This window comes from Helobdella robusta (genome assembly GCF_000326865.2).
Source record: "Helobdella robusta unplaced genomic scaffold HELROscaffold_12, whole genome shotgun sequence".
Classification (NCBI taxonomy): Eukaryota; Metazoa; Annelida; class Clitellata; order Rhynchobdellida; family Glossiphoniidae; genus Helobdella; species Helobdella robusta.
In genome coordinates this window covers 126191-198279 of record NW_008703664.1, presented here as the reverse complement: position 1 = coordinate 198279, position 72089 = coordinate 126191, and the positions used below count along the sequence as shown (strand labels likewise).

The 72089-nt window shown below is 33.4% G+C and overlaps 8 protein-coding genes across 8 annotated transcripts in view; 3 read left to right on the top strand and 5 right to left on the bottom strand.

Annotated features, from left to right (window-relative positions):
• HELRODRAFT_190300 (hypothetical protein) overlaps positions 1-15831 on the bottom strand; it is a gene marked incomplete at its 5' end in the record, with an annotated part of 15988 nt that extends 157 nt beyond the window's left edge. The window contains 31 exons of the mRNA XM_009013409.1: positions 1-799; positions 870-1347; positions 1657-1746; positions 1846-2108; positions 2262-2552; positions 2870-2964; positions 3210-3370; positions 3550-3763; positions 3939-4082; positions 4156-4458; positions 4937-5140; positions 5450-5542; positions 5809-5922; positions 6388-6601; positions 6869-8126; positions 8210-8978; positions 9186-9373; positions 9560-9682; positions 10109-10203; positions 10292-10424; positions 10632-10881; positions 11091-11213; positions 11476-11622; positions 11830-11932; positions 12226-12371; positions 12521-12676; positions 12841-13036; positions 13134-14131; positions 14248-15269; positions 15514-15628; positions 15712-15831. The exon at positions 1-799 is cut by the window's left edge and continues 157 nt beyond it. Coding sequence (XP_009011657.1) covers positions 875-1347; positions 1657-1746; positions 1846-2108; positions 2262-2552; positions 2870-2964; positions 3210-3370; positions 3550-3763; positions 3939-4082; positions 4156-4458; positions 4937-5140; positions 5450-5542; positions 5809-5922; positions 6388-6601; positions 6869-8126; positions 8210-8978; positions 9186-9373; positions 9560-9682; positions 10109-10203; positions 10292-10424; positions 10632-10881; positions 11091-11213; positions 11476-11622; positions 11830-11932; positions 12226-12371; positions 12521-12676; positions 12841-13036; positions 13134-14131; positions 14248-15269; positions 15514-15628; positions 15712-15831 — 8601 coding nt within the window. The 3' untranslated portion in view covers positions 1-799; positions 870-874. The remainder of the gene's footprint in view (positions 800-869; positions 1348-1656; positions 1747-1845; positions 2109-2261; positions 2553-2869; positions 2965-3209; positions 3371-3549; positions 3764-3938; positions 4083-4155; positions 4459-4936; positions 5141-5449; positions 5543-5808; positions 5923-6387; positions 6602-6868; positions 8127-8209; positions 8979-9185; positions 9374-9559; positions 9683-10108; positions 10204-10291; positions 10425-10631; positions 10882-11090; positions 11214-11475; positions 11623-11829; positions 11933-12225; positions 12372-12520; positions 12677-12840; positions 13037-13133; positions 14132-14247; positions 15270-15513; positions 15629-15711) is intronic.
• A 550-nt stretch (positions 15832-16381) lies between these two features.
• Positions 16382-19002, bottom strand: HELRODRAFT_167653 (hypothetical protein; the record flags this gene model as incomplete). Its single annotated transcript, XM_009013408.1, has 6 exons — positions 16382-16434; positions 16505-16670; positions 17357-17445; positions 17800-18064; positions 18331-18428; positions 18981-19002. 6 exons carry the CDS (start codon positions 19000-19002, stop codon positions 16382-16384), a joined length of 693 nt encoding a protein of 230 aa, XP_009011656.1.
• A 9768-nt stretch (positions 19003-28770) lies between these two features.
• HELRODRAFT_167652 (hypothetical protein) lies at positions 28771-31558 on the top strand (the record flags this gene model as incomplete). The annotated part of the gene is made up of 2 exons (XM_009013407.1): positions 28771-28837; positions 31320-31558. The coding sequence occupies 2 exons, from the start codon at positions 28771-28773 to the stop codon at positions 31556-31558; spliced, it is 306 nt and encodes a 101-aa protein (XP_009011655.1).
• Positions 31559-39594: 8036 nt separating this feature from the next.
• HELRODRAFT_167651 (hypothetical protein) lies at positions 39595-40758 on the bottom strand (the record flags this gene model as incomplete). The annotated part of the gene is made up of 1 exon (XM_009013406.1): positions 39595-40758. One exon carries the CDS (start codon positions 40756-40758, stop codon positions 39595-39597), a length of 1164 nt encoding a protein of 387 aa, XP_009011654.1.
• Positions 40759-46376: 5618 nt separating this feature from the next.
• Positions 46377-50478, bottom strand: HELRODRAFT_167650 (hypothetical protein; the record flags this gene model as incomplete). Its single annotated transcript, XM_009013405.1, has 3 exons — positions 46377-47669; positions 48116-48360; positions 50421-50478. 3 exons carry the CDS (start codon positions 50476-50478, stop codon positions 46377-46379), a joined length of 1596 nt encoding a protein of 531 aa, XP_009011653.1.
• Positions 50479-56271: 5793 nt separating this feature from the next.
• HELRODRAFT_167649 (hypothetical protein) lies at positions 56272-61046 on the top strand (the record flags this gene model as incomplete). Its single annotated transcript, XM_009013404.1, has 5 exons — positions 56272-56350; positions 57322-57394; positions 57569-57668; positions 58107-58356; positions 60973-61046. 5 exons carry the CDS (start codon positions 56272-56274, stop codon positions 61044-61046), a joined length of 576 nt encoding a protein of 191 aa, XP_009011652.1.
• A 969-nt stretch (positions 61047-62015) lies between these two features.
• Positions 62016-66946, bottom strand: HELRODRAFT_167648 (hypothetical protein; the record flags this gene model as incomplete). Its single annotated transcript, XM_009013403.1, has 3 exons — positions 62016-62111; positions 62289-62293; positions 63583-66946. The coding sequence occupies 3 exons, from the start codon at positions 66944-66946 to the stop codon at positions 62016-62018; spliced, it is 3465 nt and encodes a 1154-aa protein (XP_009011651.1).
• A 769-nt stretch (positions 66947-67715) lies between these two features.
• On the top strand, positions 67716-68114 carry HELRODRAFT_167647 (hypothetical protein; the record flags this gene model as incomplete). Its single annotated transcript, XM_009013402.1, has 1 exon — positions 67716-68114. One exon carries the CDS (start codon positions 67716-67718, stop codon positions 68112-68114), a length of 399 nt encoding a protein of 132 aa, XP_009011650.1.
• Positions 68115-72089: the final 3975 nt, after the last annotated feature.

Below are 72089 nucleotides of genomic sequence, written 5' to 3'. Positions count from 1 at the left end.
TGGTACATATGAAATACAATACAAAGTACGTAACATGTTCAAATTAAATGCACAAGTTTTAATAAGATTAAATTGAAATTACGAATAAATAATCATTTATATATTATACGGAAACAGTTACGCGTTAGTTTAGAATATTTGCAGGACGAGAAAAAGTACTGCATAGCTAACTTTAAGATGACTAGTTAGACAAGGTAGGATGAAGTGCTTGTTAATCGTACAGAGGTTAATAAGTTAAAAAACATTTGTTGGGTATCGTTAAAGTAGCAAAACTGAAAAGTAATTAGAAGAAGAGAAATTCAAATGAAAGAAATGTCTATCAAAGTTTTTCTGCAAAGTTTAATCTCATGGTGATAAATGAACAAAACAAGAAATATTGAATCATTTGCTTATAATTTGAAAAATTTATTTTACTGAGATGTTTCATAAATAATACGCTATTTATTACAAACATTGATAATAAAACTTTTAAATCAGTTAATTACGCCGAGAAATAACGCGATACTGTTGATGCTTTAGAAACAAAATTTGAACTTTAATAATATTCGCATATGCAGGATAAATTTAGTAATTCTAAGAATTAATTGAATGAACAATACAATACAGACAAACAAAAATCGGTTCGAAATACGGTAAAAACAAAAATGAATAAATAGAAACGATGAACTTGACATGATACGTGCAAGAAATAAGAACCTATTTAACGTTAGTCGATCGTGGGGTTGGCAAACGACACAATCATTGATGTACTTAGTCGTCAATACAAATGCCTCGCTCCTCAGTTCATTTGTCTTCTTCTCTGTTGAACATAAATTATTATAAAACACCGTATAAGATTCAACCAGGGGTATAGAATAAAACCTATTTACCTTAATTAAAAATGTTTTTGGTATAAACCGGGCATCATTGGTTCGTTCAGAATTTCGTCATTCCACGTCAAAATAGAACAATAGTCGGTGTTGTTGGCTGATGACAAATTGGCAACTACGTCGATCTGTGCCTTGTAACCAACGCCAATGGTCACGAAAAGGTTGGCGCTGCTTCTCTTCACGAATCCATCATCACCATCGTCGGTATCTGTGCTCAGTTGGTCATCGACCCGTCCCGGGTGGCACAAATCAACTGGACATTCGTCCACATATAGAGTTGCCGATTGATGGATAGGATCAGCGGAATGTCGAAGGGGTACAATGAACAATCCACGCGGACTCGTTGCGTAAGGGGTGCATGCAAACACTGCCTTCATGTCCACTCCACTGAAGCACATCAGGGAACCTGTGGACGTGCCCACGTACAACCTGCCACCCATCACCATCATGCTGGTAATGCTGAAACATCCATTCTTCACTGTTTGCAATGTTTGTTTCAACAAATAATTTGAATGAATTTTTACATGTCGCCTGAATTAATTTAATTTTTTTCACCAACTGAAAACGATTTGCTACCAGGTATGAAGGGTTCGATCAATTCGATCATAAAGAGGGCCATAGTTTAACTCATTTTCTACATAGAAAATGAAATCAACGAGCTACCAGTGCAACATTGCCTGATACGTTTTACAATGCAAGATAAATTGCGCACAGGATAGAGAAACAATAGAGGGACAGGTTTGTGAAATAGGAGAGTTCATAATAAAATTAGGAAATATGAACAAACCCGGATGGATGGATGGGAAGCAGTTATGAGCAACGTCAACTTGGCTGATCACTTGTTTGCTTTGTAGTGACCATTTGAACACCGTTGTACCTGTTCGTGAATTTCAATGAAAAGGTTGACATTATTGCTGGCACATAAAGGGCTTTTAGGTAAATATCTTGTTAATAATTTCAAATTTATGAGAGTTACCTGGGTAAACGTATGAGAAAAGATGGGAAGTTGAGCTGAGGATATCACTATCAACAAGATCTTCATCTTCATTAACATCTTGAACAATTTGAACTGTATCGCATAAGACTTGAGGCTTTTCATATGCAGTGAAATGATTAAAGGTTCCAACGTATTCTAGAACGTAATCGTTGTTCTCGACCCACTGCATGTCCACGCTGCACTTCCACACCAAGACACTTGCCTGTGTCTGACCACACCACAGTTCGACGTCGTTGTTACTACTAAGGAAAATGTTGTTGACAACAAACGCGCTTTTTTAAGAATATAATTTCAAAAAAAATTAATAATAAAGCAATGATGGAACTGAACAAAAAAAAAAGATGAAATAATTTATCGATGACGAACAATCATTGTCACGTATTCATGAGACGAACCTTCTGTTTCTGAAAGCTGCAACACAATGAGTTAGTTTGCTGTTACTTGTGTGTCTGCACAATATTATCGAGCTCAAATCAGCGGAGTTGTTGATTTCAAAAGAGTGCCCTAAATTGTCGGAATCATCACTTTCATTAAGTTTGTTCAAACAATCGAAGCTGGTGGAGCAGAAAACGAAAGTTCCATCATTGAGAAGAAGACAAAGCATGGAGCCCAGGTTGATAATGTGGCCTACCCCTGTTGGCGCCTCACAAACTCGCACCTTCCCTAACTCCGAGTAGTCAGATATCCTGTGAGGTCCAACATATATGTCCGTGTGATAAAATTAAAAAAAAATACTGCTACAAATAATAATATTAGTTCTAATAGCAAATATAATATTAATAATATTACTGTTGCACAAATACTACTATCATCGCAGTGAAAGTTCAAGTTGAAGCAGGTGTGGCTGGAAGTAGCAAGGCGCAAAAGTAGTCAGTCTATTTCTATTACAATATACATGTTACAACGACTGTTACCACTTAATTAATTATTCAGTTATTCAGGAGAGTCACGTGCCATTTCTCTGACGGACTCATTAACCGAAATCAGGTGAAGAAGCATGAACCTGTAAATGATGACATTCGAGACCTCTGTTCCACACCAAACATAACCGCCCACACAACACATACAGGTGACCCGACTTGGCTGAACGAACAACTTCTGTTTATTTAAAAAGAATGAAATAAAAACTAATTAAAAAATTAAGTAAATGACTTTTTCATGACGCTACATTGATTTACATTTATTTATCTGATTGTGCCTAATATGCACGAACATAAAGCTTTTCATATATAAAAACTATCACCAAACAATAATTGCATAATTCTGTGTGCATTTAATACAAAATGGTTCCAAAAAAAATCAAATACGAAAGAAAAAAGAAATTTTAAAAAACTTCTGAGAACCTTGATGTGGACTCCACCATTTTTGAAGCGGCTGTAAACATAGAGGGTGTCACGTTTGGTGGTTGGCGCTTTTTGTGCTGATGCCGATGAGGCTGATGATGGTGAAGACAGCGATGATGATGATGCATTGGTCCTTCCATACATCATCACCTCGCAACATTCTGCAGTGCAACAAGAAAGGCAAGTACATATAATTAGAACATCATTATTTTTTATAAAAAAAATTATAAAAAAGGTGATGAGTGATGAGAGGAGCAATCAACGAGGCACTTAAACAACTCTTTACAAGTTTTGTGGCCGAAAATAACAAAACTTAAATTTCAATGAACGAAAGAGGCACCTTCTTCGTCACAGCCGCCAACAAGAGATGTCGTCACGACTGGACAGGCAGCCTCAATCAGAACTTCCTCATTGAATGTCACAGCATTCAGCAGTGTACAGAACTCTGGCTGTCTGGCTATGAATTCAATTTGATGAGCGGTCAGCCGATCGTGTGGATCGCTAGCCCAGCAGGTGGTCATCAGGTCGAGAAGGTTGGAAGGGTACTTGGTGTCCTGCGTGCAATCAATGACAAGTGTACACGCGCGTGGAAGACATGCTTATGATAGCGAATGATGTTGAATGTGAGTATTTAAAATACATCGAGATTTTATTTGTTATCGACATTAGCAGATGTGAGAGACCTATCTCAATCTCACAACCACATCCGTCCATCTAGCATCTACTGACCCACGTGGCAAGGAGAGGTCTGCCTCCTGCGAGAATGTGACTCTTGAGGTTGAGTCTGCAGGCGCCCAGGAATGCATCGTTCTCGTACGGGTACTTGAGCGTTATCAGTTCGTACATCAACAATGCGAAAGAATAGCAATCAACCTGGTGACGACGGAGATGACACAAGTTCAAATATAAAAACCCCATTGATCGTCCACTGAATATTTTTAAAAACCTTCACCTTCTCAGTATATGCTTCTTCTCCATTGTGCAGTATGATCTCCGGAGCCATGAACGGCAATGTACCTGCAAGTCCCTTGGTTCCTGTCGGCAGAACAACTCTGCTCACTCCATAATCAGCCAACTTGACGTCAACAGGAGTTTGTGTGATTGTGTAGTAGTTGTCGCTGAACATGGCGTTGTTGTTGTTTCTATCGTTGATGGTGCAGCTGGGAAAGGACCAGACCAGAATGTTGTCCGATTTCAAATCTCGGTAGATGATCTGGTTGAAGTGAAGATAATCCAAAGCTGATGCAACCTGCATAGGAATATAACACGGTGACAATAAGTTCACGTTATATGTTGTAACATGATGACATTAAGTTGATGTTAAATGTAGTCAGGAGATGACAATAAGTTGATTTCAGCAATTGCATGAAGATGGCATTAAAAAATTAATAAAATGAATGAATAAAATGAATAATAAAATAAAAATAAATCCCGTGACCATCAGTTGAAGTGCTCAGGTAAATTAGAAGTAAATATTCAGACAAAAGAGAACACTTGCTTGAAATAAAACAACCCCAACAATAATATAGAAAAATAACAAACATGAGAAATTTTGAAACTGTAGTCTGAAAATTATAAAGAAACAAAAGTGAAAAAATATCACATAACATGACAGAAGAGAAAATAAATTAAACATTTATAATATAATAAAACGAAATATGGATAATTTGATGGTCAACCTGAATGATAACATCCCTAATTGCGTGCATCGGCAGCTGCAAGCCTACCTTGGAAAAATTTTTGAGATGGCAATTAAGAGAGCCCATGGGAGCGAGCGAGAGAATGAGTGAGATTGGAGAGACGCAAACGCCGACGAGCGAGACGACAGATTCGTGCTGCAAGTACAAGAGGATACTCAACTCCTTCCTTGCGATGTTGTATGCCTCGCAGCACTTCAACGCTGGTTCCCTGGTCCACATTGACACGTCTTTCTGTTGTACAGTTTTTATTCATGTTTGTTCACTTCAATGGCATTTTTTTTAAACCCATAAGAGTCATTGATTGAAACGTTAATAAACATCGACACGATGTTGTATGATGCAAATTATCTGAATTGAAATAACTATCTGTGGAGCATGTGCAGAATAAATTAATCAAAATAACAGTGATAGATATCAATGAACAAGCAGAATTGTTATTTTCACGAAGAAGAATGTTTTTGAAATTAGCAAAGACATGAAGTTACATTACGCAAGAAACAAGCCAAATTGAGGATGTTGAATGACGGAAAGTTGAAGAACCTTGATGAGTCTGAGGACTTCATCTTCCAGATCTTCATTTGGGATGACAGGCTGCAGCAACTTTATGGCAACAGGGCATCTCTCGTTTGTCATCTGAATGGAGATAGAAGAACAAATAATGAATAGCAGTTATTAAACTGGTCATAAAATTTTTTTTCAGTACGTCTGTAAGGTAATTAGTTTGTCATCATTAAATTTTAATTTTTTAATTCGTATTTATATGCAGTATTTAATTTTAGATCTAATAATTTTTTTATCAGGAACCCAAAAGTTTTCAATCTAATGATCATCAACCAATCAAATTTTTAGATTAACATTTGTGCACATAGAATAAACACAAAACAGTTAAAATTGAAGACCTTGTCATCAACGTATCCAGAGAAAACTGAACCAAAAGCACCTTTCCCAAGAAAGGACTGCCTGTGCAAGTTGTCCGTGTTGATGAGCAGATCAGCTTTCAAATCATAAAAAACCTGTGTAACAGTTTGAAAAAATCTCCCATACAAAAGTTTGCATGTGATAATTTGTGAATAAAAAATTAAGCTATAATCAAATAATGGCAAAATATTCATTCTATTGACAACGAGTTTGTATTAATAGCTAATTTTATTTTAATTTCATAAGTACATCATTTAGGTTTAATATAGCATTCAAGAAAAAATAGAACGTGTAAGGTGTTTCTATCACTTTCATGTTTAAAAAATAATTAAACAGTGCATGGATTCAAATTTTCATTGAAAAATAAAATGAGCAAATGCCTGTGTATGAAACAACGCATCTCACGTGCGTATAATGGGCAGACGTTTAATTTGCATTCAACTGGATGACTGCCATGCAGGACCTAGCACTCTATACACCAAGCCATACTGCTGACTAATGAAAGTTATTTACAAACCCAATTGAACGACAAACTGATCAGTGAACCAAATGGAACGAACCGTATCAGGAGCAACATGGCCGAAGTGCAGCAGGCCATCCTGTCCAGCCAGGTAGAAAGGACCGAGATTGCCGTGTCTCGGACAGCTGACGATTTTGTTCTGCTGTGCAACTTGTATGCACTGTTCAAACGTGAAGCAGTACACAACTTGCAGAGGGGCATCGACGTCACTCGAGAAACTCAAACGTTTGTTCTGCTTCCTAACTGCTCTATCTCTGTGTACACGTACAGTGGCACAAATTTGTACAACTAAGTAAATTTTGTTCGATAAAAGCGTTCAGGAGAGAAACAGAATGCGTGCATTATATCTTTCGATTATTTAAAAGTTAAAAGATTAATTATCACCAGGAAACATTTGGACATAAACGTGCAGCAGTAATGTGTAGAAAAACAAAATTCAGCCAAGTACACAAAATAAAACTTTCAAAAAATTAGAATAATCATCGTATAAGAGCAAGAACCGTGAAAAAAGTAGGGCTAACTTGAACTGGACTGGAGGACTGGGTTCGAGGTGTGCAGATTTCTTGTGGCAGGTTTTATTTATAGAGGCAGGTGATGCGTCATTCCTTCCACTACTCTTCATCGTTCCTGTGCTCTTCCTTCTCTGCACCAGTAACTTTCCACTTGCTGCTGCATTCTTCTCATCAGTTCTCATCATCAACAGACACTCATCTTCGTCCTCATCATTCTCAGAGCTTTCAAATTCTCTCGAATTGGCACTGAGACCATCATCCAACAGCTGATCATTTGACACTTGTAATTTTTGTTGGATCAAGCAGTGATTGCATGGAACCAACCTGTTAATAAGAAGCATGCCTCTGAAATCCTTCGTGAACCTCGTTCCAATGTTGGGGTACCAGTCTTCGAGAAGAACATCAATTTGCTCAACAACTGTTGACAACAATCTCACAGCTATTTCTTGTGACGGGTAGAAGGTCACTTTTGATATTTTTTTTCCACGGATATCATTTGACTCTGAAAGCTTAATGCCGTTGCTGAACTTACAGATGCCACATTCATTATTAATGGTGGCGCTGCTGTCGTTGTTGAAGCTACTGTTGATACTGTCGTTGATGCTGTTGATGTGGATATTTTTTGATTGAGGTGAACCACCATTCATTGATATTTGTATTGAATTTTCTCCCGGATAACTTCCAACAGTACTACTACTGCAGCTGTTTGTTTCATTTTCAACAGAGCATCTGGTGTCATTCCTCCATCTCCTCCTTTTTCTCACATTCATTCTATCTTCTAATTCTTTATCGCTATCTTCATTGTTAAAGGTTACAAAATCAAATGTTTCATTAAAGATGACAATCTCCAAAATGGATTCGTCCAATATGAAAACAGAATTCCACGTATAATCTGATTCCTCGTGAACAACGCATTGAAATTTCGTGTAGTCGAAAACGCCAGTTGTGGTTGATGCGGAGAGCTCCTTGACGCGCATCACTGGAAAGCCGAGGTAACAAAGTTCGAGGCCCGTCTGCCAACATCGCCAATTCGGCTTCAACAAATTGTCCAAATCATTTAGGCTCGACAAAGTGTGGCTGGAGGAGGATGAGAAAGAAGAGATGGGCATTGATGACGTAAGTGATGATGTCACAATTGCTTGAATCTTGCGAACATCGTAGAGCGATCTGAGCAGATTGGAATAAGTTGCATCTCCCAGGAGGCGTGTGATCAAACGAGGCCAGAACCCTTGCAGCAAAACATCATAGTGAACATTTGTATAATAACCTTCGATACGTCACAACGAACATAAAACTTGAATGTTTGGTGAATTACACGATGTCAAATAAAATAAACAACTGAATGCTCACCTGAAGGAATGTACGACATAGTATAGAGTCGAAAGAACGAAAGAGCTGGGTTGACATTTCTTAATATCTTTGAATATAGCAAATAAGATGCAGGCGAGGTTGTTGATACATCGGCTAGAAGCTCCTGTGACTTCGTTGCTGCAGCGTTTGCAGGTGAATTTGATGTCGCCGCCACTTCAGTTGATGAAATTTTTGAAGGCGGTGTTGATGTGATCGATGAAATAAATGTTGATATTTTCGAGAATGTCGTAGTCGACGATATTTGTGCGGTAGGTGACGTAACTGTTGATGCTGCAGTCGTTGTTGATGTCGTTGCTCCTGCTTGCATGAATGCTGATGACATTGAGGACGGCATCTTTGAAGTTTTAGTTGCAACAACATTGGAAGAAGATAGTTCGAAAGATGACGATGGTGATGATGACGACGACTGGTCTTTTTGTTTCAGTAATTTAGAATTGAAAAGTGATGATAATGACTGCGATATTTTTGATGATAACGACAATGTGGTAGATGTAGTTGAAGTCGATGACGCTGATTGTTGCGCTGCAACTGGCGACGAAAAAAGTGAAAATTTTCTAGGACTCGTCATAGCGGATGTTGTGGTGGGTGCTGTTAATACTGTTGAATATGTTGTTGATACCATTGCTGTTGATGATGATGAGGATGTTGAAGATGATGAGGGCAAAGCCATGTCCTCGGAGCTTTCAGTTGATGTTTCCACGAGATGCTGATGTTGGAGGGACTTGTCAACTCTGCTAGTCAATGGGATCTGAAGTTACAAAATAAGTACAAATATCAACTAATGACTCCCCCAATAGCTAAACTATTTTTTTGAACTAAACCTTATCAAAAAAATTGATACAATTTTATGCTTAAATGAAAATTTTTCCAGAACATAAAGGAGTGGTGAAAAGTACACAACCACCATTTGAAGACTATCATTTGAAGAGCACCAGAGAAGAGCAGGCAAACACACCTCAGCAAATAGTTTCCTAGAGCCAGGCTTATCAGGAGGCAGCAAGGAGGGCAGAAGAAGGTGGTGCATGTCCCACTGGAGAGCCACCTCAAACTTGTGCAACAGATTGATCATATACTTCTTTATGTCTTCAGACTTGAACGATATGCCCTTGAACAACATCGGTAGGTCGTCAATCTTCATGACACCTATCAAAACATGTACAACATACAGGTGTGTACGACACACATACATACATGCGTGTACAACATACAAGTGTGTACTACATACATTTCAAAATTCTTTTTAACCAACATCACAGCTGATAAAAACATTTATTATTTACTACATCCGAACCCAAACTAAGAAAAAAGATGAAAATTTAATCAGCGTACCATTACAAGATAGCCTGTTTATTTCCCTGACGGTGACAATGCAGGCCAGCATGTCGCACAGCCACTGGGCGTCCAAGAAGTAAATGCCACGGAGGTTGGTGTCGTCGTAATGCAGCAGCATGCCTGGACGACAGTGGTAAGGATTGAATAGATTGGATGAATGTGGTAGCAATGGATGGATGTGGATGCAATGGATGAAATGTGACAACAAAACAACAAAAAAAGTAATACAATCAAGTTCCTAGCAAAACTATTAAACTATCTTAATGAAAATTCATGGAAACAATGTTCTGCCAGACCATCAGCAGCAAAAATTTAATAACTGATATAAGAGGAAACATAAAAACCGAGTGAATTGATTTAAAATTAACATGAATTTAGAATTTATTGAATAATTTTATATTGATGAATGATAAAACTGATGATGCAATTAAAAACTTGAATGAAAAATTATAAAATTAAAAGCACATCAAGAGCGTTGAAAAGTTACAAGTATGATAAGACAAAAAGAAATGGAAATAAAAATAATAACAACTAAAAAAATTATACCATTTTCGTGGAGGAACTGAGTTGCCTGGTTCAGTTCCGACGCATTCTGAAAGGAACTGCCATAAGTGGATTCCATCAGTTCAATAACTTCATGCCTGTAAAAAAACAATTGTAGTTGAGGTAACTAAGAAAGAAATAGTTGAACACAGCAAGCGTTGCCCGCTAAACATGCAGCAAACCAACTTATATTGATCAGCATGGAGGACAGGATCTTTGTTGATAGCTCTCCTCTTCTGAGCAATTATTTTGACAACATTTTGCAGCCTCACGTAACTGACAGGCACCTTCTGATCCAACAATTTCACTCCTTGCTTGTCTGCTTAGTTGCAAGTCATCAATCAATGAGTGAAGGAGTGAATCATATTTTGTGCTGAAATGACTGGCGCCAAAAATCTAGTATATTTACTTAATTAATTATTAGAAAATGTTACATAAACCAATGATCGGTCAGGTTTGATTTGAATAGCTTATACATGGTTTTATAAAAAAAATTCTAATCAGGGAAAAATTATAAAATATTAACCAAGTGACAAATCAACAGCTTTCCATATCATTTCCTGTAATGCCAGGATACTGGGACGATGGTTCATCTTGCACGTGACTTCCAGGTGACCTACAACTTTAGGAAATCCCCATCTTTCAGGAGCTTCGACGTTGATGTACTTTCTTTCTATTTGGCTCTTCAGACCCTCCAGGGCATCAGATGACAAGCTCTTCCTGGCAACATCCAGATGGGTACCAACAATGATCACTGCAGAGTTTGGAGCACGTGCCTGGTGGTGCATGTTCCATGTAGTGCTCGTATATTGACAAAATCCCACAACCAACAACAACAGCCACAACAACAACAGCCACAACAACAACAGCCACAACAACAACAGCCACAACAACAACAGCCACAACAACAGCCACAACCACAACAACAACAGCCACAACAGCCACAACCACAACAGCACAAAAAGTGTTAGGTGCGTGCACTGACTTGTATGTTGATGAGCCACTTGAAGATGTTGTTGACTCCTCTCAACCCATCAGTCAGCCTCCACACCACCAGGTATATGGATCGTTTTGAAAGGAAGTATTGGTGGGTAGCATAATATTCTCTCTGCATGCACAGAAAAAAACTATTGAGATTAGACGGGAAAAAGCGAGACAATTAAACGTCATGTGAATAAATTGACAAATTTGTTAAAAATAAAAATGTAACCTAATAAAAAAAGTATGAAACATATACAGCTCAATATAATTTACACAGCATATGTAGCAGGTGAACCAGTAGTAAAATTGCTCTTCCATCTCAGAAACTGGTAATGTTTCATCCATGAAAATGTATGAAAAATATATAAAAAGGTTTGAGCTGCACTAACTTGACCGCCAAAGTCCCAGGTGCTAAAATGTATTTCTTCCTTCTGACGAGTGAGTACCAACTCAGCAATGTCAACGCCAACGGTGGATATAGAGGAGCCTTTGGAACTGAGCGTCTTCATCGTCCCATCCATGCGCGTCCCCCAGTGCTAAAGAGGATAAAGATGCAAGCGAGTCAAATGAAAGTAACCAGCACATCAAAATTTCATCAATTATCAGAAAGATGTCAGGTGCAAAACGTATTTTTAAATAAATTAAATTCATTAATCATGTTATTAATGAAAATATAAAAGCCATTAAATATGGAAAATCTAAAAGAAAGAACGTTCTGAATGATGTTTTAAAAGATTGCTCACAGATTTACTCTCCCTCTCCCCGGTCAGCATGTTGAGCAGTGATGTCTTGCCAATGCCCTGCTTGCCAACCAGCATCAGCTTCATGTGGCTGTATGGAACAGCTCTGTTCAAATCAAAAGAAATTAACTTCATCAATCAAAGCAAAATGAAATTTTCAATTTCAACAATTAAATTTGAGATGTCATGAGTTGAAACATATTTGCTCTTCAACAATACCACTTTCAAACAATAATTAAAAAAGATGTCTAAACAGTGTCCCAAATATAAGAAAGTCAAACACTTCAATAATATTTTAAGCCAAGAAACTGAGAATTTAAAAACAATTAACCAACTAATGTTTGACAATGCAACGAAACGCATTATGCAAGGTAAATGAACTCATAAAGAAAAACCAACTCGTCTCGAATAGCTCTCAGATATGATACCACAGAACTGACTGTCCTCATCTTGTCACCCAACAAGCACTTCAACGTGTCCTCAACCGGATTGCCTGATAAGTTCAGTGACCACAACTTTCTTAACGATCCAATCTCACATGGCAGCTGATTGGACAAGCAAAATTATTTCCCGAATGTATAACTTGCCATCAACCATAAAGTAAATTTAAATTCAACAAATTTTACATAAATAAGTTTGTTCATCTCATTTAAAAAACATTTAAAATAAAACCGCCAAAATGTGAACAGATCACCTCTTTAATTTTATTGTTTGCCAAATTGAGTGAAGTTAGTTCCTCCTGATAGGAAATATCTTTAGGCACCGATGTCATGATGTTGTGACTCATGTCGAGTGATAGCAAGCTTGGGAAATAGAGTTTTGGAGCTTGCAATGAGAGTTTGGCGGGAGTCTGAAAATTATCAATGTATCCAATAACATGTCAAATTCTGAAAATAATCAATACTATAATTCTATATGAATAAACATGAAAATCAGCATAATTTGAAATTCGTCATTACAGCAGAAAGAGCTTTTGCATTAAATTCCTAACGAGCCAAATACTTATTAAAAGACCTTATCTTCACCCTTGTGGCGGAAATCAAAAGAGACCAAGCAGTTATTACTGAGTGACAGAGTCTTCAATTTGAGCAGCTGGGAGTGGGAAGCATGATCGCAAACGAACATGTTGGGCATGGAGAGAGAAAGATTGGATGCTGATGACCGAGAGGTCAGTCGACCAGACGGAGGAGTGCCCGATACACTCGTCGACCTGGTTCCAAATTTTTAAAAAATAATTACTATAATGACAAATAATACCCACCCAAATTTAAAAAAAAAACAATAATAAAATGGCAAATAATACGCACATAAAACCGCAGAAAGGACTTTTGCACATTTTCGTGGCACTTCCTGCCTTTGGTGTTTCAAGCTGAGAGCGAGATGGGATGGATATTGGTGGCATTCGATCCTCGTAGGAGATGTGATTGCGTGTGAGGTCGAGAACTTGAAGAGACGCAGGGTAGCAATGTATGGGCCCCAGTTTGCTAAGCTGGTTACTTGCCAGGATCAACTTCTCCAGTCTGTAGGCCAGACACGACAGTCCATCAGGAATCTCTTCAAATAAATTAAACGACAAATCTAAAAACTTCAATCGAGACTGGTTCATTCGATTGCTAGCATTCAAGTTTGAATGAATTTTGTTGGGTTTTTTCTTGTAGATGTTTTCATTGTCATCATCTTCTTCATAAAAAGATGGCTGAAATTTTATTTTATCATGCCATCTGTTTACATATTTGTAGACTAGTTCATCTTCTGCAGTATCCTCTTGATTCAGAAAAAAATTTCCTTCAGACTTATTGCCTGCTTTGACTAACGGCGTTGTTTCAGATTTACTATCATTAAACGGTGATAATGCATTTGTAAATGGACTGCTGGTGCTTCTACAGAGGAACCTTTGAGTTATCATAGTGGAATCCGCAGGACAGGAGAGATCAGTCAGGAAGTTGTGAGCCAACCTCAGTTCTATCAATGTACTGCAAGTCCAAACCTCAATAGGAACTCTGGATAACGAATTATATGAAGCATTCAATCGTTTCAAATTTGGCAGCTTGAACAATTCGACTGGCAGCTTTTCTAACATGTTGCTCTGTAAGTTGATTTCCTCCAGAACGGAGTTTTTGAAATTTTGAAGAATACGTGCGGGACTGCTAGATGGTTCGTCCATGCCTCTGCCTCTGTATGTCATTTCAATTGACGATGAAATCACTGAGTCACCATCGTCATTCACTTCCGACTCATCAAGCAATGAACATGAAGTCTCTCTATTACTTTTCCTTCTTTGCTTGCAAAACTTTATTTCTTTTATCTGTTTAAATAATTTTAGCATTTCTATTCCCGAAAAATAAATAATGAAAATAAATAAATAAATAGTTTGAAAATAAATAACAAACCGAAATCAATCATCATTCAATGAGAACCAACTTTGTTGTTGGAAGCATCCAGCTTCTTCAAATTGGATAGTTGAAATATAAAATAAGGCAGCTCTGTGATGGAGTTGTGGGAAATATCGAGACGAGTGATCAGTTGAGTGTAGCACGTCAAGTTACATCTCTGAAAATCTTTGGGGACATTTTTGTTGAAATACTTTCTTCCTACCTCTATGAACCAGTCCTGACATAACCCATTCAAACCAACGCCGTGCCAGTCAAGTTTCAATCCCAAGAGAGTCGATGCAAACTTTTCCCACTTGCCTTTTAAAACTTTCTTATCGGCCACATCCTCAACCTCATCTTCGACATCCAATAATAATTTTTTATTCATGAAAGGGCGGCTCTCTTGATCGAAGAATGAGACGTAAGAAAGAAAAAGTCCCACAACGTGATCGTTGTTCAGACTGATGGCCATTCTGATCGCTTCCTTGTTGTCGTCGCGAGCTCCGTGCATCAGCAGCAAGTCTATCAACTCAACATCTTGTAACTTTGTTGCCTCAAACAGAGGGTTGGTGGTTGATTTTGTTGTCAGCGATGTTGCAACTGATGCTGTCCTGTCAGGCACTTGAAAGTTCTGCGTCGTGTTCAGGCTAGATGGTTTAACTGTTATCTCTAGGTTAGGATTGGCTCTGTTTTGCAAGAGAATTTTAACAATTTCCAGACAATCAGATTTTTCTGAACCCTTGCACTTTTCAACGGCCATATGCAATGCAGTTTTTCCATCATTGTCAACGTCATCAACGTGTACGACGCTGGGTGAAACCGACGCCATCCTCCTGAAACTTCCTCCTCCAGATTCCCTCTTATGGAAATTTATTTCGCTAGCGGCATCGGATTCTTGATTCCTCTCTTCATGAACAGTTTGTTGCAATGTTTCATCAGAAAAAGTTGGTTCTGTCAATGTGAATAAGTAGCGAATTATTTCAACAGAAAAACTCTGGACAGCCAGATGGAGAGGAGTGAGTCCATCTGAATCCTTCATGTTCACTATGCTCTCCAACGGTTCCGTAGAATCTGAAAATTGAATAAATTAGGTGTGTCAGATTAGTTGATTTTAACACTATAAATAAAATAAAGAAATTAAAACATTTTGGCGAGTATTCTAGTAATTTATAGTTTATTACAAATTTATATTTTAAAATTAAACAGTACAAAAATCATGTTTAAAACTGTGTAGACTTATCACATATCAGGAGAATATTATCCTCTTTATCATAAATCAGGATCTGTCGAACAGAAAAAAAAGTTCAAAACTAACATGACTTGAGTGAATGAATGAGGACTTGAACAACTTGTAAGACTTTCTGTCTGCATACAAGGTGGATTGGGTAACTGCCTTGTAATGTTGGCTGGTTGGCATGCTGTGGAAAGGTCTGTATGACGAATGGGAATGTTCAAAAATAAAATACTCCAAATAACGAATAGAATAAAATATATGATAGAAGCTGTATAGAACCTCAAGAAGTAATTGCAGACATTGACTGTGGCCAGTGAGACATGAAATGTGAACTGACGACATGCAACTTGTCTTTTCCACCCTTACCTCTGCTCCGTGCCTCAAGAGGAACTCGCACATTTCTTTGTTGCCTGACCTGCAAGCACTGCATCAATGAAATGTTCTTTTTGAAAAGCTGAACATGCAAACGTGACAAACATAATATGTTAAAATGCAAATTCCAATAGTTAGGAGAATGTACAAGACGTCAGATTATTCGGACCATAATAATATTATAGCAATGTTTCTCAAAGACAGATATTTCATATGCATACTGTTGATGATTGAACAACTTTATAAAAAAAAGAGAGGTGAGCAACCTGTAGAGAAAGTCATGTTCTTGCTCGTCATCAGGGTTGTGGTTGATGATCGCTTTGACGAGCGAGTCATTCAAGTGATATGCATGCAATATTTCTTTTGCAAGCTGTACATTACCCCTTCTGCAAGCCTTTGCAAACACTTTAAAATTATATTTAATTAAAACTGTCAAAAACTTCTGAAAAAATTTAAATTATTAAAACAAAACCAGATTTGTGTTCCTTTAAATAGGTGATTCACAATTTTTATATTCAAATGTATTTTGTTAAAATAACTCTCTAACTCTTACAAAAAAAATAAATGAATTTAATTTTCATGATTTTAATCTACCTCCTTCCGACTCAGTTTTTTTCATCAGGTTAATATCTGAAAAAGTAAGTTGAATCTGAATAGCAAAAATCTGAACAAAAATCTGAATAGCAAAAAAAAATCCAACCAAGTTGCATCTGCAACGATTCAACGCAATCTGTGCTGTTGTGCTCAATAGCAACATCAATGGCCATCCTTCCAGAATCGTCTCTGATGTTCGTCTCAGCGCTGTACTCAAGTAGCAGGTCCACGAACTGCTTCTTGTTTTCTTTTGAAGCTATATGCAAGGCAGTCTGGATGTATCCATTCGATGAAATTTTATAAAACAGTAAAATAGAATTTCTTGAATGAATAAATGAGCTTAAAATATGGAAATGAAAGCATTAAAATTTCAAATTCCATAACCAAACACAACTCAAATAAGCATTAACATAAGATGAGCATGTGCACAGATATCTTAAAAAATAATTATTAATTAAAAACTCAATTGGGACAACACATCCAACCATTCCATTGCACTGAGGTCCACACTGTATGTTGGGATTTGCTGTAGAATAAATAATTATTGAAAAAATTATCACTGTTAGATTTATATTATGTAATTACAAAAAAAATACAATTACAACAAAAAATTTATTTATTTATTATAGCTTAGAAGTAAGATAATATTTCATAAACATGGCATGCTGATCTCCGTGAAATAATTAAACTCACAAATAACTGATTTACAACAATGATCTGAATCAAATCAATCCATCAATCGATGGATTGATTTGATTGATTTGGATTGATCCTTCAAGATTTCATCCATTTTTTGTCAGGTACCAATACTTTTTTATCTTTGCGACTAGATTTAACGGTACACCTCTAATCTAATCTGTAACATCATCCATTCATTTTTCGGCAGGTCTCTTATTGAATTCCTCTTTCTCATTAGTACTTGTCATCTGGCATTCTACAAATCAATCCAATTTTTTACTTTAACCATTTTGTAAAATTTTTTCTGTTTTTCAGTCTGGTTACATGAAATGAAGATTGCTCGCATAAGCATTGTTTCTCCGTATACACCTTTTGAGAAATTTTTTGAATGGTTGTTGTTAATTGTTGTGCTACCGCAAATACACAAACTGTAAACTTGTGTCAGTTTTTCTAATTTAATTTAATATGAAATTCCACACTGTCTTCAATTTCTCTTAAAATCATTACTTTTATTTGCATCTGATAATAATCTTTGCCGCTATCGAGTGTAATCTCAATCAATGAACCACTGTCTGTATACAATCTGCATTAGTTCCATTGAACATTAGCAGATCACAACAAAAGACCTGAGATTTTTTATAGATTTTTCTCTAACTATCATCTATGATTTGATTTGTAAATACTAACTAAATCTAACCAAAATATAAAATAAAAATTAAGAACCTCCAGCCATGAGAAGTAAATGGCAGCACTTTAAGCTGTTGTTAGTGATTGTAGTGTAGAGTGGAGTGCGTCCATAAGAATCCTGGTTGTCAATTGAACATCTGGAAGTTCCTAATAACAGAGATTCCATTAACTCCGCATTGCCAAACAGAGCTGCCTGATGAAGCAACTCACTGCAATCTTCATTATCGTTATCGTTTTTGATCATTATTTTTCTTATCACACTCCAACTTTTGAGTATTATACACTTCTTTTTGTTTCTCGTCTGAAGAAGGTCATAAAGATGAATAAATCATGTAGATGTTAATATTTGTTTAATTTAATTTAAAGTTTATTTTATATTTGATTTAGTTTTATGGTGAACCGAAATGCAAAGCCCAAAAAGTTAAAAAAAGTTTTATTTAAAAAGCTGTTTTCATTGGTGATCATGATGGTGAAAAATGTCCATGAGAAAAAAAATATGATTTACTACATTGATGATTGATTTTGACTTTAATTAAACTCAAATTAATAATCGAATTGAATTTGAACCTGAATGCCCTGAACCTGAGCAACGCTGAATGGTTCAGTTTCAGTGTCAGTTTCACTGAAACTGTGTTGTAGTCTGTAGTGAGAGGAAACAAAGTGAACTGAATGAAGAATTGAATCAGATGGAAGGAATGATAATGGAATCAAAGACAATATCCAAATTTTTGAAGAGTAAAAATGAACAAAATTGAAACAGTCTTGAACAAAATTGTTTCAGGTTATGAACTTATATTTCAGTTTTTCCGAAAATATTTTATAAAAAACTTCCTTGCGCTAAATGTAATTGTTAGCCCGAATGTTGTTTGCTTTGTTTAAAAATGAACTTAAAAATAAAAGAGTTGTACCTTAAATATATTATAATAAATAAGAGCTAAATACTACTACTCAGATACTTGAAAAATATGCTCAGCTCATTACATTAACGTTACTCAAATGACACTCAGATGATATCTGTTTATTGTTCATTTGATCATTTGCTTATCTTTATTTGATTTAATAATTTTGGGGCAGAAGTTTAGTAAAGCTGACGTTAAAGAAATTGCCCAAGAGTGGACATGATCTTTTGGCTTTGACTGACAAAGCTTCCATTTAAATATGGAACATATTTTGTGACACGGATACTTTCAACCTCCGATATACACTTATACACTCACACACAGATGCATTGATGTTCATTTTTTTTCTGAATTTTTCAGGGGCAATTAAATGAAAATGGAAAAAATAATAAAATAAATAACTTTATATGTAATTAATGGTGTAATTTGGTTACCGATGTACTGGAATAGGCAATTGAACCTGTTCAAATTAGCAAAATGAAGGCATTAATCTAAATAGCTAATGCGGTCTCGAAGCGTAAAGTTTGTGACCATCACGAGTTGTTTACCTGCTTTTTATAATTAATTTATTTAATTAACTGTCTTGTCAATGTTCAACGAGTATAAAGAGAAACCAACATTCTCTCTTTTTGTTTTTTATCAGTATTCTATAGTTATATAATTCTACATATTAGAATCAGTTTGTTCACTAATAATAAAGATAAAAAATGATACTTTAATATTTTTAATCAAATTGAGACGTGCTAGTTAAAATCATGACCCTGGTAAAATTAACTTCTTGTTAGTGAAGGAAATTGTGTTTCACGTTGAATATCCTTAAAATTGGGTTCAACGAATTGATGCCAGCGCTTTGTAGGGCGAATAGCTGAATGTGGTCATATGCGTTACTTTCAAATTGAATGGATGTTTATAAAATTGCTTTAAAATGTTTGGAACATCAAGAGCCAGAGATGACATTACAAAGAATTGATTCATTATAACATAACATTCATCTTAATGTAAGGATCTTAATAGGTAGGTAGGTAGTAGTAGGATGTAGGTAGCTATCTTAATGTGATGGATGCATATACCTAACATCCACGCCGGGCGCATGCAGTGGCACCTACTACATTTTCTGAATGAAAATTACCTGAAATGTCATGATGTAATTGGGGTCTAGTTTAAGTGAAAAAAAAAAACAGGAAAACACAAAAAAATTAGAGAATGGATAGAAGAAAGAGATAGATAGAGAAAAATTTTTCACATTTGCAGTTTCTCATAAACAAGAATTTATAAATTGAAGAAGCTAAGTTTCATTTTTCAGAATTATGATCACATCGTATTACACATTTTGATATGTTTGATAAAAGGGCAAATGTAAATTTCATTTATAATCTTTTATTGAATTTTATTTTTTTGAAAAAAAAATAAATTGAAATGGCCCGCTATATATATATTGAAGGGTTTCGTTTATTAAAAGAAGAAATGAAAAAGTTTTCAAGTGGAAAGATAAGTGATTTGAAAACTGAAGAAGCTTAAACGTGTTTCACTTCAATGGCCCGATGAAGATGTCAAAAATTTAAAATCACTAGCGGAAAAAATTACGTGGTATTCAACATTCCTGTCATTCAAAGTATCTAAATAAATTATTTGTTTGTATATTGTGTGTGTGTGTTTGTGTGTGTGTACATGTGTGTTACTCATGAATGAATTTCGCTATTTTTATTTGCATTCATTTGTCAAAAGTGCATTTTAATTTCCGCGCCATGCAACGTAAACGTACCACAAAAATATATTGCATCATGCCTTCCAGCGAGTGCGCATGTGTGGATACGAACTCGTCAATAACTTTTAATTACGACCTCACTTACATATTTAGCTAGTATTTGAAGATATTCAGTATCATTTTTTATACTTTTTCACGTATCAGTGTTGCAATTATAAGTTAAATTTGAGTTTTAAAAATCTGATTGATACGATTTAATCAGTGCTTTTAAGTTCATTGCGCTTGAACAACATCCACACAGAGTTTCGTCAGCGTCAATTAGATTTCTCATCTCTAAGGAGTTGTTGGCGGATCGACTGAATTTAAAATTCAGAAGGTGGGGAATAATTTTATTAAAAAAGTTCTAACAAATGTTAGTTTTTTAAACATTTTCAAAAGTATCGAAGCTAATTAAAAATCACTGAGCCGGCCATCTATATTTTGAAGGCTTCTCTCTTCATTTGTTGCTTGTAATTTGAATCCTTCATTGCCGGTAGGAAACATTCAAGAAATTGTTTGTACAACTTGTGCACGTTCATAACATGTGTTGTACACGCAAGTGGAACATGTTGTCCAAATGTTTCCATGTTTGCTCATGTTTATGAACTAAAGAATATGTTGATGTAAGTATTGGTTTGGAGTAAAGTTAGAGCTGGCTTCAACATTAATTTGGTCCCTAATTTTTGCTAGTAAATAAATAAATAATTTGATAATATGCTGCTAAAATTTTGATATTTTACAAAATGAAACATGTTTCGATTCTAAATATGCAATATTGCCGAATGCGTTTGCTTGTGTATTTATTTGAGCGAATGAGTTTGCTAATGGATGTATATTGCTCTGCTCCACAGAGTCTGATCATGATAAAAAATATAGGAACGTTTGAGAAGACCAACCAAGTATCGATATTCAAACGGTGTAACGCATATGGTACGTAAATATGTACATAAATAATTTCTTAATTAGATGGATATTATGTTATTTTCAGTGATTGTAAACGAACTCTTGCGAATATTTGCCTCTCCACGCCTCCTACCATCCAGCAAACAAATTTGTTGAAAATGTACAAATTGAAAAAGGAAATAAAAAAAAACAAACACGGAAAATAAGAAACGAAAGCTCTTAATCACGTGATGTACATCAGCCCGTTAGGAAAGTGAATGCTTAATGCACTTTTATTAGGCTGCTAACTGTGAAATCATTTTTTAAAAAATTTGGTTAAGTAGACCTAACATGGCACACACAGTGGTCTCGATGGTTAACATTAACATCAAAATGTCGTTGTATCCAATTCAGTATCTTCATCTCCTGTATGCAATGCATTCAACAGTGTATCTTGTCTGCAGTGTAATGAAATGTTTCATTATTGTGCTTGAAAAGGAATAATTGTTGATGTAAATTTTAAATTATTGGTTAATAAAAATAAAATTAAATAACTATAAACAAACAAAACAAACTAACTAACTAACAACTATTTCCAGCATAGAGAACATAACAAAAAGCACATAACAAACTACAAACGATGACAAACAGAGAGTGAGCATCATTATCCAGGCCGATAAATTGATAATAAACAGCCATGCGTTCATTAACAACAACAATTGCAACCTGACTGATATATAGGAAGTAATGAATGAAAATTATTAAAAGCATAAAATATGGATATGAGCAGAGGCGGGTTTGAACCTGGACTATTAATATAACGCCATCCCCTTTTTCTTGAGTGTCGCTGTAGGCCTCATGGAGTCGTGCCTCTTTCAAGCAACCAATCATGCTTCAAGAAATAGTTAAGTTATATAGATATGTTACATGTTATGTATTTGTAATCAAGAGATGTTAGGTAGAGTGCAGACGGCGTTGGTGTTTTTATCGCGGTCCGCAGTCATTATACGTTGGAAGGATTCTCATATATTTTCATTTTTGTGATGTGTGATTATGTAACAATGTTGGGAATGATTGCAATGATTCTAAGATGGCAAGTTGAAAAATATTTAAAACAAAATCAGTTGATGTTGATGATTAGCAAGTCAGTGTATGATGAAAGTGGTGAAGGTTTAAAATAATGTTGATAAAATAATGTTGAAGAAACATTTAATGACTTGTTGAACTAAATTTTTAATTCAAACATCAATGCCAAAAACCCGAATAGCTATTTGAACTTCTGAAATACTTTTTAACTGTGCTGGTAAGTGTACTGTACATAGTATTATATAAATTCTTTATCAATAAAAAAAAACTTAAATATAACACGTCAATGAAATTATTCTTACAATATTAACTAGTTGTACACAATGGTAATGAATTTGTGCCACCTTAGTATTAAGACTGTATGAGTAAAAGAGGATAGTAAGTCCATCAAGTTAATTAAGAAGAGACAGGAAGAATAAATAATGGAGGCAATCTTGAGACCTGTATGGTGTGTAGACTAGACATGTTGACATGTGTCGTTCGTGCTGTAAGGAGATACCGGAATATGTTTTGTGTATTGTGTTTATAAATTTGTAGTTCATTATACTTTCAGCCGAGATATTAAAAAAAGTGTCAGTTATTGGGTGAAATTTGTTACATTATAGTGAAATAAATAAACGAATGTATGAAAGGTTGTGTGGAAGTAATCAAATAAAATTAAAAAGCCTTGTAAGATTGATTTAACACCCTGTTTGCAACGACCAAAAAAATGATTTTTCATATTTTGCATCGGTTTATTTCTGCTCAGTGCTAGATTTAAAGTTAGTAAAACTCATTATTTTAACAGAAAAAGCACTGTCTTACGTCAAAAATCGACCAAAAATAAAAAATCGCCAGCGAAATTTTGATCACACTACCACCAATTAGTCTCTCCCGTTAACATTTTGCCCCAGTCAAAATTTGAAAATTTTCAAAATTCCGCCATCGTTTCTGCTGAAACAAACAAATTTGACAGCTTCTAATATCCTTTAAATTTTTATTTCAAACTTGAATGAAAAATTTGTTTGCGTTTTGAAATAAAAAAAGGCATATCCTTCTTACTAGGTTTTTCTTTATTTATTTATTTATTGTAACACTTCTATATCTTTTTCAATAATAATAAATTTGTCCTTATTATAAATAAAAAGCCTGACAATAATAGTACAAAATTGATTCCATAATAAGTACAAAACTGGAGGAATTTTCCAAAAAACGTCCAACAATTACCAATAATTTGCTCAAATCATAAATGTTCTCCCTTCTCTGATCAGCTTTCTCACTGAAGCACCATAAAAATACAAAAGAACGAATAACTTTTTTATGAGAAGAAATCTTCCTCGCTGTCGTCGCGCGCGTGCATTTTGGATGCATCAGAGTGGAGTGCGGCAGCAATAAATGTTAATCCTCTTCTATCTAGTGAAGATTTTTGTAAAGAATGAAAAAATATTTCGACATAACTATTTATGTATTTATTTATGTATTTATTTATTAGTAAATCATATTTCCTTAGGTCCCAACCGTAAGTAAGAACTAATGCAAAAATTTATACACGCTAAAATTATCAGATTTGGTAACAAATTATAATAGCGGGTTCAAGTATCTATTAAAAAATGCTTGCATTTATATAGGTTTACGGTTGTAATTTTTTTAGTCGATGACAAAAGATGTTTAAGAAATGTTGATAAAGTTACAATGTGATTACATGAAACTATTGAACTGTATGAAGTTAAGAACGCAGCCGTTGAAATGACTCGCGAAGAAAGGAAATGAACTTCAAAATCTGAACGTGTCCTCCAGGATCAGGATGTCAGCCATCATCCTTCTCATCACTGATGCATCTACATCTTAATATTTATTTAGATTGTATGGTCCAGATGAACACCGAATTTTTTTGTTTCATATAAAAATATTAAAAAAATTTATATTTTTTTCAAAATATTAATAAAACCTCGATATTTATACTCTATTTAAAGCCCTCCAGAGCATATTTTTATGGCGCTGTACGAAGTGTTATTTTTTTTAATTTTAAACGTAAGTAACCTGTGTGAAACAAAAAAATTGACATGTAAATAAAAATTTTTTTAAATCGGATACAAGTAGCTTTGCACTGCTGACCAAGAACATTAAAGTTGATGATGATGTGCGTCAATGCAATCATGTCCTCGATGAAAAGTTTGTTTACTTGAGAAATTGGTTACTATATTATTTATGGGTTGAGTTCTCCAAATATTCTCAAAACTGTCAGCTTCAAAACATCGTTCGCTGTAGAATTTGTTGGCCTGAACACCTTGTTTGTAACGTTTAAGAATATGTAAATGTTACAAAAAACAAATCTCTACAAAGATGGTAATGGAAAATCCCATCCTCCTGCATAACTTATCATAATATTGTCCCAACAAACGCTCAACTAAAATTTATGAGCAGCTGTGATGGACAGTACTACACTACGTAACAAAATTAATTTATATTCATTCATAACTTCATCCCTTTTTCTATATTTTCACTTTGCACGATGAATGACAATTGTTGCTGCTAATTTTTTAAAACCTACTATTTGGAAAACACAAATATTATAACATTTTGCTTTCATGAAAACATAAAGGATATGAGTTTCTATTGAATTAAACATTTATCATTTGATCAATTTATATATTTATAGCATTAATATAAAAGTATATAAACAAAATGTAGGTTTACATAATTTTTCAAACATTTTGTAAAAGATGTGTTGACATTTTGCAATAATAATAATAATAATAATATTAATAATAATTTGTAATGAAGCCATAGAAATTATTTTTTCATTTGCATTCCAACAGATCATTTGACGTTTTGGATTCAATCAATCAACTCATGGTCTGCCGGTCGGGTTGTTCAACTGCACTTGCTTTGAATCATTAGATGAATGTAATGCTTCATTTGTGTACACACACACACACACACACACACACACACACACACACACACACACACACACACACACACACACACACACACACACACACACACACGTACACCTACATACACAAATACGGGTACAGAAAGAAATGCGTACCTTACATACCAAATATATGTTGCTATTTAGTGAACAAAGGACGATAGACGGTGAATTATCTTGTATTTTTCAATAGCTTTAAAAAACAACCTGCATCAAAAACAACGAGCATCTCACTTGCGGCAGTCTTAGTTTTAAGACGCAACAAGCATGAGGGTGCTGTTTTCAAAAATTCTTTTATTTGAGTATGTGAACTTTTAATTTTAGAAATTTAGATTTAAAATTAGTTTGTAATTGTAAGTAATATTAGTTGGAAAAACTCTTCAACCCAGCAAATGGCGATGCTGCTATGCAATCACACGAATACTCCACGTCATTCTTTAATTTTTCAATTTATACGCCGACCTACTTGCATTTGTTAGGCTTGCGTCATATTTGGTTATCAACAAGTGGAAATCTGCTGTACATTTTAATATCCATGTACGTACATGCTTCCTTATAATCTATCTTCATCAACAATTCTGAGCCATTGTTTTTTGAAAGACGTATATGTTGATTGATTTTGTATAAATATTAAATTTCAAATTTGCATATATTCAACTGATTTTTAAGTTTGATAATAAAATAAAATTTAAGTTTATTAAAACAACTACAACTTGTTAAGTTGTAGATTATTTTTTTATTTTTAAGTTTATCCTTTTTTTTATTACCTAGCATGAGCTGCTTTCGAACGTTGCATGTGCTGGAGTAATCTCGGTCAGAATGTCGTCATAAACTTCAACATTTTAAACCCATCACATGCTTCATCATTAGTTTAACAGCTCTAATATGAAGTTGCAAGCCGAACGTTTAAAGTATTAATAATGTTGTCTGAATAGGTGAGTGAACGATAAGACCTTATATAAACAACAAACAAAAACTCATTACAAATACACCTATGAACGATAGACTGAAAGAAATTAAAGAAAATTTTGTTAATCTAGTAACCAGTTTGCATTATTTCATTGAAACGAAAGTAAATTTTCGAAGTTCGGCTCGTTTTTGTTTTACCTTGAAAAATCAAACAAGCGTGTACAGAAATTTAAACGCGATGTATGTATGTATGTATGTATGTATGTATGTATGTATGTATGTATGTATGTATGTATGTATGTATGTATGTATGTATGTATGTATGTATGCATGTATGTATGTATGTATGTATATATTACATACACACATATAACGTCGTGTGAAGTGAGCGTATTTATATACGTGTGATTTAATCGAATCGTGTTAATAAAAAAAACTTCCTACGCTTGCTCAAATTTTTGCTTAATGAAAAATTTACTGTAAAGTTATATGGAATAAAAAAACAACTGACGTTTGCATCTGCTCTGCTTGAATCGAAACAATAAGGATGTTAATCATGCTTTATTAGCGGCCGCCATGCATACATCTTTTACTGTACTATATACAACGAATATTACTACATCTGATACTACAAACACAACTTTTACTACTACAATCGCTACTACTACTACTACTACTACTACAACCACTACTACTACTACCACTACTATTACTACTACGCTACTACTACTATTACTACTACTACTACAACCATTACTACTACTACTACAACCATTACTAATACTACTACTAATACTACTACTAATAATACTACTACTACTGATGCTACTGCTACTATTACTACTACTAATACTATTACTACTACTACTACCTACTACTACTACTATTAATGTTTGTTGTTAGTATTAGTATCATAAAGAATATTATTGAAGTTATAGGTGTTACCGTTACTACTACTATAGTATACTACAATACTATGTCAATGCTATTGAATACTATATCTATAGTATTAAATACTATATCTATAGTATTGGATACTACATCTATAGTATTGGATACTATATCTATAGTATTGGATACTATATCTATAAAGTACCCATATTTACTGTTTTCTTATTTTCTCAAGAACCTCCGCGTGATATAAAAATAAGAATTATGATTATATTATGAGATTTTTCGGTGAAAAAATCATAAATTTTCAAATCTCCAGTTGAAGAAAAAACCAATGTTTCAAAAAAGAAAAATTTTAAAAATAAATAAATAATATTATTTTCATTAATTAAAAATAATGAAAAAAATAATTAATAATTTTTTCTAAATTTTTATTCGCGGTTATGTTTGATGGTCAAAGTAAAAATTGCAAAACAACTGATGAAAAATTAAATAAGCTCATCAATTTAATTCGTTTCAGTTAATTTATTGGAATAAAAATCAGAAATTTATTTAATTTCGAGATTAAAAAAGAATTAAATAATTATTTAAAAAATTAAGAATTAAATGATTATTTAAGAAATTAATAATTAAATAAGTATTTAAATTTTGAAATAAATAGTTACTGAACAAACACGTCGTTGAAAAAAATGTCTCAAGTAACTTTGAAGCATTTGTTTGTTCAATGCACTGAGCTTCTTTACTCATCAGAAATTCATCAAGCAGGATTTGTTACCTATCAACTAAAATCATGTTTCTATGAACAAACATATCAAAATAAATGTTGTTTGACTTGAAAAATATTTATTTTTAAATAACTTAAAACTTAAAATTTCATTTTATCTCATTAAATAAAATAAAAAATTGCTTCAATTAATGAAAACATATTCATCTATAACTTTTTAACTCATTTAAATTTAATATTTTGATGCGTTACAAAAATACTGACCTCCAGAATTCAAATTGGATTCAGTTCACCCACACAACCTCCCTTCATTTGGCTGATTAACGTCTTTTGATAATATTTATTCTTTGAAAAGTAATATGACAGACAAGCATTCAAAAAGTTTTAAAAATTTTTGAAAAATTATTCAACAAATTTTTAATATGAAATGTTTAGAAGATAAAGGAAATTATTTTGCCCAAGATTTTCCTCATCAAAGACAAATAAATCGCTGAAGAGAAGTAAATCCTAAATATATAAATACATAGATGACGGATCGCTCACATTTGTGTCATGGTTGAATATGATAGATATCAATGATGATGATGGAGATGTTGATGGTGGTGATGCTTATATTATTGCTATTGTTGTATTATTACTAAGCAAATTCTTAAAAATGTAAAAATGAACATTTTTTTGAAAAATAAAATTTAGAAGAAAAATTGAAATGGGTTTTTAAAATAGATTAAATTTACGAGCGCCTGATTTAAAAACACCTGCACTTTGTAAATAAGATTTATCATTTGTCTGTTTGTTTGTTTTTCTTTCATCTCACAGATAAGTTGGTGTTTCCATAAGACGCTATCAAAATGACGCCAACTCAAATTGATACAAAAATAATTGGACCTTGAAAAATATAAAACATAATATAAATTTTGAAAATTTTTTTATTTTCATTTAATTTGCATGAATCAAAATGAAGCGTCACTTTGAAATTGTCAAGATCATAGCAACAATGGAAATTTATATTATGAAAAAGACAGGTCAAGTGGTTTCAACAACATCAACAAAATGGAAAATATGAGTGCCAATAAACTTTAAAAATGAAGAGGATAAAAGAAAATTTTTTATTTATACATTTCCTCCTTATAATAATAATTGACTATTCATGGGCAATTTTCAGAATGTTATCAATATACAATTATTAACAAACACTGCAGTTCAGTTTTCGATGAAGACGAAATGTTTAATGATGGGTTTGTCTCGGTAAACCTTGTTTTGTTTTTACGTGTGTGTGTGGTTTCAAATTATTGCTTCATGCTACTTCGTTATCGTGTGAACGACCTCGTCATATTTCCCTCACGGCCTCCAGTTCAGCGCGACTCTTCAAACCACAACATGAAACAATCAACGTGCGAACAGATGTATAACAATTGACGTATGAAGTATGATATTGATAATTGACGTGTGTGTATACGTACGTACACCATATATACGTTCACCATATGTACGTACGTACGTACACCATTCATACAATGCTTTTCGCATAGAATCGTTTCAAAAATTGTTCTTCTAAGAACATTAAATAAAAGTTTCACACATTGTCTACACATTATTAAATTTAAACATTATAACTAGAATGAAAAAAAATTTCCTGAAAAAAATTTTAAAACTCAGTTAAAGCTTTCATAACTTGTGCGTTCGAACACTGAAGTACGTGCACTTGTGGATTGAAGATAATGAAAAATAGAAAATAAAAACGTTTGCTCGATGCGGCCTAGTACAAGAATTTTTTTTATTTACCATTCCTCAGAGTGGAGACAAAATTTATGCTGGCCATTAAGTGTTCACATTAAAAAAAGAAACAAAATTTTTTTTTTAAATTGCCGTGAAATAATTCAATTTCCTGACGACCAGCAACAACTCTCCAAGTTATATCGCTGACGCATTTCACGAATGTGAGCGCTTGCCAAAATAGGAAAAATTATTTTCTAAAATTTATTTTATGCACCTCAATAATAACAAAAATATTATAATTATTATTGTTGTTGTTGTTGTTGATGTTGATCCTGTTGTTTTAGTTGTTGTTGATGATAACAGTGCATAGCATATGATATTTCCAATTAACGTCACAGATACTGTCACGTTAACATTAATAATTGTTATGTAATTTGATGTAATCGTAGATAAATACAAGAGCTAAGAAACTTATTTCAATTCCTGTATTGCTCACAAAAGATAAGCATACCAAGCAAGCTATGAAATAACCAACACCTTCTCAATCGTTTATAAAAGTTGAACACTCTTGAGACCAACCAAAAGAAAAAAGTTTATATATTTACGAGATGACTATTTCAATTTTATACGTTCATCCTACTCGTATGCATTTTTTCTGTTATCTTCATCATTGGTTGCTGGTACTATATTACAATTTTACATTCGAAAAAATTGATTTATTATGAAAATACGGAAAATTTTTAATTTTTTTTTTACTCAAAAAAACATTCTACACAAAAAACAGATAAATTTTTTGTAATTTTTGTCGATTTAATTAAAATCAACTGGTTCTGAGACTTTCCACATAATGAGTTCTGAGAACGTGTCGGGCGATATGTCAAGTGTAGTGTTTGAGATTGCGTAGGTTTCACATTCAGAGTGTGGGCCAGCCATGTGTGATCCTACGTCAGATAACAATTAATTCTCCCCTAGTTTTTTTTAATTTTTCTTCAGAACTCTATCAGGTTTATTAGTTTTTGATATTTCGTCATCAAAGATTCTAAAATAGCTATTGTTTGTGTTTGAATGCATTTTTTTGTCAGTAGAGTTTTACCATTAGGTATGTGGTTGTGGTTAACAAGCTGTAACAGCTTTTGAAATAACTCAGCCAAACACAAAAAATATTTTATTTGATTTTGAAACCAAACAAACAAAAAATATCAACATACAATAATATTTAAAACTCACCAACTTCAACACACCTGATGTATAATAGCGTTAGAATTTCACGGACAACATCAACGACATTACCAAAAAACTTTTTCTCGTTATGATTTGACACTTGACATGAATATCCTGGCTCACACACACACACACACACACACACACACACACACACACACACACACACAAACACCTTTTGTTATCATTTATGTTGTGCTCTTCTATAACATGTAGATCAAAAACGTTCATGTTTGTATCAGTAAACAAATTTCCGTCACATCACGATTGTGGCTGCTTATTCAAGGCACTATTTACGAGCAAAATATGAAGCAGCATTCTAACCTACCAACATGGTGTATCGTTGAATGTGAATTTTTTTATGTTGTTTGTGATTGTTGTTATTGCTCGCTGCTGTTGTTGTTGTCTGCTATGTTGGATGTTGACGTTGACATTACGGTATCATGTAGCAAAATATTTCGGCGAAAGAAGAAAAAAGCCCTTCACAATTTCATCTAGAAAATACATGCAAACACAATTTATCCAACGTTGCATAAAACATTTTTTTAATAAACCCTTTCATCGCAGCGTTGTGCGCTTATTCAAAGTTCGTAAAAAGTTGCTCGCCGTTCAAGTGGACCAAAATTTTTCTGAAATTTATGGCCATCCACTACGCTTTGATCACGAGAAACGTTTTAAAAAGTGATTTTAAAAATACTTGTTTCGAAATAGAGAGTATGAATATTTTAGTGCTGCAAGCCAACGTAAAAACTGACCGACCGGTAGAAAGCGATAAAGAATATATGGAAGTTTCCATGGTTCTATAAACCGGGCTTTTAAAATATTTTTAATTGATTTCAAATTATTTAAAAATTTTGCCTTCAAACTAAAGCCAGAAAAAAATACTAAATATTTTAATGTAACTAATTTTTGTTTAATTGAATTGTTTGAAAATTTTTATTTTTGGAAGCTTCCGATAAAGATACGTCGCTTCGAGAAGAAAATTTACCCTGAATGGAGAAGACATGGAAGAAATATTTAACTACAGGTTCGTGTCAGACTGAATAAATTATTTATAACGTAACTGTCTATCAATCTTGAAGTAGGTTGGTACTCCTTCATCATGCAACAGAAATTTATTTTTAAACATAATATTTGCTTTTTTTAAAATATTTAGATAATTTAGCGAATACTTAAAAACTTATGGAACTTCTATGCAGTTGTACCATTAATTTTTGCATTCAATACTAAGCCGTTTGAAACATTCCTAGAAACATTAGGCAACATTCCAAAATTATTTAAGTTTCGAAGTTGTTTAAGTTTTGTTTAAAAACTAATATATGTATTTATTATTTATCAAATATGCAACTATTTTAGCTTATTAGATGTAAATTTTATCACTCCATTGTGTGCAATTCTTATTTAACTTCGTATTTTTGTTCGGCATATTTTTGAATTATAGATATATTAAAATGTATTTTTCGAAATGAATGAAAAACCAAGATAGTTAGTCAACAGCAAGTCTCAAATGGAATGGAAAAAGCAATTCCATAAAAAAAGAACATTTCGTCACACCAAGTCTGCCCTCGCTTCCTCGTAACTCTATCCAAATAACGATGATTTGATGTGCTGAAATATTTCAAATTAAACTTCTAACTACTATTCAAATATGTATATTGCATTAAGTATCAACTTTTTATGTATTTAATAGTAAGAGTAGAAAACTTGTATGAACAGTTTACTAGTTTATTGGTCAATGTATATATCCTTCATGTTGTATTTCATACATGCAAGTATGCGTGAAGCAGTTTCAGCCAAGTAGTAATTTAGTTTAAAAACAGCCATCAAAAAAACTTTCCATGAAACTTTCAAGTTGACTTTTAAGTTGATACTTCAAAATAGAAAGCTTCCAGCAAAAGAGTTTCAAATTATATGGGTTAAAAATAAAAAAATAAAAATGCAGTAAAAAATGCAGTTAATTATTTTTGAACCTCCACATTTCTGAGATTAAAAATTAAATTGAAATTAATAAACATAAATTATTAAAAAATTTTTGACTAATCAATTGAAACCACAAATTGATCATTACATTTTTCAGTTTCATCCGTCACTTAGAGTTAGAGGCAGAGGCACGCTATTGAGACATTTGTTGAACATGCACACATCATCTTGCATGTTTGGATGAAGCAAGGTTACAAATATTCATCTTGTATTCTGTCACATTCAATCGCTAGCCAAGTTATCAATAATTATCAATAAGGTCCTAATCAAGTTAATAGAAGAGTTGCTGTCTTATGACGCGCAGATGTCATTTTGCTTTACTGCCAACGTGTTTATTAGGAATATTTACGGGTGGATAATCTGACTTGAGGTGGATTAAAAATCGAAAATAAAAAATGAAAATAGCTGTGACATTCAAAATAATATTTTAAAATGAAAATAATTATCATCTCAAAACAAACTGTAAAATATGTTAAGTTTATTTAATTTGTTTTAATTATAAGCAATATAAATAACATCGTCAAATAAAAACATAAACACCAGACATAAACAGCAACACCGTATGTAAGCAAAGCAACAACACAACAACGTAGACAACAACAGTCGCTAAGAAACACGCAAGCTTTATCTTTCGTTTCTTCAGCGTATGCAAAGTAGCAGCTACCTACAACATGTCGCCAAGTGAGGCGCTGACTTCTTCCTTGCAAAAATTTGATTGAAATTAAAAACGCTTAATCACTTTTTTTAATCTGTTTGTGATATCGTTTGGCTGTTGTTCAACCAATGAGCAATTACAGTTTTAATTTATTTTTCTCAAAAATCTTTGGCATATCATATGTTGTTTATTGTAAATGTCTTTTAATTATGTTTTTTAGGTTAAAATCTGAATTCAAAGGTTAAAACAATAGTAAATTTTTTATAATTATTTCTCAAAGTATTTTTGTAGAACATTAGTTTGTGGTAATTTCTTGAAACGAATACAATTTATTGTTCACGAAATTGAAATAAATTCTTTCCATTCCAATTACACTATTCAGATTTGTTTTCTTTCACAAAATCACTCCAAATTTTTCTTGGGTATCTCAATGTCAATTAAAAAAAGGATAAAAATGAAAAATGAAGTAATATTATAAATAATCATACGCATCTAGATTTTAAAAAGATAATATTCGCGTTACTAAAAATCTACTTATTAATGAGTTTCGATGTTTATCTCACTCAATGTCGTGGTTTTTCATCAAAATAAATTGAAAATTATTTTATATTTAAAAAAAATTGTCATTAGTCATCTCATGAAAATTAATTTTACGACCTACGGTGATAATTAAAAGAAAATATGTTATCAGATTTTATTAAATTTTACGCTTTAATTGTAAATCATTTATTTGCTAAAGAATGTTCATATATATTTTTTTGTTTTAAACTAACAAGTTGTGTTCGATTAGACTAGTTTATGACATCACCAAAAATATGACTCTTAATGTTTGGACAGTAAAATTAGTGACGATACATTTAGTTGTTTTAGTAGCATATAAATAACATCGTTAAATTCAGTTATTTGTTGATGCCTAACTTGTTTCAGAGCATAATTCGTTGACACCCAACTTGTTCCAGAGACACAATTTGTTGATGCCAAACTTGTTGCAGAGACACAAATTCATCTTGTCTGCAATCAGTCATTGCCAATTTTTATTTTAGTAACAGTAGCCGAGGAGCATCTTGATCATAACACTCCGTTCGTCGGGCTTCGCAAAAACATTTTTTTATGCACAGCGCCTCGATTTGTCATCTCATATTACGTAAACATCATCATTATCGCATCATATTCATCATCATTCTTTTTCTCCTCCTTCTCATACTCCTCATTCTCTTTATTGGAATCATCATCATCATCATCATTTCAGTATCATCATCGTCGTCATCATCGTCATCATTACTGTCACAATCTCCATCTACGCTAGCGCAGTAGTAATTTAAGTAGCCTTATAGGCGCATGGTTGGTCTTTGTACACTTCATCATCGTCGTCATCATCATCGCCGTTACTTGCCAGAATCTTACTATCAATCCCAGAATCTTTATCTAGGCGCATCAGAGTCGCGGTCAAACTAAACAAGATTAAAATGCATGATGGATGCTACTATCGGAACGTTTATATAGCATTTTTTTGAAAAAGCCTCTCAATACACTTAATAAATTGCATTGGAGAAGATTTATAAGCGCTGCTATCGAGTTCTCTTCAAAAGCGCTGTCCATGCTGCTTTTTGTTGAAATACGACGCTTAAATCGGCTTTTGGAAACATCACTGCGACACTCTTCAAACCAGCCGGTTATGAGTTTATGAGTTACAGACTTTGGCAGACGAAACCGAGAACATCTTTGGCCCAAAATGAGATAGTTGGCCTGTAACCTGGAAAAATAAGGTCACCGCGCTTTGCCAACCTCAACCAAGCTCTATCGGGAATCCACATATCAATCATATCAATTCAAGTCTATATTTTTTTGATGACTTGACATCACTTTGGCTGGTCATTGTTGTCGTCACTAGCACACTGCGACGTACTCGTGTCACGAACTGTTCCTCCCCACTAAGCACATCTGAATGTTTAGCATCTATATACAGAAGAAACGACGGAGCTGATTGCGAGGTGAATCATCAGGCCCACCAACCTCGTTCTTCTTATCTTAAAAGTAGGATGACAAAGTATGGTTGGATATTAGATAATCTGACGTTGAACCTCGAACCAATGAGCACATAAGAAGACAAAGTTTTTGTTGAAATAAATGCATTCAATCATTTAAAGATATATATTTTAAAATAATAATAATAAGCTTAAGTAAGAAGATGGAACAGTGAAGCATCACGATTACCAACATCATCATCATCATTCTCATCATCATCGTCATCATCATCATCATCATTAACATCACCTCCGTCATCATCGCTGGTACAAGTTGTTGAGATTTTCATTATTATTGTAAGCAATCAAAAAAACTATTTTTAGATGAGGAAAGTTGAAATGAGAACATGATACCGAACAGGGTGATGATGATGATGATGATAATGATGACGATGGTGGTGATGATGGTGAAGATGACGATGATGATTACGATGACAATGGCGATGACGACGATGACGATGATGATGATGGTCGCCAGGCAAGTAATTATGACAATCACGATGATGATGAAGATTGTATTATTATGGTATCTTAAAAATAAAAATTATAACATCAATTTATAAATAAAATAAATAATTAAAAATATATAATATAAATAAATATTAACAGTTGAGGAAAAGTGACAAGATTAAATTACATTACTCTGGTGTCACAAAAAAAATGATAAAAAACTTATTTACATTGGAAAAAAATAAGCCAGTAAAGGCGTAAATCATCGTAGAATGAATAAAAATAACTTTCAATATTACCTGCTGGGTCAATGGTGTGCAGGTCGGCTTCAAGTGTTTGTACGCGCGCCGCTGTTATAAAATTGATTGCTCCGAGAGGATTTTTTAACATATTAGTTATTCTTATTTCAATTCACTCACTCATTCTTTCGATATATCTGATCTAATTCATACACGGATGGATTGCCAGGGCAGGCTGTAGGTGGTGGAGGTAGTTTTTAATGAACATTTCAGAAGGAGTTGCTGTAGTGAAATGGAGTTAGGTGTCATTGGTGTTATTAATACGTTGGACGTTACCAATTGACAAGATGGAAAAAGTTCTGCTTCTCAAATTTCTACAAATTAATTTCTATGAGTTTCAATTTGCGATTTTAACCTAATGTAATAAAATAAAAACATGTTATACACTGGCATGGAAGAAATAGTCTTGAAATAGTTCAGCTGTGTAAATGTTCAATCAGCGCTGAGGGTGATGAGCAAACAAAAATGAGATTTGTGTCACTTATAAGCCTTCTTATTTGAATTTTAGCTGAAAAATTATTATATTCATGCAAATATGTGCTCTTACACTAGTTTTTTTTTCAACAAACACTTTCAAACACTCGAACACGCACATCTATGTGCGTGTGTGTGTGTGTTCGTGTGCGTGCGTGTAAGTGTGTGTGTGTAGTGTGTGTGTGTGTGTGTGTGTGTGTGTGTGTGTGTGTGTGTGGAATTGCTGCAATACTTCAGGTAATGAAGCTGAGCCATTTCAGAACAGCTAATAAGTAAAATGATTGAATTATTCTTAATTATATATTCCTAATAAATTTATTATGTTTAGACAGTTACGTTGTAATTTTTAGTAGTGTTAACCAGAGTAAAATGACGAAAGTTCCAATGAATTTGTGTTAACCTGTACGTAAACTAAACATTTAAACTTGACATCGCTTTCTTTCTTAAAAGTGCTCAAATAAATTTTATGTTAGTTGATTTATTAATGCATGTTTTACTAGAAAAAAATAACGTTATGTTAATTGAAATATTGGCGTTTATAGATGTTTTCTGTCTGCATACTCTTCAGAGAATGAGATTCATAATAAAACTTATGTACAAAGGTGGACTTCATCCTTGTGAGATGGGCTTCATCATTGTGAGATGGGCTTCATCATTGTAAGATGGGCTTCATCATTGTAAGATGGGCTTCATCATTGTAAGATAGGCTTCATCATTGTAAGATGGGCTTCATCATTGTAAGATGGGCTTCATCATTGTAAGATGGGTTTCATCATTGTAAGTTAGGCTTCATCATTGTAAGATGGGCTTCATCATTGTAAGATGGGCTTCATCATTGTAAGATGGGTTTCATCATTGTAAGATAGGCTTCATCATTGTAAGATGGGCTTCATCATTGTAAGATGGGCCTCATCATTGTAAGATAGGCTTCATCATTGTAAGATAGGCTTCATCATTGTAAGATAGGCTTCATCATTGTAAGATGGGCTTCATCATTGTAAGATGGGCTTCATCATTGTAAGATAGGCTTCATCATTGTAAGATGGGCTTCATCATTGTAAGATGGGCCTCATCATTGTAAGATAGGCTTCATCATTGTAAGATAGGCTTCATCATTGTAAGATAGGCTTCATCATTGTAAGATGGGCTTCATCATTGTAAGATGGGCTTCATCATTGTAAGATGGGCTTCATCATTGTCGTTGTCGTTCTCATTATTGTTGTACATGGCTCTTCAAAACTTAGCCGTTGTCGTTCAGTTCGTAGTTTGATACTTTGGTTGTTGTGCATCGACGCTGTGTTGTAGCCGTCCCTGTTGTGATACAACTTGCTTGCACTCCACATACAGATTTTTTAATTTTGTACTAAACATGAATTTATTATGGAATGAAAACTCTTACAATTTTTAGATTCACATTCGTTCGATAGTATTCAACCGAACGAGCTGGCTGGTGTTGTTACATTTCAAGATTGAACTTTGTAGGATTTTGAGAGAAGTAAAGAAGCGGAGAGCAAAATTTTGTTTAACACGAGGAGATCCACTTGATGCTGAACAATGATTGAATGAACGAATGAACGAATAAAAAAATGAGCAAATGAAGAAACGAGTGGAGAGAAGGTACATGAGAGAGCAAACGAATAAAAGAACGCAAATAAGATACGAACGATAAATTGGGCTAACTAAAGAACGAATGAATGAATGAATGAGCGATCGGATGAATGAATTAACGGACGCGCGAATGAATGTTTTTTGAAATTTTTTTCCTTCTTGTTTAGTGAGCACTTTGTAAAACTTCTACAAATCGCATGCAACTACATGAACCAAAAATTTCTTACATAGCTCACTTGAGCCATTTAAATCATTGAATACTCGAGTTTTGATGATTTTTAGTCTTTTCTTTCAAATGACGTTTTCTAACATTTCCGTGTTTACCCCTTAGAAGCACTTTAAAAAATTGCTCCTAACGTGGCTTATTTCAAGCGGCCTCTCCTGCTTGCACGGAAGCCACGCAGACGATCAATCAGACATTCCTCCACTTCTTTGCTTCCACCGGCGTTTTAATTTAAAAAAAAATTTTATTTAACTATTTTTAAAAAAGAAAAGTTTTTATTAACTCAAAAATAATAACAACAATGATGTTAACAGATAATAATAGTACGAAAAAAACTATGTCGTTTGCAAGCCATCGCAGTGAAGTTTTGGAAATGTTTCCGCCCCATTTCCACCACTTTTCCTACAATCGTCTCGTTTAATTAATATAAACATGAAGTTTCTATTGCGCGTGTGATCATCATCCTCAACAGCAGCAGCAAACAACTCCTCCATGTCACTTGGTGTGTCAGCTGCTACATCTCAGCCTAAATAAATAAACAAGACCACTATCACCACCACCACCACCACCATCATCATCATCATCATCATCATCGTTACTATCATCATCGTCTTCTTCCTCATCATCCTCGTTCTATAATGTGGCTTTTGTGATCTTCCACTTGTCTCCGTTATGGCCGGGCGGGAGCAAATATTTTGCTCATTTGAGTTCACAATAAACAATGCACGCCTTTTTAAGCTCCTTTAATGCGTAACATGCTGTCTTTCATTTTATAATTAAAAACAAGGAAACAATGGTTTATAAATAAATTTATTTACAGGTTGTTTGTTTTTTCACTGAAATATCAACAAACGAAAATGCACCATCAAAATTAATATGCAAGTTCTGTTTACGAAAATATAAAATGGTGTTCGCCAAACATCAATCATTTTTCAAAAAATAAAAATAACAGTTACACATTTATAACGATTGTACGCTGCACTATGTGAGTGATTGTATTTCAAAATGTTCCGTGGTTTTTATAATTAACAACAAATTTAACAGCCAAGTAAAAATGAATCAATAAATGTTCAAGTGCTCATAGAACTTATGAACGTCTTGCACTTACCGTTACTATTCACAATGTTGATCATGTACATCGTTCGTTGTCTTCATTTCTTTTTATGACTTTGCAGCAGCATTTCATAGTACGTCCACAACTGAACTGCTTCTTCGACTTTCTCCTAACACTCTGCGTGGTAGCGTTTGAAGTTCTATCGTCCAAACTACTTCGCTTGGAAATGGCCGTAGCAGGCCAGCCGATCGTGCTGATTCCTCCGGGCAACATTGATTTCAACGTCAGTCTGAACCTTCTACTGACTGTGCAGTAGATGAGGAAGTTTACAGAGCAGCTGAACGTGAGGAAGACGTTGCTGATGTTTGATGATATTCTTCTGTAAAACGACAGTGAACACGCATAACTTTTTGAGGTCAGTTCCAAACTGTATAGAACGTGGGATATCATGGCGGCAATGTCGCAGACGATGCAGACGCTGACGACGAGGACGGCCACCGTGGTGATGGACCTGGTGACTTCAAAGAGAGATTCGTGGGTGCTGACGGATGAGGCTCTGTTGATTCTCGATAGGTTGCTGGAGAATGCGGAACGATGTTGTCTCGAGGTCCAACGGAGCGTTAAAAATATTCGAAAGTTCATCACTATCAATGCTATCAAAGGAACAAAGTAAATAAATAAAAAATTAAAAATTATTCTAAACGCAAAAGTGTAAAAGACGTTTGACATTATTTTAGTTTGTTGAAAGCCAGAGTCTTTCACATCGAATGGAACAATTTCGTACTCGAAGAATTTTGGAATGGAAACAAGGACGACGATGACGGTGGTGAAGAAAATGAAGCATTTGGTTCTCTTGGTGGAGCAGATGCGCTGCGCGTGCAGAGGGTAGCATATAGCGGTGTACCTTTCCATCGTCAACAGGACCGTCAACCAAACGCTGACCATCTTAATTATGCAGTTCACTGGAAAAAGCCAAACGAAAATATAGCGGTGGAAGTGTTCATAATTTGGAATTCCGATGTATCTAAACGAACGCAAAATTGTTGACGATAACAAATTCGATGTATCGAGAATTGTGATTGCTTTCAAGAGAATTGTGGTGACTGGAGATTGTCTGTACCTGAATAGGGCCAGGAGAGAAAGACTGTTGCCAACTAACCCAAAAATGACCATCGGGAATGAAATGTAGACCTCACATATCAATCGAATTGGAGCCATGTAGGAGTCCAACTTTGACATTGAATTGTTACATGTTGGTGGAGACGATGAATTAAATAATTGTGTAGATGATGAAAGATTGAATAATGATGAATACGATGACTCATTAAATAATGACGAAGACGATGAAATATTAAATAATGATGAAGACGTTGTTGATGATAGCATAGTTGATGTTGTAGTTTTTAAAAACTTTAACTCAAACGACATCCAAGAAATAATTGAATTGTTAACATCCGACGACTCTGTACACTATACAACTACCAAAAATGATTCAAAATTCATTGAAATTATTCTAATAATTCCTCGAAATTCATCGAAAATGCTTCTATCAATAATCAATCGAACAAGTCTAAATCAAAATTTGTTTTGTCTGGCTAGTGCACATCGACGATGAAAATTTTATCCCCAACCGTCTGCGCTACATGTCTTCCGCCTTCCATTTATTGGCTGTAGTACAAGCACTGTTTCTCATATATGTAAATAAACATACATATATATATATATATATATATATATATATATACCTATATATTTTTATATATACAACGTCCTGTTATATATACATGCAACACACATTGGTTTGTGGCATGCATAATGATACAAAAAGCACTCTAATTAGATATACATATATATATATATATATATATATATATATATATATATATAAATTATTTACACGAACATCAGTAACAATGATATTATGGCAATAATATTGAAAATAAAAACGAAATGTTTGTTGGCTAGTTTCAAACATAAACACGTAACAAAATAAGCATGTAAAAATGAAAACATTTTAAACAAATGAACACGTATTATACAAACGAATATATAGTCCGAAATAAACTCATATTAAACAGATAGAAACGCAAATTGACTCGTATGAAACAAATGATTACATATAGAGCAAATGAACCAACAGTAAACAGATGAACGAGCAGAGGAAACAAATGATTTGAAATAGATCAAGTGTACACACAAATGAAAGCAAAACCATCCCCGATAATATTTTTTTTCCTTGTTATTTGATGAATTAGAACAAGCCTGCAGACTTACTTGCTTTAATCATATAACATTAGCTGTTGATCGTATGACGTTCTTAGCAGATACGATCGCTTCTTCATTGGCTTCTGATGAAGTTTTAGTTTGTTTTTATTTCATTTATGACCATTGTTTAACAAATGAATAAACATTGGTCAATTGTTCACTTTTTATTCAGAGAGTGTATAGCTAAATTAATTTATTTTCTTAATGCTGAACAACAAAGCCAACATGAAACTGAAATCATATCATAATTTATGTAATAAATGCTTACAAACTGTAACATTTTCGTTTCATTTTAAATTAATTGTTAATCGAGCAATAGTTATATCGTTACAAGTTCACGTTTATGAAAAACCGCAACCAACTAAATACGTAATCACTAATCTTCTGCTTTAATTTTTTATAAATTATTTTTATATTAACTTGCTAGTAACAACGGTTATCTGGCTAATTTATTAACTCAGTTGTTAGCGTGGTAGGGCAGTTTGTTGGATGCAGGCATGATACATTAAGTTCTTATATTTAATCCATTCAATTTTTATTAAATTTACCTGCACCAGCAAACTAAAAATTTTGACAGTTATTTATCCCCAATGAAAACCATCGTTTATACAAAAAATACACACGTCATAACAAACGCTCGTTGACTGTATATAGCTAACAAATGCCAACTTATCATATTTTCAACTTTGTAGACATGCAATAAAAAGCATCTGAGGTTGATGCACTGCAGAATTTCTTTTCAACAGGCTGAAACCACGCACTATAAACTCATTTTTTTTCAGCATAAAACCTTTCATGTCTTCACTTGAAATATTAAAAATATTTTAACAAAACTTCAAATTATTTCAAGTGTTCATGCGAGTAAACAATTTTTAGAAGGTTTTTAAATACTTGAAAGCACAAAAGCCTCCTAACAAAACAGCCGAACTTGAAAACTCTGAAAAAATATTTGAAAATGGAAATTGTTTTAAAAATAGTTTATTTTGTTCTAGTGTTGTAATAGCTCTACTCTGTTTAACTAAAATGTCTGAGACTTCTTTAGCTTTCATGTTTTTATTCAGAAAAACAGACAAACAGATAGATAGAACGATAGACAGATCTATTTTGGTCGCAATTAATTCAATTCATGGTTCCTTGTTTGTAGCGCCTCTAAATGATTTATAAATCATTATAATCTAACTTTATTCGGACATTTCATTTATTTTTCAACAATTTTCTTTCATTTAGATTATGTTCATTTATCTGGATGTTCTATTATTATTTTCTGTGCGTAACAAATTGTAATAAAAATGTTTTAATTTTGCGATTGATTCAGTTCTTAAAGAAATTCCTAATAATTGGAAACTTTTAATAATATTCGTTCATTAAAATTTTCGTTTTTGCTTAATTACCACCGTGCAACTATATTTTTTGATAAAAACATATTTTACAATTCATTTTTGTTTGTTGTGTAACAAATTTTTAATGATTACTTTTCACAATTTTTTCACTCTTCCTCTGCGGCATCAACAACAACAGCAGCAGACATACATTGCATTCAACTACACGTCAATCAACCCATTATACACATTGCGTGTAATAGGCGTGGATCCTTATGCAGTCGAACCCGGTAACTTCAACGGCAGTGCCAGGCACTTGAACCATTGCACCATTGAGCTACACCAAGAATGTATGTTAAAATAGGAGCACAATAAATTTATCAGCAGTAACCACAGGCTTAATGACTCCGATGACGAACTCGTTAATAACAATTGAATGAACAATTGAGACAGACAATCGAACCATCAACACAAAAACATTAAACAGTTAAAAAATTACAAAAATATTCTTTTCACAGACATCACATCTAAAAACATATTCACAATGAACGCCGTGCACAAAATCACAAACACAAAAATTATCAATTAAGAAGTTATCGTCTGTTGGAAAAATTTCTAAAGTTCATGGGCCATTGATTTATTTACTTTTGTTTTGTAAATGCAGTGCGTGAAGTTTATAATAAAGATGGTTTATTTTCAATTCGCAGAGCAACAAAACTATTAAAAAAGAACGAAAACAACATGAAAAAAGTTTTTGGCTAACCTCATAAAAGTCCTCATATAAAAGTGTGTTGGAATCATTAAAAGTTATGAATGAATTTTTCATGGAAAGAACATGCGTCGTCTTTTAGACATTTCTACGATAGATGCAACAAACATTTATGATGTTGAAAGCATGCGATGGTGAAGATGAAACTAAGTGTTTACCATTTAACATCTAACAGTTTAAAATATTTATGTTAGCTTCTCACTCGACCTAACCTCCCACGCACGCAGGCAGCCGCGGTACAGCATATTTCATCTACCTACATGTATGTACATGCAATTCTCACGCAATTCAAGTGCGCTCTTCAATAATAAAAAACTTTTTCAAACGTTCTTGTTCCAGAGTGTTCTGTTGAAAATATGTAAAAGTTACCCCTGTTGCGATGAAAAAATGATACTTGAAATGGAAAAAACAACTTGTTTTGGAAGTTTAAACGAATATTTTTTAAGACTTTGTGGAGATAAATAATAAAGAAATGTTTGAGACAAGTTGGCAGGTCAACAATTTTCTTTCCTCGAGTTCATCATCTGATCTTTATTCACCTCTCATGATTGATAATCAATTCATTATTCAAACATTTAAATAATTCATATAATTCAATATCTTTTTTATACAATTCTGCTCCGTTTTCTTGTTCATTATTGAGTAACGCAGGGGTGGGCAATTTTTTGCTGTGAGGCCCTCATTGAGAACTATTTGACTTTTGAAAGGCCACATGGACCGCATTGAGAACTATTTAACCTTTGAAGGGCCACATATTTATTCAAATAGCAAATTTTTTGGACCTTTTTTTTGTCTCGTAATATATGGCTCTGACGATATTTTTTGGTCGAACAAGGCAGAAAATGGCTTCGTAGTTTGCCTACCTCTGGAGTAACGTATTATCTTATCGATTTATTGTTTTGTATTTGTTAATGAACAACGGAAACACATGTTAATAATATTTTTAGTATTAAAGTGCATCGAACAACAAAAATTGGAATAAAAGGAAACATTATGTCGCTTGTCCTTTAAAGTCGATGAGGTTGAATAAATGAGAAAAGTGTGTAAAAAATTGAATCAATGAACAACAGAAACGACAGTTAAATGATGTGGCAACAATATTAAAAGTGACATAACATTAAGAAAGATTCAAAATAACAGGACAGAATCATATTAATCTCATTCAATATTATTAAACTGTTATATAAATTTCATCGTACAGTCTGCAAATGCATAGGTACTATTACACAAAAACGTTATAAAACCAATTTACGTCATTGTATGCATGTTTATTTAATCAGTTTAAAAATCTCCCCGTGAAGCTCGCAAGTCATGTACTGTACACATGCACGCATTGATATTATTATAATTTGTATCTCATTTGATCCTCCAAATGAATGGATTTGTGATTAGCTGTGTCGTAAAGAACAAAGATTGATCTGGTGATCTATTTATTTATTACATTACGATAAACTCTCAACCAGATGGAATGTTGTGTTACAATAAAGAATGTTATGTTACAATGACGAACGATTACATACAATGAAGATTGATTAAGAAAAAATGTTGATACTAAAAAATCTTACACCTGGTAAGTGATTTCAGAAAATTATTATTTAACGACGTGCATTGACAGTTTTTAAAAGCACACCCAGAAACCAGCAATCAAAGTTTAGAAAAGAACATCTAGTGCCTCACAACGAATGAAAGAAATATTTTGAAATGTTTCAATTGATATATTTAACACAGGAAAATAAATCGATTAATATAATCAATCGTATTGTGCTGTTTAATATATTTATGTTTAAACAGTTTGACAGTTTCGAATAATAATTTTAATTAAAAACCTTGTCCTCAACACAATTTTTACAAAGTTGAAAAAATTTTTGGTAGGTAATTCATAATCGCTTGTCTTACTTTTCAAACCTCATTGCTGTTTCAGGTTTGCTTTATTAGAATATAATTTTGCTTAATTACTTCATGAACAATTTTTGCGACATGTTTGATTCAATCTCATTAAAAAATCTGTTTAAAATGAGCCTGAGGCTCATATATAAATATATATGTTTACAACATTCACATTATTTTCCGTAATTTCTAATATACATACAATTTATTAGTGTGTGTGCGTGCGTGCGTGTGTGTGTGTGCGTGCGTGTGCGTGTGTGTGTGTGTGTGTGTGTGTGCGTGCGTGGCAATCGTTTGTTGTTGTTTGTACGGAAATGAACTGCTTCACCATTAGAACGTTTTAATATAAAGTTGTTTAATTTCCAATTTAAAGCGCTTACAGAAATAAATTCTCATGTCTGTCTTGGCATAGTGATTCGCAATTTCTTAATTACTGAACTAATTTTTGTCATTTATAATTTCAAGGGCCTGTTTATAAAACATTACAAAATGTGAATTCATGGATTTCGACTGTTGATTAAACAAATGTTAATTAATCTAAGTTTTTTTCATGTCATTACGAATAATTTTGATTAATTTATTGTAAGAAATTTTAAATTTACCTTCAATATAAAAAATTATATAAAATTTTTGGGAAATTTGAAGGAATGAGCTACTTGGTGTAAATGAAGAAAAAATAATCTGGCTCCATTGTGAGTTTCTTTGCAAAGGAAACACTTGTACGGATCGTCGGGAGTGTGGTAATCCATGTGGAACCCGTAAAGTACTTCATCGTCAAAAGTGATCCTGCAGTAATAGCACTTAAATTTTTTTGCCTTCATTGGACTTTTAGCCTTTTTATCATCGTCGTCTCTTTTTGTGCAATGCTCAGGTAAATCATTGTCCGGTGAATTTTGTCCTTCTGATTGACTCGGGGCTCTGTTTGTTGATGAGCTCAAATCTAACGGAAAGAGACATGAGCTTTCTTGTAGTGTCGACTGTTCTAAATGGCGTGTTTGATTGTTTGGTGCATTGTCGAATTTGTTGTTGTTGTTGACGAGTGTTGAGGGATTTTCAATAGAAGTTGAAGTTTGATTCTTCTTGTCTACAAAATCTGGAGTGTTGGTACTTTGTGGAGTTTTTCTGAAATCAGATGAAGGACTCTGCGGTTCATTCTTAAAATTGTTCAAAAGGGAGGGCATAGATCGGATGGAAGAAGTGTTCTCCGTGGTATTTTGAAAAAGTGGCATGGGAGAGGATAAAATGTAAGACATTAAGGAATCGTTGGAAAACTTAACTGGAGAAGTTTGCTGCATCGACGGATGATTGTTTGGAAAAATTTTGTTTCTCAGTAAATATTTGTCCAAAGGAGATATTGTCTGATTTAAATTTAGCTTGGAACATGCGTTTGATTCAATCATTTCCCAAAAGTTTAATGTGTTGATCTTGTAATTATTTATTACATCTTCTAATGATGTAAAATCATTGATATTTTCCAAATTCCTGTTGACATCTCTAGAGTTGAAATTTTTATTTTTAAAGGCAGTAACTGACTTTTTCTGAAACTTGTTCCATTTTTCTAAATGGAACGATTTGTTGTTTTCCTTTGACGAGACGTTGCTAACATTTTCATTGAGGGTATGATTGGTTTTTATGCTGTGAATGTACAAGGCTTGTCTGTACTTGGAGGCATATGAGCATTGTTGACATTTGAATGGATATTCATTGGAATGAGACTTCAAATGGCTGTTCAACATCGATTTATTGTTGCAACGATAATTGCATAGTTCACATTTGTAGGGTTTGAAGCCGAAATGATTGTTGAGGTGGTACTGCATATGATGCTTGAAGGCGCATACGAATGGACAGCGGGGGCAGGAAAGAAGTTTGGAGGCAGGCACATGTACGCGAGTATGCATCCATATGTCTTCCTGCGGTGTAATTGTTACTTCATCATTGTAAGTTGTTGTGTTGTTGTGTTAGCAATGTGAATTGTTATTGTGTGTTGTGTTGTTATGTTAGCAATATAAATTGTTATTTTGTGTTGTGTTGTTATGTTATCAATGTAAATTGTTATTGTGTGTTGTGTTGTTGTGTTATCAATGTGAATTGTTATTGTGTGTTGTGTTGTTGTGTTATCAATGTGAATTGTTATTGTGTGTTGTGTTGTTATGTCGTTGTTATATGTAAGTTCGCATTATATTTGTCTTAAAATAAAATAAAAAATAAATAATTTGTTATCAGCACATAGGCTGCTTATTTCCTCGATGTGTATGTTTACATGGGTTTAATTTTAACTAAATGATAGAAAAGTCATGATAGAGATAAATAAAAGTTTAAAGAAGATATTTGATAGATGTCATTATTATGTACAAACTTGAATCGTGGTTGAGAAGGAGCACTGCTTGCAAGTGTACTTTCTTGACCTTTTAGATTTTTTGTTCTCATTGTTGCTGCTTAAAGACGTGTTCATCATGCGTTCCTGCTCAGACTGGCTGGAATGATTTTCACTCAAATGTTTGTTCAGTCTGGCGTTACTTCGAGTCGTGAAGTTGCAGACCAGACATCGGTATGTGGAATGAATAATCTGCAAGTGCTGGTTCAGATCTTTTTTCGATAAACCTGAATCACATGGAAACACAGTTTATTGAGTTTACGTATAAAGCAAAATTTAGCATTAGAGTTATTTAACGCTGAGAATAAAATAATTTTACATTCGCTAGGTGTTTGAACAAATGTTTTTTGAAACAAGTACTTTTTTTATACTGAGCTTTCTAACACGTAAAAAGTAGGAATGAATAAAATGATTGGGAAGACATCAAATATTAGAAAAAAAATGAAACAACACTTGATCATTAATAATTAAATGCTTGGCGTCACCTTGAATAATTTATCAGCCATGCATGTCGTCAGGTTTTCATTGCTTCAAAAAACAGACTCAATAAAAATGCGGCTTTGTTCAATTTATCAGTTCATCATGCAAACACATATAAATCTTCATTACCCTTACAAACCAAAACTTTTCAACAAACTAAATGTTTCATATTTAATAACACTAAAAATTATTTCTATACTTGTTGTATACTTTACTGTGTGGCATTCGTGCAATTGAATTTCTGGCAAAATCCCAAGCAAATAACGATACAATTTTCAACTCACGATTTGGCTACAATGTCATTTTCATTCAAGCTTATTTGTACAATGCTAACAAACCAACATAATTTTTCTAATTACGTTCCACTCAATATTGATGTAAGGTATGAAAATAATTTTTTTGAAAATCGAAATTAACTGCTATGTTATTGATAGAACGCGTGTTATGCTTTAGTTACATAACGCCGCAAACAACATGCATCATACTTACCTACTTAATGTTCATATATATATATATAATACATAATTACATACATATACATAACAAATACATATAGTAGGAGTTTTTTCAGCCATGAATTGGATCAATAGAATTCAATGGAACAATGTGAGGTCATTAATAATTTTTTCAATAGACCTAGCAATAAATTATTGTCGTTCGTTCGTTCGTTCAATTTCATTCATTTTTTTGTCATTATGGACAATTTTTTATTCCATTTCCCATTCAGCGTCTGACGAGCCACTTATTGAAACGAAAAATAAGTGTAAAAATATAATTTATCAAACTTTGCGAAGTAATCAAGAAAAATGAAGAAAGCAACTCAAGTTGATGGTGATATTATGTAGAATATTTGCCGGTCATTTGTCATCAGTTTTGACTGCAAAGGATGTAGCCATGTAAAAATATCCTTCGATACGCGCTCACATAAAATACTCCATCATTCGATATGATGCGAGTGTTGAATGCGTTGCAAGTATTACTTACATAATTTTTATTTATAATTTATCTTTCGTCGTTTCAAACGTCAAAATGAATTGGAATAAATTAGGAAGTTAAAAAGGTCCATCAGAAATTTAAAAATGAACCAAGCGATGATTTGTAATTGTTGACGATGGCCGCTGAGTTATGTTCACGTCAGCATTATTTACCGCGCATTCGGAAAAGGCGCTTGATAAATGAGTGGCGGCCAAGAGTTTAATGATTTCAATTTTGATATTGTTTTGAGTGAAGCAGCAGAAGAACACAATGACATTCACACCATTCATTAGCTTCTCTCGTCCCATTCATCAACTTTCCCATTCTCGGCTTCTCTGTCTCGTACCAAAAAATTAATCGCAAAATTAAAGGAGAACCAAATTTATCACATTAACAAAAACTTAACGTTCACATATACACTCACATACACTGTCATACACTCATGACTGGCATTGTAACATAGACGTTTACTGACATACACTTACATACACACACGCTGATGTACACACATACTCATACATTGATAGCACACACCACACACACACACACACACACACACACACACAACGAAATAGACACACTGACACAAACACACAGTCAAACACCCGCTATTTTACTATGTACTTCATTTTATACACGTTTAAAATCATACTACAAGCGTATATAAATTCGTACGGACACACATATTATTTTTTCATTTTCAACAGTTTCCGTATAAAAATATCATTTTTGATTGATGTCTTAATTTATAGTATGCAAACATCTTAGACACAATAAATAAATTTTTTATAATAAAATTAAGATTAAAATGAAACACGACAAACTTCTGTACCCGCCGACAAATTAACTGAAAGTTCCATCATAAATTCCAGCTCACTAATTCGAGCCATTGCAGGATTATTGTGACTAATATCATCAGGGACCTTGCAAGAAGAACCGATGTGATGAAATGAAGGAACAAGTTTTTTAAGCTTGGGCTTGATTATTATGATTATTATTGAACTTCCACAAACAAATTTGTTTAAATTCTTGTAAACTATTATAAGCGAATGGTGATTTTAAATAGCTGAAATGGAATATTCATTTGAATCTTTTCCAATTGAGAAATGTTAAAAATATTTGCATTTGTTGATAATAAAGATGAATAATTAGTCTAATTTTAAAAATACGCATGCAATAATATACGCGTGAAATAAAAAATGTTGAACAGATGAAAATGTAAAATCGTAAATTTCATTACATTCATCAGAATGCTAAATATACATTTTGCCTAGAAAACGAACAAATTAATAAATTTCGTGCATGAGCGTTTCGTTCAATTTGTTTTTATATGAAATATCTTCTGCATATCGATGCCTTTGTGTTCAAAATTAATTTAGTTCAACATCCTGTAAAAAGATTAGAAATGAACCGCACGGAAAATGCGCTGCAAATAAACTTTTTTGTCCACAAATTACTAATTCAGAAATATAAAATAAAATAGAAGCGTGAACCTGAACATATTCTGCCTGGTCACTGAACACTCGGCCAGAAATTCACGTTTATACGTTGAGGGAAACATCAAACTGTGATGGCCATCCCATGATGCATGCTGATACGCTAAAAATTAAAATTATCACTAATACTTGCTGTCATCGTTGCTTCGTGATAATTGGAAGGTTGCATAGTTTTAATTTAGGTTTTGTAAAATTGAGAAAATTTTGATCTGACTTAGTGAAATCAGCTCAGGAATGCTAGGACCTGCAACACATACGGAGGGCATTGAACAGTTTATGAATATCTATACAATATAACCCATCTTTATAACATATTATATAAATGTGTGTATATATGCGTGTGTGTGTGTGTGTGTGTGGTGTATGTTGTGTGTGTGTGTGTGTGTGTGTGTGTGGTGTGTGTGTGTAGGAATATAAAAAAAAACAAGGACAACGTCCGTTCTGCATATTAAAAAATGCAAATAAAAACAAAATATACGTGTTTGTAAAAAATCAACAAAATATGAACAAAAACCTCAGAAAAGAGACTTCAAGAAATATGTAAACAAGCAAATATCTGAAATATCTGGCCATAAAAAGTCACTTGTAACGCTTACTCTTATAATCCAAAACAATCTCGAATTGAATTTAATTAAACCTGCCCATGTAATCTACATCAGTTGTATATGTTATATACGTGCATGTGTATGTGTATATTTTGTTGTTTATTGTGTTAGGCTGTTGAAAAATGGAACGGACGCGGACCTTAAGTAATGCGTCACAAAACAGACGACCGCAGAACCATTGACGCTTTTAACTTTGACAGAATTACAAGTGACTATTTATCTGTGAACACTGAATATTTTCATTACTTCATCGTTACGGGGCACGGAGTTAAGTTTGACTTTCGAATTTAATTTAAATAATGGATTAATTTTTCTAAGAAATTTCAATTAATACTTATTAAAGTGGCCGAATAAGGAGATGAAAGATGTGAGAAGGCGTTAATGCATAAACTGATATATGGTACGTATTGTCTGTGCAGAAAGTTCGGATGGGGCGTGTAGATCAATACAAAAGGAACATGATGATTGAGAAGAGGAACAAAATTAGTAACATTGTAAAATTTGAGTGAATATTTAAAATTTGAGTGAAGGTCAATTAAAACATTCCAGAATATTAAAATATATTAATCTCATTCTATAAAATATAGATTCAATAATGCCACTTAATGTTGAAAATATCAAATATCATATAGGCGAAATTGTCGCAGGGTTTTCACCACATTAATATACTGAACAAGTGGCTCTAACTTTTAAACAGCAGTCTTCAATGGTGTAGCTTTTTTAGGTACAGCTGAAGTGAATTAACAGTTGAAGAAATGAAGACTCGCCAACTTCTGTACGGATCCATCGGTATTTAAAAAAATTTAATTTAAATGAATTGCATTTATATTTCTGCTCTAGGTACTTATATAAACGTATAATCACGTATGTAACTCAATCATTAATTAATTCTTGGAATCGAAAGAACGTGTTTGCTTGGAAGAAGAGTGTGGTCCCCATTCGTGTACTAGATAGATCAGATGTTCTGACGATCATTTCAGTCTTTTGATGCCTCCTCGCGTCATATCATGAGTTTTTGTATTTCCATGTCATCCATCGCCAGCTTACGTAATTAATTACTTCTTCAAATAATTAGAGCTATCACGATTAAAGCTTTCATCTTGCAAACACCTTTGCCATCTGCACGCAATTATCATATGTGTGCAAACGTTTTTAGCTGAATGCAGATTAGAACCACGCAAGACTCCACGCAATGACTGACGTAAGGGTGTCGCGAAGGAATCTCCAAGCTCGAAAAATTTGAAAGGAACCCCTCTTACCAGATATTTTCAACCAAACCTCGGTTTATAACTCAATGTGCAAAATATGGACCCAAGTTAAATGTTTCGGCCGTTGCAACTGCTCCATTACCTTCAACTTCCATCATTTAATATTTTCATATGAAAATGAAGACTGTTTAATGGTGCTGCACCAAAGTCATAAAAACTAAATGTTTGAATAATAGTTCATGCAAATAAAATATATATATATATATATATATATAATATCACCTATATATTTATATATAAGAGAAGAGAATGTATCATAAATAAATAAGTATATACTATACATCCATTATAATTGCAGCAAAATGTATGTAGGTAATAACATAAATAATGAATACATGGTGGTACAAGCAGATTTGGTTCGTTCTAAGTAATCTTTTCACTTTCCACGAATCAAACACTCGTACCAAAATTTCACATGTTCGAGCTCTCAAATACAAACACAGTCTATAAACATAAGTTATATATGAAATGCATGTTCTAAATGAAACAAACGTGTGTACAGCGAATGCCTGAGTGCACAATTTGAGAGGGTAATTAAAATTTAAAAATGTTTCTCGGAAGAACGAAAAAAGTCATTCCTGGTTAACGCTTAATTTGTGCCAACTCACCATGGACGCAGTCGTTAAACGAAGTTATTGTTAACTTGTTCACAGTTGTTTGAAAAATCTCAGCAGCGGGTTGGCTGATATCTGATAGATAGAAAAAGAGCAGAGAACTCATCAATCTCGTCACCCACTTATCAAAATTAATCATTACTCATTAAAAAAAGTCTATTTGATTGACGATAAAAGTACCTAAGAACAAAATATTTGATTAGAAACGTTTGATTTGAATAAATTTGTAATTTTTAAAATGGAGAGATCGTTGAGTTTACCTGACAAGACAAAAATATCGATTTATCGACTCAACAATGATTGAATTAAAAAATGAAATAGTTTATGTAAAATAACAAACTCATCTCAATGAATCAAGCGAATACTGATTTATTTTTTGGGTGTACGATGTCAGTGTTCGTGGAAAGCGGCCTCAAATAGTAAGTGAACTCAACAAATATGCTAATTTTTTAGATCAGACGTTTGAACTCAACACGCACTCATTCTCACCCAAGTTATTCATATCAAAGTTTTTGAGATTTTCTTTGGTATATATTTTAAAATCGCATTAAAATAAATCACGAATAAAAATAAATTGACAGGTAGATAATGAAAATCTCATTAGACTCTTCTTAAAGATGATCTTTTAAATTTTTTCAACGTTAAGACTCGAGAATGCATTAAATGTGTAAAAATTTGTGAAAGAACTAAAAAATTCTATCAAGAAATTTAGATAATGAATTAAAAATTAAAATTGAACAAGGAAGTTTAAAAGTTAGAAGTCTATTACGCCCTTCTAAAGTTCCGAGGAATCAACAGTACACAAACAGCGTATAATGAATTTGTGCTAAACGACGCATCGGCATCGCACAGAATGAAAACGTGACAGGCGGAGATCCTTTTGTCATATTCGAACCCGGTCTCCGCGTAACAGGACCAGGTGATTTTAACCACTAGTTCATCAAGCCACCCTCAATAAAGTCAATTTTGAAAATTTTATTAAAAAAAAATTAATTCCCCTAATAACTTTTCATGTACTATTTTATTTTTTCATAGCGTACTATTAAAACTAGATATCTCGAGTTGCATGACACATTTTCGGGTCAAATACGTGTTACGTACGTGTCGTGCGTTCTGGTTTTTGTTTTGTGTTTGTTGTTTATGTATAAAATATTTCTCAATTTCAAGGCAAGACAAATATTTCTTCAAAATAGCTGCGCAGTTATTTAACATATATATATATATATATATATATATATATATATATATACATATACATATATATATATATATATACATATATATATATATATATATTTATATATATATATATATATATTTATATATATATATATATATATATATTGTGCAATTTGATTAATCAATTTTCAATTTAATGTATACAAATAAAAACGACAAAAATCAATATAAATATATATAATAATATAGTATATAATTATAATATAAATATAGTTATAATATATTATATATATAATAATATATATACATGATATATAATATATATATATTATATATATATATATATATATATATGTATATATATATATATATATAACATAATTAAATATTTACCAAAAATTGTTGGCTTCGATAGACATGAACATGAAGATTTTATAGATTAATTTCACTGAGGTTCACTAATAGCAGACATGTTATGCTCTGCTGTATTAGTTGTGTCGCCCTTTATTCATTTACAATATAAACATGCTTGATTCAAACTCACCGGCGAATGTTTGAAGGCATGTAGTGTTAAGTGAATTACGTACTTTTGCCTTATGTGTTTAGTTGCAAATTTTCATATCCTACTCTATTGAATAGTATGTTGATGTGTACATGGAAATAATTTGGTGTATCAATTCTTATGTTGAACTCGAATTCAGAAAAAGATGGTAGGATGATAAAATGGGAGATGATGACGCTGCTAATGCTGACAGAAAAATTAAACCATTAGCGATGATAAAAATGTATTATTTTAATGATGATATCGTGATAGAAAAATGAAGATGATGTTGACGAAAGGTGATGATGAAAAATAATTTTTTTTACATTATTCACTCGTCTGTCCTACATAACATAGAAATGATAAGATAAAAACTATAATGCGAAAAATGTGTTAAAATGAAAAGAGGTCAGAGAAGGGCGTCCTTTCAGACGTAAACAACCCAATTTTTGTTCAAGTAATTAATGTAAACAATTTTTAATCCTAATTGATAAAAAAGCGAGTCAGTTTATTTTAAGTTCATCCAATCGTGTGCGTGTTAACAGACCTTTAAGACTGTGATTCATTTTAAACTTGAGTGTGATTCGTGTAAATTATTTTCGTATATTATTTATTACAGGACAAAACAAAGCTGGTTAATAATTGAAATAATCTTTATTAACTTTTATTGTTAATGAAACCTACAAGTAACATTTGATCTTTTTGAATGTTTCAACAACAACTCCTAAATTTTATGGCTTTGTGAATATTTCATTAAAACGCACAATGATCAAAGACACGAAAACAAACAACTAAAATTAAAAAAAACAAAAAACAGAAAAGAGACAGAATTATTGTCATCAAACACTTAGGCAAGCATGATCATAAAAACAAAACTAACAACAAACGTTTAAAAAGCAATAAAAAACTAGCGCTGTTGCCATAAAAGTCCGAAATGTTAGCAACTTATGAATCGTATTATTTTTAATGTGTCTCGCAAAATGGCAACACACGCACTTGATGTTAGCCGAGTTAAAGAGTTACTTAGTCAAGCTAGAGTGCTTGCGTGTGTGTGTGGTCGTCAGTTATCGCGTGTGCAATTTTTTTACATTTTTGTTAATCAAATCACTATTTTTGCCTCTCTCCAAATAGACACTTCAAGTAAAATAAAATTATTTTTTTAATCTATGTCATGCAGGTAACAATAACGAAGCTTAAATTTTTAGCTGTTTTAACTGATTTTCTCACACCAATCAAACACTGAGAAGCTTGATGATATGAATGTATTGACTATTTATTTACATTGTTACGTGTGGGTAGTAATTGTGCATCGTTTAAAAGTTTGTGCTGTTGCTTGTTCCTTGTGACATGCAGTTTTAATGCTTCTTTCACTTTGAAAGAAGCATTCATCATCAGCTCAACTCCAGCAACACCACAAAATCAATTCATTTAAGGAAATGTGCTGAAATCTCTGCTAATAAAAATTAACGAGTTTCTCTTCGTACATCGCATCAGCGCTAACCATTCATCAGCCATTCTAAGTTTATTTTTAAAACTCGGTCAAATATAAGTGGCAACAAAATAACTTATATAAATAAATAACCAGTTTAATATTCATTAAAATGAATATGCAACTTTTCAATGTAGGCTGTTCGTTACTTTGCATTCTTAACTACGTAAAGTGCGGCTTAAAAGTTTGGTGTTGAACATATTTGTGAACATAATCTTTTATAGTCTTTGGCGTCAATGTTAAGTTCAGTTAAATATAACAAAAGAACACAACGTTGATGGGGTTTTGAAAAATTGCAATGGCAGGCGAAATAAGATAGTAAAATTAAAATTTATTCCTTTAGAAAAAGCAATAAAAAAATTAAAAATTTTGTTCATTTCAAACTTTGTTAGATTCTCTATGTTTTACTTTAGTTGTCGTTTTACTCAGTTTACTTTTCAAATGTTGGTAAATCATAATTTCTATTTATTTAATTATTGAATTAAATTAGTTTTAAATTTCAATTTAAATTTGAAAAAACAAAATGAACATAAACGGCCAGCAAGCAAAATAGCCGAAGGATTAGAATTAGATCATGTCGATGCTTCGTGTTGTTCTGGTTTAGGTGCAAAAAGGTACTTGACACTCAAATGCCAATGTGTGCGTGTACGTGTGTGTGTATGTGTATGTTTGTGTATTTGCAGTGGGTTGACTCTAGTCGGAGGTGATGATGGGGATGAACTCCCAGCATCTATCATCTATACAGTGCTTCAATAAGGCTTGCAATCTGACGTTGCGAATCAACCAAGTCCAACTCCTTGCCTCCACGTGGCGGGGTTGAGTAAGGAAGAGGTTTTGGCTTTGCTAACAGGAGAAGGCGAGAGGCAAATAACCAGAGCCTTAAAACTGGTGTTCTGTTGGTTCCGGAGTGAGGATGAAGGAGAAGATGCATTTCTGATTTCAAACCATAGTACCGTGCCATATGGCCGGTTACACTATTTTACAACTCTGCCAAACTGATGTGTCCACATGGTTGGTCATCGCGTCTGATGAGGTCAACCTTGTTGAGAAGAGAGAATCGCATGCCTCACAAACATTTTAAACGATTCATTGTGAAGGTTGTCATTAGTGGGTGTTATGGCGACAGACACAGGTAGATGATACCACTGGACTTGTTTAGCCACAAATTAACACGTAGGCGGTCTGTGAGATGTACAAAGCTCATCTACAGAGAGCTACTTGACATTTGGTGTCTGCTCCAGACGACAAAACAGCCCAATTTAGGAACGCACTGCATTCTTCAGGATTGAAGAGAGAACTAAAAAAATTTGTCCTACACTTTGCTAGCTTTTCGGTATCTTAGCAGCCTGCCGCGGTTGTCTGGACATCCTTCTTGGTGGTAAAAATTTAAAAATTGTCAAAAGAAATACCTTCGACCTTGCTTCATGGAATGTACGTACATTGCTGAACGAGGGAAGTCGACATGAACGTCGTACTGCAATTGTGGCTCGTGAGCTCGCCCGCCTAGGCATCGACATTGCCGCACTTAGCGAAATAGGGTTCTCAGTGTCAACTCGGTTCGAGAAGAAGGGTACCGGTCACTCTTTTTTCTGCCTGGGTCAACCAACAAGAGAGATGCGAATGGGTGGAGTTGGTTTTGCTATTCACAGCTCCCTCCTAAAGGCCGTTAATGAGACTTTTTTATGGATTTCTTCTTGACTAATGAGGATGCATTTTAGCATTAGTCCTAAAAGAAAGCCACAATGACCCACCCAGCTCTTTGTTTACCAAGATGCAGTCTATTTATATGTGTATTTGTGTGTATCATGATGCCCGTGTTTGAATGTGTTTGTGTGCGCGTGTGTGTCTGTATTAGTACGTGAGCATTTGCGTATGAATATATATATATATATATATATATATATATATATAATTTTTACAATATTCTATAATTTCTACTGAATGTTTGACGTTAAAACGAACTACAAACATATTAACGCCAAACATTTGGTAAAATTTATAGAATATTGTAAATATATATATATATATATATAATATGTGTGTGTATGTGTGTGTGTGTGTGTGTGTGCGTGTGTATGCGAGTGTGTGTGTGTGTTTGTATAGGAATGTTTGTAGTATAAGTATGCGTGGGTGTGTGTGCGTGCGTGAGTATGTTCGCATGCGTGTGCGTCAAGAGCTGATCTACGGTAAGTTTACGTTTGTCGTTGAACAACAATTTCCAAAAATTAATGAAGAATAAGTTTTAAAAAAACTTATAAACTGGGTGAGTTGTTAGTGAGGTTGTGTTGTTTAAAATAGAAAAATGAACTTCCACGGTTGATGCTGAATAATGCTGCAAGTTGAATGTTTCAGGAAGAAATGATTGATGGAAGATTCATTATATAAATAGCATTCGAGAGCCGTAAGATGGATGATTGAAAAAATGGATTCAATTTCTAATTTTGCAGTTAGCCTTCTCTACTGTCGGTCGTCCTCTTCAATATTTATTGTTTGTTACGTAACATATTTCAATTTAATAAATATATTCTAAATATATAAAAATAAATACTAGATTAAATGCCGAATGTACTGAAAGTTAAAATATATGTCGTCTTTCATAAGTACTTGACAAATTGACAAAATAAATTGAAGATTTTTCTAATAATTTGTATAGCTTTCATCTGCATACATCATACATCATCATCCTCATCCAATTGTTTTTAAAATATTGGACGCTTGGGATAGGATCAAAACTACAAAAATAAATAGATAAACGAGCAAATTTATACTGCTGTTCAAATGCGAGTGTGTGTGCGAGTGAGTGAGTGAGTGCGTGCGTGTGTTGGCTTGTGTATTTGCGTATGTTTTTGTAAGTGCGTGTGTGTGTGTAATAATGAACCGTGAATAGGTTTGTGATTAAATGTCACAAATTTGTACGCTAGCATTTAATTAAATATAATGTGATTTTGTAAAAAATAGCAGTTAGCAAACACAAATCCGAAATCATTTGATGCAACTTTGGTGGAAAAAATGGTGACTGTCTTTACCAAAATAAATATGATAAATTAAATAAAATAGAAAAAATAAGCGCAAGATTCATCAGTACAGTGTGATTCGTTGGTTCGTGAAGTTTCATGAACATTTAGTTGCTTGAATGAAACTTCCAAATAGGGAGGGAAGGCTTATTTCAAAAATATAATTTATCTGTTTGTTTTCAAAAATTTCAACGTCGATACAGAATTTTTATCGTCAATAATTATGAATTTTGCATGAATGAATTCGGCTGTCGTTGTTGTTTGTGGAGCAATTAGCAGCGCATCATAAGCGCCCGCATCAAATGATTGATTTTCAATTCTATTCATTTAAATTGAACAAACAATTGAATAATGCATGAGCCAATAAACGTGAACATACAGGGCCGAGACATGAGTAACTAAATGTTCGTATTGGATCCACCATCACTAATTCCAACCTCGTGCCTCTGTGGCTACAACATTTTTGTGATACATGTGTGTGCGTGTGCGCGTGTCTGTTTGTGTGTGTGTGTCTCTGAGTTTATTTGTGTTTCATTCCATTGATTAATATAGATTTTATTAAAAATATTCATTTTATATAGATTATTTCATTTATTCATTCACATTCGTTCCTTCGTTCGTTCATTAATTCGTTCGTTCATTCATTAATTCATTCATTCTTTCGTTCACTTATTCAATAAAAAAAAAAGCTGCATACAACAGGAAGAGCTTAAGAACGTCAAAATGAACAATATCTTAATTGATTGTGGGACCAATTTTCATTTAAAATATTTAAATTGTTCAGTTACGGTTAAAATATTTGTTCAACATTCTTAAATGAACCGAAAGCGTTTCTTTTATTAATGTTGTTTGTTTTAACACTGACGCAATGACAAGGTTGTTGTTGTGTTGTTGTGCTGTTGTGTAAGAGGTACATGCATGAGGGAGTTGAGATGCATTTTTTTAACATAAAATATTTTTAATAAACTGTTTCTAGATTGTTTAATTGCGATGAAGATGACTTCAAACAGACACGTTAATAGAAAAACGAGTCAGTTCAGCCAACTTTGGCAATAAGAAAAACTAAAAAAGACACAGTCTTGAATGAAGAGCTTTTTAAACAGGAAGACGTAAAGTTTAAGTTTGAAAAAATATTGTCAACAAAATGTGAATGTTGCAATAGAAATAATTCTGAACAGGTGAATATTTGATAGGAGAGGCACGTGAAGTTGCAATGGAGGCAGAACAAAAGGTCGATCAGATGATTAAATAAAAATCAACCATCAATCAAAATGAATTTTTAATAAAGCGTATAAATTTAAATAGCAGTACGTATTGAAGTTGGCCCATTCAATTGACTCACTACTTTTTGTTATCATTCATTGTTGGCTAAATTTATTCTCAATTTTATTAGCCAAAATTTCAAAAAAGTGCTTGCAAAATTTTATGCACTTACGAATATACAAACATATGTAGACACAGACACACAAACAAACACACACACACAAACGAACACACGCACAACAGCACCAACACACTCAAAAACACACAAAAAGACACAAACTTAAACAAGCACACAAACACAATCTCATATATATATAAAGATAAAAACACGTCATATTTTATTCTTGCATATATATATATATATATATATATATATATATATATATATATATTCAATCATTTGTGTTAAATATCTCTATCGACAACTTCTTTTGTTCCTTATTACCCGATCGAGTTTGCCTTTTTGAGAACTGTGATTGTTGTAAGATGACAATGAACTTGTTGGATGCGCCTTGCTGAACAAACAACAAACTTCACGTACATTCAATTCAGCAAACGTGTAAATTTAAACTACCAACACACAGACGCAAATGTTCATCCACCACTAGGCAATCTATTTTAACATGTCTAAGTTGTGTATACTTGCTTATTTGCCTATTCATTCCTTTGATTGTATATTTTAACACTCTTAAACAGCAAATAAATTAATAAAAATGTTCTTTTAAAATATATTATCATTGAATTTTAATGTTAAACATTAAATTTAATGTGTTTAATAAAATAATGTTCATTTCGTACATTTAATTGCAGGGTAATAAAAAAATAGCATTTAAGAAGACAATAGCCTAACATGATTTATGCAAGCTTTAAAACGGCTGGCTTGTCAACCATATTTTTCTAAATACTCTTCATAAGTCTTATTTATTTATCTGCAAGTACATATTCGAAGCTTGGTCTACTAAAATGATGCAAAAATATTGTTTGAAAGAGTTTCGGAAAAAGAAGACATCGGATAAGTTGCAACAATGGAACGTTCCGACGAGTTTGAAATTGGCTGAATACATGATGATGAGTGAGTGTTGATTATCAATGCCAAATAATGAACAGTATTTAATGATGAACTGTCATTATTGATGAACAATCTTTTTGTGGTGAACCATTACTAACGGTGAACAAAGAGTTTTATTAATAGTTAGTAATTATATATTAGTAAAAATTATCGATAGCGAACCGTTCCTAATGATGAAAATTTATGAATGGTGAATTGTTATTAACAATGGGACAACCAACAACTGTTATAATTTAAAATTCGATAACAAAATTTAAAAAAGCAAGCGGGAGATTGAGGATTGTTTTCGAGATTTATTGGTCGTTGTTGACAGAAAGCAGGAGCGTTGTTGACAGAAGGACCAAGCTTAATGTGTTAAACCACTGATGTTGCTAATGGACGTTAAATTTTTATTTTTAAAGTTATTGCCAAATACATAGGTTTATAATCTATTAAAAAGTCAAGGCAAACTTTGAAATGATGACATACATTATTTTGTTGTGTGATTGAAATCTAATTTTTGTTGACATTTCAAATTTTATTATTTAGGCCTAGTTTTGTAAACGAAAATCTTGCAAGCTATTCATATTCTATATATAAATTATTTACACATACATACGTATCGTAATCGAGAACAACGAACTAACATGCGAGAGATTTATTCAACTGAATTTTTGTTCATATTTTCAACCAAATAATTACCTTTTAAAAAAAAGTTTTGTTGACTTTTTGATATTACAAAAAATAACTAAACAAATAAAATTTTGGCAATTCGTGAAACAATGACAAAAGTTATGATTAACAAGCAATCACAACAAAATGAATGAATATAATCAAACTATTTCATTACAATCATACAAACGATGTCAATTCGTGTAGATACAAGAAATATTTTTTCTTAGATATTTAACTACAGATTTTTGAAATTGGGGTCATCATATATGACAATACAACCAATACAAACAAAGTGTAGGAGTGAGTGAAATCGGTATAGTGCTTTGCTTGCATACGTGCATGTTAAAATATATCAATAGTAACAAGCGTTTTCCGATTAGACCAAATATTAAAAGAGAGGTCTGCGTCTGACGATACAAATTCAAACCAGGGATAAATATCCGTGAACCTTAAAAATAAAATTTTCGTGAAAATGAATTATTGAAAAAAAAAATAAAAAAAAATTTCAACATTAAAATTTTTTTTTTTTTTTATAAAGGGTAAGGTTGGAGGACGAACTGGGGGGGGGAATAACAGACGGAAAACCACAACGTAAAAAACAGCTAATTATATAAGGAGGAAACGGAGAACAAACAAAAATGAGACGATTAAAACACAAAATAAAACGCTATCAAACGTTAACAATTTAACAACAAAATTGTAACAAGCAAGCAAAACAACACACACACACACAAGCACACACTCACAACAACAACACAAGAACGAAACAACAAAAGGAAACAACACCTAGGCACCCACCCACCTTTGTAATCACACATTTTGCAATCTAGATCTTCTTCCTCACCATCATCTTCCATCACTCTCCTCTCTATGATTGATGGCGAACCCAGTTGGTTATTACCATCATCATTATCTCGGTCATCATTATCAATATCGTTATCATCATTATTTTGGTCATCATCGTCATTGTTATCCTGACCATCACCGTAATTTTGACCATTGTTGGTAATGTGGTCATTTTCGCTACCCAGATCTCGTTCATTATCATGATTCTTATAACGTTTGAAATTAGAATTCTCAGATTCATGACTTATTTTTCTGTTAGTCACATCTTCATCATCTTTTTCCTTTTTATCAACTTCAGTACCACAGCCATCATCATCGTCGTCGTCGTCGTCATTGCCGTTGTCCTCATCACCATCACCATTTTTATTAACATCATCATCAATTTTATCATCACTATTGAAGTCCTTCTTGACATTTTTATCCACACTGGCAGGTGCAGAATTTGCAGTACTGTCAACTGAACTGCTTGAAATAATTATGGAATTGTTTTCTTTATCAGAATCTGAGTTGTTGACGATGTTGTTGTTGATGATGATGTTGTTGCTGTTGATGATGGTGTTGTTGTTGATGTTATTGTTGATGATGTTAACGACGTTGTTGTTGTTAATGTTGTGGTTGTTTCCTACGCTGCTACCTATGTCTGAATATTTTGTATAGTTGCTGTTGTTGTTGTTGCAACTGCTGTTGTTACTGGAGCTCTGGTTAATGATGCACAATCGATTCTGTTCGTTGCTATTATTATCATTAGCACCGATTTTTCTATTTACAACTGTGACGATGTCTTTTATATCGCCATTGTTGCTTGTGCGGTCTTGTTTAACCTTGCTGAACTTTTTGTTGATGTTGTTTGCGTTGTTTTCATTGTCCTGGTCATTTAGTTGGTTGTTGTTTGGGGTGTCCATTTCTACGCTGTTGATCTTGCCTGCGCAGTTGTTGCTTCGTTTACTGAGGTGGTAGGGATTCGAGGAATGTACTCTTGATTTTGTTGCTGAGTGTGTTACTTTGCACTCTTCATTGACGCGCATTATGTGTCTTGAATGTTCTTCTTCTACAATTTTTCCACCACTTGCATCACTATCATCATTTTTTTTGTTATCATCTTTAAAATTTTCACAATTACCATCATCTTCGTTTTCGTCTTCCCCATCAAGACGTGCTATACATGTCTTGCCATCAGTTTTTACCTCTTCTTCATTAACCCTTGCGCTAGAATTTTTAAAATCAGAAATGATGTTGTAACTTGTTTTGTTGGTGGTGGCTAATATATAAGGTTCTGTAACATTTGCTGTTGAGGCTGCTACTGCTACTGCTGCTGTTACTGCTGCGTTGTCTTTTGCGTATTCAGGTCCTACTCTACTCATTTTTTCTAAAGCTTTTCTCTTCTTGTGCTTCATCGCGTACTCCTTAAAATCGCTGTCATGGTCATCGTCATTTTTATTGTCCTCGTTGTCAAGGTTGAAGTTTCTCTTCCTTAAAACTGTTTCATTAATGTTGTCTTTGCTATCATCCTTAGTCTTATTACCTTTGCTAATGCTGTCATTCATTTTGTTTGCCTCTGAACAATTTTCTGGGGAATCGGAGACATTCCATTTAGTGAATATTTTGTGTCTTTTGTTTCCAACATCAGAATTCACCATCTTAACTGATGTACTATCCTCATTTCCACCTCGATTATGAACCGGATTGAACTTCATAGCCTGGTGATTTTTCATGCTAAGCTTGTTTTCATCGGAATCACTGTCACCGTCAAAAGAGACATTCCTGTAAAGCATCAACTTTTCCACGTGCAATCCAGCACCCATCTTCATGGGCAACTCTTCATCCCGAACTGGACCAAACTGATTGGGTTGGCTGTTGTATTCGTGGTTTCTGTGGACATCTTTCTCGTGGATAACGGATCTGTTAATTCCGGTGGCACCCTTCAAATGCTGATAATCTCGGTCGGTTATTTTGTTTTCTAACAAAACCGTACATCTGTTCAGATTAATTTTATCTTCGAAATCATCTTTTAATTTGTTATCTTTGTATGAATATTCATTTTCAAAAGAATTAGCACCGTCATCGTCAACGCAGTTATTTTTCTCAGTATTCTTACGTCTCGCAACATTTTTCAGAATTTGACCATCTCCGCCATCATACTTGTGCAGCGAGTTATTTACTTTGGACTGACCAATCGAACTGGATAAAACCTCTTTTCTGTAAAACTGGCTGTCGGGATGGAAGTGATTGGTGTTTCTTTCAACTGAATCTCTCTTGCTCAGTTCAGCTGAAAAACTGGAACTTCTGTTCCTCTGATCTGAAAAGGCAGCATTTTTCAGTAAGGCCTGTTTTATGTGATCGTAGTTCTGGGAAGGCTGAGATGAGGCATATTTTCGTTGTTGTTGTTGTTGTTGCTGCTGCTGCTGCTGCTGAAGTTGGTTATGAAGAAAATGTTGTTGACGTTGTTTTTGATTATGTTGCTGTTGCTGTTTCGCTTGCTGTTGTTGAAATTGTAAAAGGAGATTATTTTCTTGCTGAAGCATGTATTGTTGTTGTTGGCTTTGTTGCATGGCCTTCAAGTTGATATATTTGTCGAAATCGTGGCTGTTGTTGTTGTTGTTGCAATTAATGTTATTGCTGTAGTTAAAGTTAAACTGGGAAGGCGTCGCAAAATCTTGTACAGGAAACGTTGGATATATTTTGTTTTCAAATAACTTGCTGTATTTTGAATAATCAAAATTAGCGTTTTTAACAGGGTGGCTTGTGTCGAAGTTTTTGTTGTCGTTGACGGGACCGTAACTGCTGTGAGGAAGGGAGAAGAAAGCTGCTGCTGGTAAGTTGATATGACCATGCATATGACTGCTGTGGACATTAACAATGCTATTTGCCTTATTGATTCTGTCATCTTCCTGATACTCCAGCTTCACATCAATCGTGTCGTCATCGGAGCGGTTGTCGTCCCTATAAATCTTACTAGCACGATTGTGGTTCATTGCGCCGATGTGCTGCTGCTTGTTGTTGACTGTCTTTCTATTTATTTCGTTGAACGATGAAGCATCGGAGTTATCAAAACGAAGAATTTTGTCATTGTAGTTGGTTTGTTTATTGGAATGCTGATTATTTTGGAGGTCACTGTCGTAACTTTCTTGATGTTGTTGATGTTGTTGTTGTTGATGTTGATGTTGTTGTTGTAATGGTAGATAACATTGGTTCTGCTGTTGTTGTTTCAACATACGTTTTTCTAGTGCATTGTGACAATGCTGAAAATTATTGAGAGCGTAGCTCGTAAACATATCTGCTGCTTTATTGGTCAGTTCTGTTTCCTTTACATGCGAGGTCATTACGTTTGACGACGATGGTGCAGATAGCTGAAAGATGAAATTTGAAATAACAACCAGCTTGCAATCTGTACCAAATGATTTTTAAATAAAACTGCTGAGTAACTGTTTTGATTGATTCATTGTATTCATTTCATGAGATGTTTTTGGAAATGACTGAAACGTGACATGGAAAAAATTTTATTACCGAAGTTAGCATTGTGAAGTTGTGACGATTGTGATGATAATGATTGCGCGATTGAAATATGCCGCCTGTATTGTGATGATAATGATTGCGCGATTGAAATATGCCGCCTGTATATTTTGTGAAATTGTGACGATTGTGATGATAATGATTGCGTCTTTGAGGCGTGCCGCCTATATATATCTATATATTTTACTAGACATTCTATGCATGTATATTTTGTTATTTGATATGCTATATATGCGACGCTGCTGTGCTGTATCGCTTTTCTGAGTATAGGAAAAGAGTATAGATAGGAGTATAGAATTTTCTATGATATAGAAAGCGTTATGTAGATAGGGCGGTAAAAACATATAAAAGGCCGCGAGTTGAGATATAGGAGGGCGGGTCGTTTGTTATCTTAATTTTAGGTTTTGGTCTCTTGCTTGTCAGTTGTATTATTAATAGATTAATTTTGGACTTATCGTTTTGTTTTAATAAGGACAGAGGTTTGATTTGTATTATTTTGTTTGTTATTTTATTTCTTTTATTGAATAAAAGAAGTGTACACTTGAAGTTTGGCTCGGCTTAATTATTCTACCTAAAATAATGGATGTTGAAGAAGACTTGTTGATAGTTGACGAGGTCGGCGTCTCTAGTCAACAAGCAGGGCGTAGCGACGAGTCGACCGAGTCGCTTGTCCAAACCTGGACAGGCGAAGATACGCCAGAATTTTTACCAGGGCAGCCGGACATCGTTCCAGAACTTGTGAAGCTTGCTGACGAACTCTTTGATCAGCGACCAGATTTGTTTGCCGTAGGTAACCAGCCATCGATGGACCTGTTTGCTGGTCTGGACGAACGACAGACAGAAAACGATCAGCAACTGACGGAAACTCAATCGAGCACGACGGCCACAACAAAAAGAAAAAGGAGGAAACCGACGAGGTGGGGACCGGAGCTAGAAAGATGGATGGTGGAAGTTCCTGAGTCTGGTGAAGATCTATAAGAGCAAACGTCGGGACGACGTTTTAGAGGGTGGGGAGCTTTGTGAAGTTGTGACGATTGTGATGATAATGATTGCGCGATTGAAATATGCCGCCTGTATTGTGATGATAATGATTGCGCGATTGAAATATGCTGCCTGTATATTTTGTGAAATTGTGACGATTGTGATGATAATGATTGCGTCTTTGACGCGTGCCGCCTATATTCAATTCAATTCAATTCGTTTATTTTCTCAAAAGAGGGGTAAACTAAAAAAGCAACCAAATGCTTGTAAGAAAGTCACCCTATCCAAATGAAATCAACATTGATCAACAAAAATCAAAAATTAAGATAGTTCGACAAAAATCAAGGATTAAACTAGATCGAAATAAATCAAAAGTTATTGAACTGCAGATTCTATTCTATTAATCTTATGAAACAGAGATATAGTTCAAGATGAGTACATAAAATTAAAGTTTTGAATTTAGGATTCTATAGCATTTCAATAAATTAAATGATATGAAACCAAATATAGATCAAAAGTAAGAGTACATATATATATACATACCTACATACGCACATACATACATACATACATACATCCATACATCCATACATTCATACATACATACATACATACATACATACATACATACATACATACATACATACATACATACATACATACATACATACATACATACATACATACATACATACATACATACAAAAACGGTTTTATTCAGATCATTGATATTACTCATATACAAAAATTATTCAAATAAGATTTGGATAAGGTTAAAACAACTATAGTTGCAAAAATCGCCGTTTATCAGACAATAAATAAGTTTTACAATGTTGTTTAAAAAGACGAGGTTTTGAAATAATTGTAACAGATAGAGGCAAAATTGTAAACCAAATTTTGGGTGCAAGAATAAATATGCTATCATTTAAAATTTTTAGTCTACTGAATGGTATTATATATGGAATGAAGTGACGAGTAGATTTAAAAATATGTGAAGGTTTGAGTAAAAAAATATTTGAGAAATTAGATGGTAGCAGATTATTGACAAATTTGAACATGAAAAAGGCAACAATAAAAATATGTAATTTGTATATTGTAAGAAGACCTAAAGAAGAAAAATATTCATCAACATGAGTGGTAATTTTTAAATATAATAATAGTTTTATAAATTTTTTTTGAATTCTATATAGTTTTGAGACATGAACAGCAGGGCTATTGATGAGGAAAAACAAATGCATTGTACAACAATATTAAAGTAGTTTTATTATCTTATTTTATAAAGAAGACCTAAAATTTTGCTTAATTTAGAAGAAATAGTATTAATATGTTCAGCCCAAGATAAATTATCTGAGATAATTAGACCCAAAAATATATCTATATATTTTACTAGACATTCTATGCATGTATATTTTGTTATTTGATATGCTATATATGCGACGCTGCTGTGCTGTATCGCTTTTCTGAGTATAGGAAAAGAGTATAGATAGGAGTAAAGAATTTTCTATGATATAGAAAGCGTTATGTAGATAGGGCGGTAAAAACATATAAAAGGCCGCGAGTTAAGATATTGAGAGGCGGGTCGTTTGTTATCTTAATTTTAGGTTTTGGTCTCTTGCTTGTCAGTTGTATTATTAATAGATTAATTTTGGACTTACCGTTTTGTTTTAATAAGGACAGAGGTTTGATTTGTATTATTTTGTTTGTTATTTTATTTCTTTTATTGAATAAAAGAAGTGTACACTTGAAGTTTGGCTCGGCTTAATTATTCTACCTAAAATAATGGATGTTGAAGAAGACTTGTTGATAGTTGACGAGGTCGGCGTCTCTAGTCAACAAGCAGGGCGTAGCGACGAGTCGACCGAGTCGCTTGTCCAAACCTGGACAGGCGAAGATACGCCAGAATTTTTACCAGGGCAGCCGGACATCGTTCCAGAACTTGTGAACACACAAACGACACACAACAACATTACCCATATCCCAAACAACGCACAAAACCACACAAACACACAACAAGACAAAACATTACACAAAACAAAACACCACACAAACAACAACACACAACATTGCACAACAACACACATACAATATTGCAGAGAAACACATACAACACACAACTTTGCACAAGCAGAACACAACATAGCGAGTAACCACCGAAGCATCAATCATCATTTTTTTCAGCAGACGATGTAGCGCCTGTATAATAAATTCATTAGGACGCTGAGCGCCACATTTAATCGTTTCAATAAAAATCATTGAATTGTAAAAATTAAAGTAATAAATTTAATAATAACGAGAAAATGGGTGGATAGAAACAAGACTAGGTAGTCAGTAAATCAGAGAAAGAGTGCCAGCCAGCCATGAAAGGACATGATGCCGTGGGTTGGATGACATGCAGATCAGTCTGCACGTACGAAAGGTTTGAACGTGGCGCCGATGCAATTTGGCTGATTGCAGATGCAGCGCGTTGGTTCGATTATTACGCAGACAATTGTTAGCTTAGGACGCAAGGCGAAATGTCGTGTAACCATGAAAATATCATAAATAAATGTTAGGCTGTCGAGATGAATGATTGAACGATCAAACAAAAAATACGATCAGACAAACAAATGAATTAATGGATGGATGGATGGATGGATGGATGGATGGATGGATGGATGGATGGATGGATGGATGGATGGATGGATGGATGGATGGATGGATGGATGGATGGATGGATGGATGGATGGATGGATGGATGGATGGATGGATGGATGGAAGGAAGGAAGAATAGATAGATAGATGGATGGATGGATGGAAGGAAGGAAGAATAGATAGATGGATGGATGCTTATATAGATAGCAAGATAATTAGATGACGACACGAACACACACACTCACAACAAACAATAATAAATGTCATTGACATGTCACAAGGTCGAAAGATTAATAACATATTTTGCAACATGTAGAGGATGTTATCATCACATCGCGAGAAGCTGGCTGGGTGCGAAAGTCGAAAGAACATCATTTGTTGTAGAAAAAATTGTTCATTTATCTAATGACGATGCGCTTGCTGTGAAATGAGATACATGATACAGGATTCATGAGATACAAGAGATAGATGATATACAAAAATTGATGAGATACAGGAGATACAAGAGATAGATGAAATACCAAGATACAGTTAGAAATGTATTAGGAAAAATTAAACATAAATAAAAATTATGATCAAACAAATAAAGATTTTGGTTACAAAATAAAATACATTCAAATAAACAGTAAACGCAGAGAAATAACATCAACTTTTACACAGTGAATCTGCTGCAAATTACGATTAAGGTATTATAATATTCTGAAAATGTTTTTAACAGAACAAACAGAGCGATTTGAAATCGAATTTCAAAAAATTGAACTCACTTTAAAACTGAACAGCGAGCGACGATCCCCGTGAAGGTTTTATTATTATTAACGTAAAATCACAAATGAAAGCCGAACAATTTTCTTAATTAAACGCTTTTCAGAATGCATTTAAAAATTAAATCATCTTTAATTTAATTTTTTTAAATAAAAATCGTTACTCGTCAAATCTGCTCATCACTTAATCCGCGATGCAAAAGTCATCATGCTCCGATGTTCATAATATAATTTATATCGAAATCACATTCCTCACAATCATAATCGTCGTCGTCATCATCTTCGTCACCATCATCATAATTAACGTTGTCGTTGTTCAGTTAGTCCGAGAGAATATAAATCACAAAAAAAACTCGGCGACGAACGAAAAGAATAAATTGAGACATTGACAAATAACTGGCAATCTCATCTATTTATACGCCTTAGTTTCTCTGTCGAACGGTCTCTTAGTCGGGACTATACTGTTAACAATTAGACGTACATTCACATATCTGCTGTATGAATTGATTCAAACAATCTATATACTATACATACACATTCGTGCACACATTCATAATATATATATATATAGATAGATATA